Source organism: Hordeum vulgare, chromosome 2H (assembly GCF_904849725.1).
Source record: "Hordeum vulgare subsp. vulgare chromosome 2H, MorexV3_pseudomolecules_assembly, whole genome shotgun sequence".
NCBI lineage: Eukaryota > Viridiplantae > Streptophyta > Magnoliopsida > Poales > Poaceae > Hordeum > Hordeum vulgare.
This window is the reverse complement of record NC_058519.1, coordinates 66,885,361-66,957,449: the sequence shown is the minus strand read 5'-3', so window position 1 is coordinate 66,957,449 and position 72,089 is coordinate 66,885,361. Positions and strand designations below refer to the sequence as shown.

The following is a 72,089-nucleotide window of genomic DNA, read 5'->3' as shown; positions in this document are numbered from 1 at the left end:
TTTTATGATAATTCTTTTTGCTTTTAATGTTTTGAACAAAATTCTAATTACTTATTTATTTTCTTTTATGATAATTCCTTTTGCTATTAAAGTTTGTAACAAATTTCTATATAATTTTAGTTTCAATAATACTAGAGGTTTATAAAAACTTTTTAGTTGATTCCTTTAGTACCAGTTCTAAGGCTGTTACAAAGGCATTTTATACGGAAACTTGTGTATTAAAATATGCATATTCATACGGAAACTTGTCTGTTACAACATGCATTTCAAATGAACTACAAAAAGGTTAAAAGTTGGCATGGTATCATCATAATAGTTGTGGAGAAAGTCTTCACTTTTTCTTCGCTTGTGTCCTTTCCTTATTGCGCCGTAACCATGGATAATATTCATCATTTATCAGGATGCTTGGGTCAGCCTTGACTTTGAAGGGAGGAAATTCATGAAACTTTTCATAATCTTCGGACATGTGTGTCTTTCCGTCCACTCCCACGATGTCCCTTTTTCCTAAAAGAACTATGTGGCGCTTTGGCTCATCGTATGATGTATTCGCTTCCTTATTTTTTCCTTTTCTCGGTTTGGTAGATATGTCCTTCACATAGATAACCTGTGCCACATCATTGGCTAGGACGAACGGTTCGTCAGTGTACCCAAGATTGTTCAGATCCACTGTTGTCATTCTGTACTGTGGGTCTACCTGTACCCCGCCTCCTGACAGATTGCCCCATTTGCACATAAACAAAGGGACCTTAAAATCTACTCCGTAGTCAAGTTCCCATATGTCCACTATGTAACCATAATATGTGTCCTTTCCCCTCTCGGTGGCTGCATCAAAGACACCGCTGTTTTGGTTGGTGCTCTTTTGATCTTGGGCGATCGTGTAAAATGTATTCCCATTTATCTCGTATCCTTTCCAAATTGTAACAGTCGAAGATGGTCCCCTGGACAACGAGTACAGCTCATCACAAACAATGTTTTCATCTCTAAGACGTGTTTCCAACCAACTGCTGAAAGTCCTGATGTGTTCACATGTAATCCAGTCGTCGCACTCCTCCGGGTGTTTGGAGCGCAGACTGTTCTTGTGTTCATCAACATAAGGGGTCACCAAGGTATAGTTCTGTAAAACTGTGCAGTGTGCTTGAGACCAAGAATATCCGTCCCTGCATATTATTATCTCCCCTCCAAGCGTGCCTTTTCCAGTCAGTCTCCCCTCATACCACGATTTAGGGAGACCTATCTTCTTAAGGTCAGGAATGAAGTCAACACAAAACCCAATGACATCCTTTGTTTGATGGCCCATGGAGATGCTTCCTTCTGGCCTAGCGCGGTTACGGACATATTTCTTTAGGACTCCCATGAACCTCTCAAAGGGGTACATATTGTGTAGAAATACGGGGCCCAGAATGACAATCTCGTCAACTAGATGAACTAGGACGTGCGTCATGATATTGAAGAAGGATGGTGGGAACACCAGCTCGAAACTGACAAGACATTGCACCACATCACTCCTTAGCCTTGGTATGATTTCTGGATTGATCACCTTCTGAGAGATTGCATTGAGGAATGCACATAGCTTCACAATTGCTAATCGGACGTTTTCCGGTAGAAGCCCCCTCAATGCAACCGGAAGCAGTTGCGTCATAATCACGTGGCAGTCATGAGACTTTAGGTTCTGAAACTTTTTCTCTGCCATATTTATTATTCCCTTTATATTCGACGAGAAGCTAGTCGGGACCTTCATACTAAGCAGTCATTCAAAGAAGATTTCCTTCTCTTATTTGGTTAGAGCGTAGCTGGCATGACCTTCATACTGCTTTGGAGGCATGTCGTCTTTTTTGTGCAAACGTTGCAGGTCCTCCCGTGCCTTAGCTGTATCTTTTGTCTTCCCATACACGCCCAAGACGCCTAGAACGTTGACGCAAAGGTTCTTCGTCACGTTCATCACGTTTATCGAAGAGCGGACCTCTAGGTCTTTCCAGTAGGGTAGGTCCCAAAATATAGATTTCTTCTTCCACATGGGTGCGTGTCCCCCAGCGTCACTCGGAACAGCTAGTCCGCTGGGACCCTTTCCAAAGATTACGTGTAAATCATTGACCATAGCAAGTACGTGATCACCGGTACGCATGGCGGGCTTCTTCCGGTGATCTGCCTCGCCTTTTAAATGCTTGCCTTTCTTTTGACATTGATGGTTGGCCGGAAGAAATCGGCGATGGCCCAGGTACACATTCTTCCTGCAGCTTCCCATGTATATACTTTCGATGTCAGCTAAACAGTGCGTGCATGTGTGGTATCCCTTGTTTGTCTGTCCTAAAAGGTTACTGACAGCGGGCCAATCGTTGATGGTTACAAACACCAACGCGTGCAGGTTAAATTCCTCCTGTTTATGCTCATCCCACGCACGTACACCGTTTCCATTCCACAGTTGTAAAAGTTCTTCAACTAATGGCCTTAGGTACACATCAATGTCGTTGCCGGGTTGCTTAGGGCCTTGGATGAGAACTGGCATCATAATGAACTTCCGCTTCATGCACATCCAAGGAGGAAGGTTATACATACATAGAGTCACGGGCCAGGTGCTGTGATTGCTCCTCTGCTCCCCGAAAGGATTAATGCCATCCGCGCTTAAACCAAACCATACGTTCCTTGGGTCACGTGCAAACTCAGCCCAGTACTCTCTCTCGATTTTTCTCCACTGCGACCCGTCATCGGGTGCTCTCAACTTTCCATCTTTCTTACGGTCCTCACTGTGCCATCGCATCAACTTGGCATGCTCTTTATTTCTGAACAGTCGTTTCAACCGTGGTATTATAGGAGCATACCACATCACCTTCGCAGGAACTCTCTTCCTACGGAGCTCGCCGTCAACATCACCAGGGTCATCTCGTCTGATCTTATACCGCAATGCACCGCATACCGGGCATGCGTTCAAATCCTCGTACGCACCGCGGTAGAGGATGCAGTCATTAGGGCATGCATGTATCTTCTGCACCTCCAATCCTAAGGGCATACGACCTTCTTTGCTGCGTACGTACTGTCGGGCAATTCGTTATGCTTTGGAAGCTTCTTCTTCAATATTTTCAGTAGCTTCTCAAATCCTTTGTGAGGCATAGCATTCTCTGCCTTCCACTGCAGCAATTCCAGTATGGTACCCAGTTTTGTGTTGCCATCTTCACAATTGGGGTACAACTTTTTTTGTGATCCTCTAACATGCGATCGAACTTCAGCTTCTCCTTTTGAATTTCGCATTGCGTCCTTGCATCGACAATGACCCGACGGAGATCATCATTGGGCACATCGCCTGGTCTCTCTTGATCTTCAGCAGCTTCCCCCGTTGCAGCATCATCGGGCACATCGTCTGGTTCCTCTTGATCTTCAGCAGCTCCCCCAGTTGCAGCATCACCGTATTCAGGGGGCACATAGTTGTCATCATCCTCTTCTTCTTTGTCGTCTTCCATCATAACCCCTATTTCTCCGTGCCTCGTTCCAACATTATAGTGTGGCATGAAACCCTTGTAAAGCAGGTGGGTCTGAAGGATTTTCCGGTCAGAGTAAGACTTCGTATTCCCACATTTACTGCATGGACAACACATAAAACCATTCTGCTTGTTTTCCTCAGCCACTTCGAGAAAAATATGCACGCCCTTAATTTCTCGGAGGTGTGTCTGTCACCATACATCCATTGTCGGTTCATCTGCGTGCATTACATATAATTATGTGTGTCAAAATTAAGAAAATCAGACAAATATCTATCTAAAGTAAGAAAATCAGACAAGTATCATAAAGAAGATAAGAACAAGAGGCTCACCACGGTGGTGCCGGCGACGAGATCGGCACGGGCGATCAACGGCGGTGAAAACAGGGACGGGGCGTGACGGACCCCTAAATCTAGACAAATCTCGAAAAAAATGGAGCTCCTAGGTCGAGCTTCGAGAGGAGAAAGCTTAACTAGTGTGGCTCGGGCATTTTATCGAACACCTCATGTGCATAGGAGGTGAACTAGAGCACCCAAATGCCCTCTCCTCGCCAGATTGACTAAACAGAGCACTGTGGAGTGCTCTGCCGCGGCGGTGGGTATATATAGGCAAGTTATTTGTCCCGGTTCGTGGCATGAACCGGGACTAAAGCCACCCCTTCTGTCCCGGTTCATGCCACGAACCGGGACCAATGGTTGTGGGCCAGCAGCAAGGACCATTGGTCCCGGTTCGTGGCTCGAACCGGGACAAATGGTTCTACACGAACCGGGACCGATACCCACGAGGCCCCGGCCGGCCCCCTGGGCTCACGAACCGGGTCTAATACCCCCCATTGGTCCCGGTTCTTGAAGAAACCGGAACTAATGGGCTGGCCAGGGCCGAACGATAGCCCTGTTTTCTACTAGTGAAGACAACATAATGAATTGTGTTTGCTTGGTTCCAAACAATGTTATATGATTAGAGATCTCTTAGCATGTGACGATTGCTTCCACCTCATATTAGCCAAGACTCCCGCACCAAGTAGAGATACTACTTGTGCATCCATAACCTTCAACCCAGTTTTGCCATGAGAGTCCACCATCCTGCCTATGGATTGAATAAGATCCCTCAAGTAAGTTGTCATCGGTGCAAGCAATAAAAAATGCTCTCTAATATGTATGATCTATTAGTGTGTGGAAAATAAGCTTTATACGAACCTGTTGGGAAACGTCGCATGGGAAACAAAAAATTTCCTACGCGCACGAAGACCTATCATGGTGATGTCCATCTACGAGAGGGGATGAGTGATCTACGTACCCTTGTAGATCGTACAGCAGAAGCGTTAGAGAACGCGGTTGATGTAGAGGAACGTCCTCACGTCCCTCGATCCGCCCCGCGAACAATCCCGCGATCAGTCCCACGATCTAGTACCGAACGGACGGCACCTCCGCGTTCAGCACACGTACAGCTCGACGATGATCTCGGCCTTCTTGATCCAGCAAGAGAGACGGAGAGGTAGAAGAGTTCTCCGGCAGCGTGACGGCGCTCCAGAGGTTGGTGATGATCTCGTCTCAGCAGGGCTCCGCCCGAGCTCCGCAGAAACGCGATCTAGAGGAAAAACTATGGAGGTATGTGGTCGGGCAGCCGTGAGAAAGTCGTCTCAAATCTGCCCTAAAAGCCCCATATATATAGGAGGAGGGAGGGGGACCTTGCCTTGGGGTCCAAGGGACTCCCAAGGGGTCGGCCGAGCCAAGGGGGGGAGGACTCCCCCCCCCCAAACCGAGTTGGACTTGGTTTGGTGGGAGGAGTCCCCCTTCCTTCCCACTTCTTCCCTCTTTTTTTTCTTTTCCTTTGATTTTCTTTCTCTTGGCGCATAGGCCCCTTTGGGGCTGTCCCACCAGCCCACTAAGGGCTGGTGTGTCTCCCCAAAGCCTATGGGCTTCCCCGGGGTGGGTTGCCCCCCCCCCCCCCGGTGAACTCCCGGAACCCATTCGTCATTCCCGGTACATTCCCGGTAACTCCGAAAACCTTCCGGTAATCAAATGAGGTCATCCTATATATCAATCTTCGTTTCCGGACCATTCTGGAAACCCTCGTGACGTCCGTGATCTCATCCGGGACTCCGAACAACATTCGGTAACCAACCATATAACTCAAATACGCATAAAACAACGTCGAACCTTAAGTGTGCAGACCCTGCGGGTTCGAGAACTATGTAGACATGACCCGAGAGACTCCTCGGCCAATATCCAATAGCGGGACCTGGATGCCCATATTGGATCCTACATATTCTACGAAGATCTTATCGTTTGAACCTCAGTGCCAAGGATTCGTATAATCCCGTATGTCATTCCCTTTGTCCTTCGGTATGTTACTTGCCCGAGATTCGATCGTCAGTATCCGTATACCTATTTCAATCTCGTTTACCGGCAAGTCTCTTTACTCGTTCCGTAATACAAGATCCCGCAGCTTACACTAAGTTACATTGCTTGCAAGGCTTGTGTGTGATGTTGTATTACCGAGTGGGCCCCGAGATACCTCTCCGTCATACGGAGTGACAAATCCCAGTCTTGATCCATACTAACTCAACTAACACCTTCGGAGATACCTGTAGAGCATCTTTATAGTCACCCAGTTACGTTGCGACGTTTGATACACACAAAGCATTCCTCCGGTGTCAGTGAGTTATATGATCTCATGGTCATAGGAATAAATACTTGACACGCAGAAAACAGTAGCAACAAAATAACACGGTTAACATGCTACGTCTATTAGTTTGGGTCTAGTCCATCACGTGATTCTCCCAATGACGTGATCCAGTTATCAAGCAACAACACCTTGTTCATAATCAGAAGACACTGACTATCATCGATCAACTGGCTAGCCAACTAGAGGCATGCTAGGGACGGTGTTTTGTCTATGTATCCACACATGTAAATGAGTCTTCATTCAATACAATTATAGCATGGATAATAAACTATTATCTTGATACAGGAATTATAATAATAACTATACATTTATTATTGCCTCTAGGGCATAATTCCAACAGTCTCCCACTTGCACTAGAGTCAATAATCTAGCCCTCACATCACCATGTGAATTACATTGTAATAAATCTAACACCCATACAGTTCTGGTGTTGATCATGTTTTGGCCGTGGAAGAGGTTTAGTCAGCGGGTCTGCTACATTCAGATCTGTGTGCACTTTGCATATATTCACGTCCTCTCCCTCGACGTAGTCGCGGATGAGGTTGAAGCGTCATTTGATGTGTCTGGTCTTCTTGTGAAACCGCGGTTCCTTTGCTAAGGCAATGGCAGCAGTGTTGTCACAGAACAAGTTTATTGGATTCAGTGCGCTTGGCACCACTCCAAGATCCGTCATGAACTGCTTCATCCAGACACCCTCCTTAGCCGCCTCCGAGGCAGCCATGTACTCCGCTTCACATGTAGAATCTGCTACGACGCTTTTCTTGGAACTGCACCAGCTTACTGCACCCCCATTAAGAATATATATGTATCCGGTTTGCGACTTAGAGTCGTCCGGATCTGTGTCAAAGCTTGCATCGACGTAACCTTTTATGGCGAGCTCTTCGTCACCTCCATACACGAGAAACATCTCCTTAGTCCTTTTCAGGTACTTCAGGATATTCTTGACCGCTGTCTAGTGATCCACTCCTGGATTACTCTGGAACCTACCTGCCATACTTATGGCCAGGCTAACATCCGGTCTAGTGCACAGCATCGCATACATGATAGAACCTATGGCCGAAGCATAGGGGACGGAGTGCATATGCTCTCTATCTTCATCAGTTGCTGGGCACTGAGTCTTACTCAATCTCGTACCTTGTAACACTGGCAAGAACCCTTTCTTGGACTGTTCCATTTTGAACCTCTTCAAAACTTTATCAAGGTATGTGCTTTGTGAAAGTCCTATCAGGCGCTTTGATCTATCCCTATAGATCTTAATGCCTAGAATGTAAGCAGCTTCTCCTAGGTCCTTCATAGAGAAACTTTTATTCAAGTAACCTTTTATGCTCTCCAAAAGCTCTACGTTGTTTCCAATCAGTAATATGTCATCCACATATAATATTAGAAACGCCACAGAGCTCCCACTCACTTTCTTGTAAATACAAGATTCTCCAACCACTTGTATAAACCCAAATGCTTTGATCACCTCATCAAAGCGTTTGTTCCAACTCCGAGATGCTTGCACCAGTCCATAAATGGATCGCTGGAGCTTGCACACCTTGTCAGCATTTTTAGGATCGACAAAACCTTCGGGTTGCATCATATACAACTCTTCCTTAAGGAAACCGTTAAGGAACGCCGTTTTGACATCCATCTGCCAGATTTCATAATCGAAAAATGCAGCTATTGCTAACATGATTCTGACGGACTTAAGCATCGCTACGGGTGAGAAAGTCTCATCGTAGTCAACTCCTGGAACTTGTGAAAAACCCTTTGCCACAAGTCGAGCTTTATAAACGGTCACATTACCGTCAGCGTCCGTCTTCTTCTTAAAGATCCATTTGTTCTGAATAGCCTTGCGGCCCTCAGGTAGTATCTCCAAAGTCCACACTTTGTTCTCATACATGGATCCTATCTCGGATTTCATGGCTTCTAGCCATTTGTTGGAATCTGGGCCCACCATTGCTTCTTCATAATTTGCAGGTTCACTGTTGTCTAACAACATGATTGATAAGACGGGATTACCGTACCACTCTGGAGCAGCGCGTGATCTCGTCGACCTGCGTGGTTCAACAGAAACTTGAACTGGAGTTTCATGATCATCATCATTAACTTCCTCCTCAACCGGCGTCGCAACGACAGAGGTCTCCCCTTGCCCTGCGCCACCATCCAGAGGGATGAGAGATTCGACAACCTCGTCAAGTTCTATCTGCCTCCCACTCAATTCTCTCGAGAGAAACTCCTTCTCGAGAAAAGTTCCGTTCTTAGCAACAAACACTTTGCCCTCGGATTTGAGATAGAAGGTGTACCCAACTGTCTCTTTTGGGTAACCTATGAAGACGCACCTTTCCGCTTTGGGTTCCAGCTTTTCAGGCTGAAGCTTTTTGACATAAGCATCACATCCCCAAACTTTAAGAAACGACAACTTTGGCCTTTTGCCATACCACAGTTCGTATGGTGTCGTCTCAACGGATTTCGATGGTGCCCTATTTAAAGTGAATGCAGCTGTTTCTAATGCATAACCCCAAAATGATAACGGCAAATCAGTAAGAGACATCATAGATCGCACCATCTCTAACAAAGTACGATTACGACGTTCGGTAACACCATTACGCTGTGGTGTTCCAGGCGGTGTTAACTGCGAAACAATTCCACATTGTCCTAAGTGAGTACCAAACTCGAAACTCAGATATTCACCCCCACGATCAGACCGTAGGAACTTGATCTTCTTGTTACGATGATTTTCCACTTCACTCTGAAATTTCTTGAACTTTTCAAATGTTTCAGACTTGTGCTTCATCAAGTAGACATAACCATATCTACTTAAATCGTCAATGAAGGTGAGAAAATAACGATATCCGCCGCATGCCTCCACGCTCATTGGACCACACACATCGGTGTGTATGATTTCCAACAAGTCACTTGCACGCTCCATCGTTCCGGAGAACGGAGTCTTAGTCATCTTGCCCATGAGGCATGGTTCGCACGTGTCAAGTGAATCAAAGTCAAGTGACTCCAAAAGTCCATCAGCATGGAGTTTCTTCATGCGCTTTACACCAATATGACCCAAGCGGCAGTGCCACAAAAATATGGCGCTATCATTGTTTACTCTAACTCTTTTGGTCTCAATGTTATGTATATGCGTATCGCTATCGAGATTCAATATGAAAAATCCTCTCACATTCGGTGCATGACCATAAAAGATGTTACTCATAGAAATAGAACAACCATTATTCTCTGACTTAAAAGAGTAACCGTCTCGCAATAAACAAGATCCAGATATAATGTTCATGCTCAACGCAGGCACTAAATAACAATGATTTAAGTTCATCACTAATCCCGATGGTAGTTGAAGTGACACTGTGCCGACGGCGATTGCATCAACCTTGGAACCGTTTCCTACGCGCATCGTCACTTCGTCTTTCGCCAGCCTTCGTCTATTCCGCAGTTCCTGCTTCGAGTTGCAAATGTGAGCAACAGAACCGGTATCGAATACCCAGGCACTACTACGAGAGCCGGTTAAGTACACATCAATAACATGTATATCAAATATACCTGATTTTTCTTTGCCCGCCTTCTTATCTGCCAGATACTTGGGGCAATTGCGCTTCCAGTGACCCATACCCTTGCAATAGAAGCACTCTGTTTCAGGCTTAGGTCCAGCCTTGGGTTTCTTCGGCGGATTGGCAACAGGCTTGCCGCTCTTCTTCGAATTGCCCTTCTTGCCTTTGCCGTTTCTCTTGAAACTAGTGGTCTTGCTCACCATCAACACTTGATGCTCTTTACGGAGTTCAGACTCTGCGACTTTCAGCATCGCAAACAACTCGCCGGGAGACTTGTTCATCCCTTGCATGTTGTAGTTCAACACAAAGCCTTTATCGCTTGGCGGCAGTGATTGAAGGATTCTGTCAGTGATAGCTTCTTGCGGGAGTTCAATCCCTAGTTCAGGTAGACGGTTTGAGTACCCAGACATTTTGAGCACATGTTCACTGACAGACGAGTTTTCCTCCATCTTGCAAGCATAGAATTTATCGGAGGTCTCATACCTCTCGATCCGGGCGTTCTTCTGAAAGATAAACTTCAACTCCTGGAACATCTCAAATGCTCCATGACGCTCAAAGCGACGTTAAAGTCCCGGTTCTAAGCCATACAAGACTGCACATTGAACTATTGAGTAGTCCTCCTTACGTGCTAACCAAGCGTTCTTAACATCCTGATCAGCCGTAGCGGGTGGTTCATCTCCTAGCGCAGCATTAAGGACATAATCCTTCTTTCCAGCTTGTAAGATTAGCTTAAGATTACGAGCCCAGTCTAAAAAGTTGCTTCCATCATCTTTCAACTTAGCTTTCTCTAGGAATGTATTAAAATTCAGGATGACACTTGCGTGAGCCATGATCTACAACACAAATATATTCAAAGTGGACTTAGACTATGTTCAAGATAATTAGAGTTCAACTTAATCAAATTATATGATAAACTCCCACTCAAAAAGTACATCTCTCTAGTCATTTGAGTGGTTCATGATCCACTTACACTATCCCAAGTCCGATCATCACGTGAGTTGAGTATAGTTTCAGTGGTAAGCATCCCTATGCGAATCATATCAACTATATGATTTATGATCGACCTTTCGGTCTCATGTGTTCCGAGGCCATGTCTGCACATGCTAGGCTCGTCAAGCTTAACCCGAGTGTTCCGCGTGCGCAACTGTTTTGCACCCGTTGTATGTGAACGTTGAGTCTATCACACCCGATCATCACGTGGTGTCTCGAAACGACGAACTGTAGCAACGGTGCACAGTCGGGGAGAACACAATTTCGTCTTGAAATTTTAGTGAGAGATCACCTCATAATGCTACCGTCATTCTAAGCAAAATAAGGTGCATAAAAGGATTAACATCACATGCAATTCATAAGTGACATGATATGGCCATCATCTCGTGCTTCTTGATCTCCATCACCAAAGCACCGGCACGATCTTCTTGTCACCGGCGCCACACCATGATCATCCATCAATGTGTTGCCATCGTGGTTGTCGTGCTACTTATGCTATTACTACTAAAGCTACATCCTAGCAAAATAGTAAACGCATCTGCAAGCACATATGTTAGTATAAAGACAACCCTATGGCTCCTGCCGGTTGCCGTACCATCGACGTGCAAGTCGATATTTCTATTACAACATTATCATCTCATACATCCAATATATCACATCACATCATTGGCCATATCACATCACAATCATACCCTGCAAAAACAAGTTAGACGTCCTCTAATTTTGTTGTTGCATGTTTTACGTGGTGACCAAGGGTATCTAGTAGGATCGCATCTTACTTACGTAAACACCACAACGGAGATATATGAGTTGCTATTTAACCTCATCCAAGGACCTCCTCGGTCAAATCCGATTCAACTAAAGTTGGAGAAACCGTCACTTGCCGGTCATCTTTGAGCAAAGGGGGTTACTCGTAACGATGAAACCAGTCTCTCGTAAGCGTACGAGTAATGTCGGTCCAAGCCGCTTCAATCCAACAATACCGCGGAATCAAGAAAAGACTAAGGAGGGCAGCAAAACGCACATCACCGCCCACAAAACCTTTTGTGTTCTACTCGAGAAGACATCTACGCATGAACCTAGCTCATGATGCCACTGTTGGGAAACGTCGCATGGGAAACAGAAATTTTCCTACGCGCACGAAGACCTATCATGGTGATGTCCATCTACGAGAGGGGATGAGTGATCTACGTACCCTTGTAGATCGTACAACAGAAGCGTTAGAGAACGCGGTTGATGTAGTGGAACGTCCTCACGTCCCTCGATCCGCCCCGCGAACAATCCCGCGATCAGTCCCACGATCTAGTACCGAACGGACGGCACCTCCGCGTTCAGCACACGTACAGCTCGACGATGATCTCGGCCTTCTTGATCCAGCAAGAGAGACGGAGAGGTAGAAGAGTTCTCCGGCAGCGTGACGGTGCTCCGGAGGTTGGTGATGATCTCGTCTCAGCAGGGCTCCGCCCGAGCTCCGCAGAAACGCGATCTAGAGGAAAAACTATGGAGGTATGTGGTCGGGCAGCCGTGAGAAAGTCGTCTCAAATCTGCCCTAAAAGCCCCATATATATAGGAGGAGGGAGGGGGACCTTGCCTTGGGGTCCAAGGGACTCCCAAGGGGTCGGCCGAGCCAAGGGGGGGAGGACTCCCCCCCCCCCCCAAACCGAGTTGGACTTGGTTTGGTGGGAGGAGTCCCCCTCCCTTCCCACTTCTTCCCTCTTTTTTTTTCTTTTCCTTTGATTTTCTTTCTCTTGGCGCATAGGCCCCTTTGGGGCTGTCCCACCAGCCCACTAAGGGCTGGTGTGTCTCCCCAAAGCCTATGGGCTTCCCCGGGGTGGGTTGCCCCCCCCCCCCCCCGGTGAACTCCCGGAACCCATTCGTCATTCCCGGTACATTCCCGGTAACTCCGAAAACCTTCCGGTAATCAAATGAGGTCATCCTACATATCAATCTTCGTTTCCGGACCATTCCGGAAACCCTCGTGACGTCCGTGATCTCATCCGGGACTCCGAACAACATTCGGTAACCAACCATATAACTCAAATACGCATAAAACAACGTCGAACCTTAAGTGTGCAGACCCTGCGGGTTCGAGAACTATGTAGACATGACCCGAGAGACTCCTCGGCCAATATCCAATAGCGGGACCTGGATGCCCATATTGTATCCTACATATTCTACGAAGATCTTATCGTTTGAACCTCAGTGCCAAGGATTCGTATAATCCCGTATGTCATTCCCTTTGTCCTTCGGTATGTTACTTGCCCGAGATTCGATCGTCAGTATCCGTATACCTATTTCAATCTCGTTTACCGGCAAGTCTCTTTACTCGTTCCGTAATACAAGATCCCGCAACTTACACTAAGTTACATTGCTTGCAAGGCTTGTGTGTGATGTTGTATTACCGAGTGGGCCCCGAGATACCTCTCCGTCATACGGAGTGACAAATCCCAGTCTTGATCCATACTAACTCAACTAACACCTTCGGAGATACCTGTAGAGCATCTTTATAGTCACCCAGTTACGTTGCGACGTTTGATACACACAAAGCATTCCTCCGGTGTCAGTGAGTTATATGATCTCATGGTCATAGGAATAAATACTTGACACGCAGAAAACAGTAGCAACAAAATAACACGGTCAACATGCTACGTCTATTAGTTTGGGTCTAGTCCATCACGTGATTCTCCCAATGACGTGATCCAGTTATCAAGCAACAACACCTTGTTCATAATCAGAAGACACTGACTATCATCGATCAACTGGCTAGCCAACTAGAGGCATGCTAGGGACGGTGTTTTGTCTATGTATCCACACATGTAAATGAGTCTTCATTCAATACAATTATAGCATGGATAATAAACTATTATCTTGATACAGGAATTATAATAATAACTATACATTTATTATTGCCTCTAGGGCATAATTCCAACAGAACCTGTGATGAGGAAGACATAAAAGCGACAGACTGCATAATAAAGTTCTTTATCACAGGAGGCAATATAAAGTGACGTTCCTCCGCACTAAGAGGACACGCATCCAAACCTCAAAAGTGCATGACAACCTGTGCTTCCCTCTGCGAAGGGCCTATCTTGTACCTTTACTTTTTGCCCTTGGAAGAGTCATGGTGATCTTCACCAATTCCTTATTTTACCTTTGTCTTGGCTACCGTCACATGCTAGTGAAAGATCTATATTCATATATCAACTAGGAGATGAGTACGTATGCTTTGTTATTGTTGACTTTACCCTTGAGGTAAATGGTTGGGAGGCAAAACTATAAGCCCCTATTTTTCTCTGTGTCCAGCTGAAACTTTGATACCATGAGTACCACGTGAGTTGTAACAATTGTGGAAAACAAAAGAGATGATTTAGTATGTGGGTTTGCTTTACAAGCTATTATTTGACTCTTTCTGCTGTTATGATAAATTGCAATTGCTTCAATGACTATGGACTGTTGTTGGCTATTTCTGGTAAGGTTTTTGTTTCATGCTTTGCTTTGTGAGGGAATTGTTACATTCCCATAAGAATCTTTATGATGTATTGATGTTCTATGTGTGATCATGATGCCCTCATGTTCGTGTTATGTTTTAATGACACCTTCATCCCTAAACATGCGGACATGTTTATGGATCTTGGTTTTCGCTTGAGGACAAGCGAGGTCTAAGCTTGGGGGACTTGATACGTCCATTTTGCATCATGCTTTCATGTTGATATTTATCGCTTTATGGACTGTTATATTACTTTGTGGTACCATACTTATGCCTTTTCTCTCTTAATTTGAAAGGTTTATTTGAAGAGGGAGAATACCGGCAGCTGGAATTCTGGACTGAAAAAGGAGCAACTCTGAGTCCTCTATTCTGCGCAACTCCAGATGCCCTGAAAATCAACGTGGAATTTTTTGGGAATATATAAAAAATAGTGGGCGAAAGAAGTGCCAGGAGCCCACAAGCCTGGTAGCCGCCACCTACCCCCTGGCGGAGGCTACAGGGCTTGTGGGCACCCTCGTGGCCCACTGGCTCCCCTCTTTTGCTATATGAAGGGTTTTGTCCAAGAAAAAATCAGGGTGGAGCTTTTTCATGGATTCTCCGCCGCCACGAGGCGGAACTTGAGCAGAACCAATCTAGAGCTCCGGCAGGATGACCCTGCCGGGGAAACTTCCCTCCCGGAGGGGGAAATCGTCGCCATCGTCATCACCAACACTCCTCTCGTCGGAGGGGAGTCATCTCCATCAACATCTTCATCAGCACCATCTCCTCTCCAAACCCTAGTTCATCTCTTGTAACCAATCTCTGTCTCGCGACTCCGATTGGTACTTGTAAGGTTGCTAGTAGTGTTGATTACTCTTTGTAGTTGATGCTAGTTGGATTACTTGGTGGAAGAGTTTATGTTCAGATCCTTGATGCTACTCATTACACCTCTGATCATGATTATGATTATGCTTTGTGAGTAGTTACTTTTGTTCCTGAGGACATGGGATAAGTCGTGCTAATAATAGTCATGTGAATTTGGTATTCGTTCGGTATTTTGATATGTTGTATGTTCTCTTTTCCTCTAGTGGTGTTATGTGAACGTCGACTACATAACACTTCACCATATTTGGGCCTAGAGGAAGGCATTGGGGAGTAGTAAGTCGATGATGGGTTGCTAGAGTGACAGAAGCTTAAACCCGAGTATATGCGTTGCTTCGTAAGGGGCTGATTTAGATCCACTAGTTTAATGCTATGGTTAAACGTTGTCTTAATTCTTCTTTCGTAGTTGCGGACGCTTGCGAGAGGGGTTAATCATAAGTGGGATGCTTGTCCAAGTAAGGTCAGTACCCAAGCGCCGGTCCACCCACATATCAAACTATCAAAGTAACGAACGCGAATCACATGAACATGATGAAACTAGCATGACATAAATTCCCGTGTGTCCTCGGGAGCATTTTTACTCGTATAAGACTTTGTTCAGGCTTGTCCCTTGCTACAAAAGGGATTGGACCACTTTGCTGCACAGTTGCTACTATTTGTTACTTGTTACTTTTCACTTGCTACGTTTCACCTCACTACACCATCACTTGTTACCGCTACTTTCAGTGCTTGCAGTTATTACCTTGCTGAAAACCGTTTATCAAAGCCTTCCGCTCCTCGTTGGGTTCGACACTCTTACTTATCGAAAGGACTACGATTGATCCCCTATACTTGTGGGTCATCATTCGATCAAAGAATTGAAGGATAAAGAAGACAACACTTAGATCCTACGCGTTATGCCTAGCTAGGGGCGTAAAACGATAGCGCTTGCTGGGAGGCAACCCAACTTGTACCTTTTTGCTTTTTGGTCTTCTTGATGTTTTCAATAAAATACACAATTATAACTCTGTTTAGATGTATTTTTATGGTTTAAATTAGTGTTTGTGCCAAGCAAGGCCTTTGGGGTGATTTGGGTGAGAGTTGATTTGATCTTGCTGAAAAATAGAAACTTTTGCGCTCACGAAATTATTTTTCATTTTTAACAGGAGAGCGCTTTTGAGTTGATTCTTTTTGCAGAACATTAATAAAGAAATTATTCACGACGTCCTAAGTTTTCATAATTTGTGGAGTTACAAAAGTATTCGAAGTTGTTAGATTGCTACAGACTGTTCTGTTTTTGACAAATTCTGTTTTCTTTACGTTGTGCGCTTGTTTTGATGATTCTATGGTTTTCTTTGATGAGTTTTTGCCATAGAAAAGTTGAAATACAGTAGATATAATGCAAAAATAAAATATGAAGAGATTTTCAACAGTACTTATAGTAGTGGTTTGCTTTCTTATACTAACGGATCTCACGAAGGTTTTGTTTAGTTTTGTGTGATTGAAGTTTTCAAGTTTTGGGTGATCTTACGATGGATGAAGGAATAAGGATTATCAAAAGGCTAAGCTTGGGGATGCCCGAGGCAACCCAAGATAATATTCAAGAAGTAGCAAGCAACTAAGCTTGGGGATGCCCCCGAGTGGCATCCCCTCTTTCTTCTAACAACCATCAGTATTTTACTTGAAACTATATTTTTATTCGTCACATATTATGAGTTTTGCTTGGAGAGTCTTGTATGATATGAGTCTTTGCTTGTTTTTCTTTTTGTTTTAAGTCTTGAATCCTTGCTGGAAAAACCTTTATCAGAGAGCCAAAAATTATGCTATGCTTGCTCCTATGCTTCACTTAAACTTTTAGAGCCATGGATTTGCTCTAGTACTTCACTTATATATTTTTAGCACGGTGTGATTTGTTATTTTTGAAGAAATGCTCTCATGCTTCACTTAGATTTATTTGGGAGTTAGTAATTTTTTAAAGAAATTCTCTCTTGCTTCACTTAGATTATTTTGAGAGAAAGAAAAATTATGCTCTTGTTCTTCACTTATATTTGTTTGAGCTTATTAAAAGTAACATATGAAAACAATCCCAAAGTGATAGATATCCAAGGAGGATATAATAAAAAAATTCATGAAGATTATTGCACAAAATAAACTTGATTCCTAGTAATGGTTTTGAGATATGACGATATGATATGTGAGTCATGTTGATGAGTAATTGTGCTTTAGTAAGAATATTGATGTTAAGGTTTGTGATTCCCTATGCAAGCACGAAAGTCAATAGTTATGCAATGAAATTTATATCCTACCTGTGGTGCATTATTCGGTGTTACTTATGCTTAATGCTTTGGTACGAGATTATTCGTTTCTTGGTTGGTCGCTTCTCAATCTTTTTGCTAGCCTTCATTTTGCACTAAGTATGATCACAACTTGTGCATCCAAAACCCTTTAAGTCAGTTTTGCCATATGAGTCCACTATACCTACCTATATGCGGTATTTCCATGCCGTTCTAAGCAAATTTGCATGTGCCATCTCTAATTTTCAAAATAATTTTCTCTTTTGTGTGCTCTACCGCTCGCGAGGCGGTGAGGGGTGGCCAATATTTTCCATGCTAGATGTGTTATTCTCACGATGAGTGTTTATTCACTTGTCATTGCACGAGAGTACGACAAAAGTATTAGGGATGCCCAGTCGCGAAATGAAAAAATGAATTTACTTTTTGTTGTCAAATAATAAATTTCTTGAAAAGTGTTGGTATGGAGGGCACCCGTGGATACGGACAAGCCATGTAATGTGAAAATAATGGTGGAAAAAGGAATAAACTTTATTTTCTGTTTGGGAACCGCCTATGATGTATCTAGCATGGGAAGTGCTGGGAGCTCTAAGTCGTTTTCGTTGGTGGGAAAAGTATGCCTCCCAAAATGCTTTTATCTCTCAATTTTTGCTTTGATCTCTCGCACCTCTACAAATCCCTACTTTCCTTTGCGAAGGGCCTTTTTTTTACTTATGAAATTTTTATTTTGAATTTTAGTCTCGATCTTCTCTCATAAAGCACCAACTAAGGGGCACTATGATCGTATTTGAGCATTGGGTGTAGCTAATATTCGAGTGTGTTTCATGAATGGATCAATGTCTGAGCATAATGGGCTAGGGATAACTTGCTTTAGTATTCATATTTTGAAAGACATGTTTGCTTGTTGGTATGCTTGAGTATTAAAAGTCTTCATGACAAAACTAGACTATTGCTTTGAACCATATAAAATTCCAAATGTCCATGCTATAAAGAAAAGAAATGTGATGAACAAGTTAGGCAGCATTCCACATCAAAAATTCTGTTTTTATCATTTACCTACTCAAGGATGAGCAGGAATTAAGCTTGGGGATGCTGATACATCTCCAACGTATCTATAATTTTTTATTGTTCCATGTTGTTATATTATCATTTTTGGATGTTTTACAATCATTTTATAGTCATTCTACATCGTTTTTTAGTACTAACCTATTGACATAGTGCCCAGTGCCAGTTGATTTTTTCTGCATTTTTTTACATCGCAGAAAATCAATACCAAACGGAGTCCAAACACAGTGAAACTTTTTGTGGACTTTTTGGGCCTGAAGACATCCAATGGGCCAAGAACGCACCTGAGGGGAGCACAATCCACCAGGGCACGCCCCGGTGGGTTGTGCCCTCCTCGTTGGCTTCCCGCACCGCCTCTTTGCTCTATAAATAACCTAATATTCCAGAAACCCTAATGGGGGCGAAAATCAATTCCAGTCGCCGCAGAGTCCAGAAACACCAAATCCAATCTAAACACCATCACGGAGGGGTTCATCATGTCCATTGGCGCCTCTCTGACGATGCGTGAGTAGTTCTTTGTAGACCCGCGGGTCCGTAGTTAGTAGCTAGATGGCTTCCTCTCTCTCTCTCTCTCTTGATTATCAATACAGTGGTCACTTGGAGATCCATATATTGTAAGTCTTTTTCCGGTGTGTTTGTTGGGATCCGATGAACTTTGAGTTTATGATTAGATCTATGTTTTTATCCATGAAAGTTATTTGAGTCTTCTTTGATCTCTTATATGCGTGATTGATTATAGCCTCGTATTTCTAATTTGATATTTGGGTTTTGTTTGGCCAACTTGATCTATTTATCTTGCAATGGAAAGAGGTGCTTTGTGATGGGTTCGATCTTACGGTGTTTGATCCCAGTGACACAAAGGGAAACGACACGTATGTATTGTTGCTATTAAGGATAACAAGACGAGGACTATTTCTACATAAATAGATCTTGTCTACATCATGTCATCGTTCTTATTGCATTATTTTGTTTTTTCCACGAACTTAATACACTAGATGCATGTTGGATAGCGGTCAATGTGTGGAGTAATAGTAATAGATACAGGCAGGAGTCGGTCTATTAATCTTGGACGTGATGCCTATATAATGATCATTGCCTGGATATCGTCATGATTATTTGAAGTTCTATCAATTGCCCAACAGTAATTGTTTTCCCACCGTTTGTTATTTTTTCTCGAGAGAAGCCACTAGTGAAACCTACGACCCCGGGTCTCTTTTCATCATATTTGGCTTTGCGATCTATTTTCCTTTCCTTTTATTTTAAGATCTATTAAATCAAAAATACAAAAATACCTTGCTGCAATTTATTTGCTTACGCGATCTATTTATCTTATCTACCACTTTTACCTCATTTTATTTGTCTATCTTGAGGCGGCGTATCCGAAAGGGATTGACAATCCCTTTAACACGTCGGGTTGCGAGTATTTGTTATTTGTGTGCAGGTGTTGTTTACGTAGTGTGAGGAAGTTTCTCTACTAGTTCGATAATCTTGGTCTCTTCTCTGAAGAAAATACCTACCATCGCTATACTGCGTCACCCCTTCTTTGTTGGGAAAATACCGACATAGCTCTAGCACACATCACGATGACTCGTACTACAAAGCTAGCCTCAAAACCAAGGACACAAGCAAGCACCTTGATTGATCTACAGTAGCGTACATGCGTAGCTTTTTTTGTTTGAGCGGCCACAGACACACTTTTTCTGAGCGTGTAGCTGTACGTGAATCGTGGTAGCTTTTCTTGTGCATATTGTTACAAAAATACAAATAAAACAAATGAAGGGAGCTACAAACTGATGATGAAGTCAACTTAGATATAAGGTATTATCTTACATTTAGATGTGACATAGTCGGACCTTAGCTTAAACTATGTACATGTCTTTTTGACGAAAATGCCTTTTGAAGCTTGGCCTTCATGGAGGCCGGTTTTTGAAAAACCTAAAATTCATCAAAATTCATATTTTTATAATTAAATAAAATCTAAAAAATAAAGATATACATGAAGGCATAACACACATGTGTGTAAATTTTTAAGGCGAAATACGTTGAAATGAGTGCTCTGCAAAAAAGACAAAGCCGAGTCTTTTTAACACATGATACTATTTATTCTTAAAGTCTAGAAATTTTATCTTTTTTGTATGGGTCGCATTTAAAGGTATTTCATCCTGAATTTTTACATACACAGATATCATCCTTGTATAGATGGATCTTTTTCAGAATTTTTTAAAATCAAAACGTCTCAATTTTGAATTTTTCAAAAATAAAAAGGCTCCACCAAGCTCGGTCACCAAAACGTCATATTCTCTTTGAGTACTTGTTTTGGGAGCTGGCTTATAATCTTTTCTAAAGGAGCTCTTTTACGGTACCCTGGGTGAAATATCAGCCATCCAATCTTACTTATCGAACGATGACGAGTGAGTTATACTGCTCAATTTGAGAGATGAAATCGTGAACGGTATAGCCTGCACTGCGCGGCTCGAGTCCTTCAGTATAGACTTGGCGAGGGCATTTTGGGAAGAAGAAAAAAACAGCCGCCCGCGAGGCCAGTTTGGCCCATTCCACCCCATCCCGTCCCTCCCAGTTCGCCTCCCAGTTCCCCACCACACTCACACTCGCTAGGGTTCCGGCCGCCGCCGTTGTGCGTTGCCCTTCCGCCCCCTACTCATCGTAACCGCCGGCACCTCCCCCTCCTGCTCCCTCTCCTCGTCGTCGTCGCCACGCTGCGGGGAGCGGCGCCGGCCGCGGGCGTCGCGGAGTCGTGCGCTCACTAGGGTTTCGGCCACCACCGGCGTGTGTTGCCCTCCCTGCGCCGCACAGATAGGGACCCATGGCTCCTTCGGCTCGTCGCCGCCGGCACCTACTCCTCCTACTCTCGCTCCTCCTCCTCGCCGCCGCGCTGCGGGGAGCGGCGCCGGCCGCGGGCGCCGCGGAGTCCTTCCGAAAAGAGTAAGAGCGCATGGTGGACACTCGTCGTAGTTCCGCGGACGGCAGCGGACAGGGAAAGGGCGGCGGGAAGCGCGCGCCGTCGTCGCCGCTGCAGCCCCCGTCCTCTGCCTCTCCCAACAAGCGCTCCAAGGTGACCCTGGCCGGGCTGGCCCCCTGTCCAACAAGCGCTCCAAGGTGACCCTAGCCGGGGTGACCCCAGGAGAAGGCGCCCGTCGCCGCGGCGGCGGAGGCGGAGCAGGGGCCGAGGACCTCGAGGTCGAGGCCTGCTAAGGCGGCGGGGAAGACGCTCGCGCCATCGACCGCGCGGAAAGCGCTGCCTGCGGCGGCGAGGACGGGGTCGCAAGCGAGGCAGTCGCCGCACTAGGGGTCGTGGGCGAGGCTGCTGTCACAGTAGTTGCGGTGATTCATTTCAGCACCATCCCATCGGATCGGCGACTGCTTGGATCGTGGCCGAGACCTGCATTGATTCATTTCAGACAGTAACTGGAAGTTCAGTACACTTCAGAGGACTACATGTTGTTATCACAGTTTGCAGGGAGTTGCCTGAATATTCCTGGGGCTGGGGGAGTTCAGAAACAGTTTCGGGAAGAGATGATGGATTGTGCAGTAGTATTTGATTGTGATGCGTTCCTGTCAAATGGTTTGCGGCCAGTCAGGAGCTCTAACATGACGACTTCGAAGCTATATACATCGCTCTTCAGTGAGTATTGGCCAGACATGGCTACCTCAGGTGCCCTATATCCTGAGTTTTCTTCTGATTCCTGGAATTGATGCTACGCAAGTAAGTAATTGTTGATATAAATGTTTGCTCCTAAATTATGGTCATTAGCATTTGCATTGTGAAATGTGCAGAACACCAAACTCAGTATCATCTCACTTGTTTGATCCGATACTATCTAGCCTTGCATCCAACAAACAAGAAGTAATAGTTATACGATCCTAGCTAACTTTATTATGTTACTTGAAAAGCAACTCATGCTTGATTCACTAAAATTATCCTTGATTAAATTGACGTCGTGCTATTTGAATATTTAATTTTGGATATAATAGCATAAATAAAATAGTAATATGCAACATTTTCGGCTGCAAAATGACAACTAATTCCAGCATTATCCTTTGATGATGTTAATCTTAAATTATGTGATATTCCTGCAGGTTGTCAGGAAGACTGAGGATATTGTGCATGACATTACCCCAGAATCTGAAAGGTGGGGGTTCAGCTCACTATCCAGTAAAACGTTTAATGACTTAAAATTCTTGTGGACCATAGATGGCGAACATGTTTCATGTAGGTACCTGCAGAATTCACATGATTGTTACTGACATGAATTTTATTTCTAGATTAACACGAAGGATTAACGCTGGTGTCTACTGCTCGGTCTTGGAAGCAACGTCTACTGCTCGTCCACTACGTAGGTTGGTCGTTTTTGGCACAGGAGGCCATGATGGCTGGCCGCCCTGCCTACCCTGTAGGATTCCAGTCGACGCCAACATTCATGGCGTCTTGATTTCCATGTAAGTAGCTTCTCCCTAATCCATGCTGGTAAAGTCCCAGAGAACTAATTATTGTTTAAGTCGTGTACATTTCTGCAGCAGGAAAGGAAATGCACCCGAGAGGTTGTTGTTTCTTAAGCTTAGATTAGTAATACTAAGACCTGCCATCCTTATGCTTGACTCGTTGACTAGGCAATCAGTAATTGACCCATTAAGTTTAGAAGTGTTTAAATCTTGGTGCTCCAAAGTCCAATGGTAGTGGGCCAACTGAATTGTTCTGACTGAGATCCAGGCCGGTTAAATTGAGCCTTATATTCATGGGAAGCTTAGGTATTGGACCACCAAGCTGGTCAGAACTGAAATCCATTTCTGTTCCCCTCATAAATTTCCCCTAGAAGCATAGATTTTCATCTTCTAACGACAACTGTAAGAAACACAAGCATAAATGCTATCTATATGCGTCCATGCAATTACACGTGTATTCATTTCAACCGATTCACATAACAAACACAAAATTCATTGTAAAACTTTCTAAAGTTCAATCCCAACATAAAAAATACGAGCATAAAGTTTAAACAAATATTAATCCTAATTTTATTGTGGAAAAATAGCAAATTCTAACAACTTTCAACTCTCTTCATCCTTCATTAATGACTTTGACTATCTTCTACTCCTCGTCGTTTCGCCGTCCTTTTGAGTTGAATGTAGACTCCACTAGGAGGGCGCTGAGTTGTTTCCTGAACCTGGGGATGTCATCCTGCATAATAGGTTGAGTTAGTTTGACAATTGGATGTGCATTCTCAAGTGCCGGCAAAAGTTGGGTACATTTCATGCATGCATGCATGCACATCATGTGTAACCCATCGGTGTCGGTATGGACGGAAGGGGTGTTACAATGCGATCTTGCTACTCCAATTCGTCAAACGGACCTAAATTTTTTTCACGCTTCCTAATGAACTTCACAATAAGGCACGTCAAATTTTTCTATTTTCTGACGATCCGTGTTTTTTCTGTGAATTTGTATGCAAAAACAGCCCAGAACTGATGCCGGACGTGACGCAACGTGCGTTTGTTCTTCGATTTCGTTGAAATTTTGCGTGACACAATTGGATGTGCATTCTCAAGTGCCGGCAAAAGTTGGATACATTTCATGCATGCATGCATGCACATCATGTGTAACCCATCGGTGTCGGTATGGACAGAAGGGGTGTTACAATGCGATCTTGCTACTCCAATTCGTCAAACGGACCTAAATTTTTTTCACGCTTCCTAATGAACTTCACAATAAGGCACGTCAAATTTTTCTATTTTCTGACGATCCGTGTTTTTTATGTGAATTTGTATGCAAAAACAGCCAAGAACTGATGCCGGACGTGACGCAACGTGCGTTTGTTCTTCGATTTCTTTGAAATTTTGCGTGACACAATTGGATGTGCATTCTCAAGTGCCGGCAAAAGTTGGATACATTTCATGCATGCATGCATGCACATCATGTGTAACTCATCGGTGTCGGTATGGACGGAAGGGGTGTTACAATGCGATCTTGCTACTCCAATTCGTCAAACGGACCTAAATTTTTTTCACGCTTCCTAATGAACTTCACAATAAGGCACGTTAAATTTTTCTATTTTCTGACGATCCATGTTTTTTCTGTGAATTTGTATGCAAAAACAGCCAAGAACTGATGCCGGACGTGACGTTCGACATGTATTTTAGTGTTTTTACTTCAAAAATACATAAAAAATATATAAAATGCCATAAATCAATGAAATTTGGCGTCCATTCTTTCCAGTATGATACAATGTATTAGTATTAGTATTATTCTTTCCAGTATGATACAATGTTTTGTCTGTAATTCAGATTTTTTTTATATGTTAAAAATGGTATTTTGGTAATAAAATTCCGAGCCTAGCAACCGCAAGTAAACAGCGCCTAGCAACCGCAAGTAAACAGAGAACACGTCCAGGAGTGAGGTTAACACGAAGCAAGACAACCGAGTTTTGTACCATTTCCTTTCAACATTTTTTAACAGCTGATGTTGAGATCAAAAATCTTGAATGACAAAATGGCCCAGAAAATAAAAACATAACCAAAGAGCACATAATAGGGAAGGCATATCATCAAAACATCGGATGATGCCAAGCAAAACCAAATCTTAGGTAGTGCTGCATCTTCACAACATCTTGTAATGTCAAACCTGCCTGCTGCTGCTGCCTAAAGAGAGGAATGGAACTGATGCCTCCCTCGAATCACACAAAGATGGATCCAGCTCCAGGTGCATAACCACAACAGGAGAGCACAAGACCTTCAAAGACGGGTCCCCTCACCGCCCCAAACTTTCAGAAAACGTCATGTAAACAACTGTTCGAAGGCTCGCAAAAATGCATAATACAGCGGCGCACATCACCAGAATACTGAATCTTCAGACCAAAAGTACATTCGACAGAGACTGAACTAGCATAAAAACGAAGCAACAGAAGATGGCGGTCCGAGCACAGGACCCTACAGAAAGACGACTAGGCTAGCAACTTCGCCACTCGGATCCAGGACAATGACTCCATTGGACTAGAGCCACCATTTCTACCAGCAGCAGAGCCTGAAAGAGAGGGAGGGACTACCAAGGAGCTAAACTAACAGCAAACATCCATCATCGATCGGTGACACTGGCAAACAGAGAAGCATCAAACGGCGACGTTCCAGAGACCACCCTCCCCCTGCTGCTGCATGGCGTGCCGCTTCACGCGTCGCCCTGCACACACCATGGTTCAGACACACAAAGTTTCAGAAACCAGCGTCAATGTTTCATGCACCAGAAGTTCAGAACGTATCGACAAGTTCAGAAAAAGATGAAAAATAGATAATGGAGAGAGAGAGAACAGGAGTACTGAAAAGTCATACCTGTTAAGCATACTAAATGTTCTGTCACACAATGCAACCAAAAAAAAGTTTCAGGAGATGCATCACTTGTGCTAAACATTTTTTTCTTTCCAAATCTCGTTAAAGGGCTTCCACCTCTTGTTGGATGTCTTCGATGGAGCTCCTTTTGATTTAATTTTTTTTGGATTCCGGACATTTCCTGGACATGCTTGGTTTGACCCTGAAAAATATGCTGGAAGAGGGCCCAGTGATGCCGCCTCATTTTCCCCACTGTCTTCCTCGCCTTCAGCTATAATACCCTTGAGAAAAGCCACCACCTTCTGTGACATCTCCGGGCTGTTTGAAGCTTTGAATAAATACATACTACAAATGTTGCGGAGTTCATGGTATCGATCCATCCGCTCAGACCAATCGTGCACATTACCATTCCTCTCTGAGTCAAATGCGGACTTGCCGACCATCGTCCATCTTGTCGAGACACAACACCTAGGAATGTTGACTAAGCCAAGGTATTTTAGAACAGAAAAAGTGTGTGCACACGGGATCTCCTCCGAGTACATCTTCAGACAACGGCAATTCACACTTTGAAGCAACGGGCCTGCCATGTCAAACCTCACATCATACGTCACATGCCTACTCTCTTTGCGAGCGACTGTATACAGAACAACATCATCATTCTTAGTCACTTCTGCTACTTCCCATTTTGAGAACTGCTCGATTTGCTGTTTTACCTTCTTGAACATCACTGGAGTATAAATGAGAGCAGCACTTTTCTCAAGCGGGTCAGCTGCTAATTCAGTAAATGGTACTGTGTCTGAAGCTGTAGCATCATTCTTGCGGATACGCGATAAACAGTGATCCGAGTGCTCTAGCAAATCAACAAGTGACATTCTCCTATCCAGATTCTTATGAAGCCTAGAGTTTAGGCTTTCGCTACGCTGATTGCTCTGCATGCCAAGGAAATATCTACCTTTCGTATAGGCCCTAGACCACTTCTTCCTCAGCTCGTACATCCTCATAATCCAAGCATCTTTTTCAGAGATATCATAATCCACCATAAACTCAACCCAACATTTCTCAAACTCATCGACATCCCATATGTGATAAACAAATTTCCTAAAGTCCTTGAGCTTTTGCTTCCGTAGGTTTCGTATCATGTTTTGCTCGATGTGCCAACTGCACAACCGATGATCTGTGTTTGGCAAAACCGCCGCTATTGCCTTCGCCATCGCATGGTCACCGTCGGTGATTACTGATCTAGGATGTTTCTGCTTCGTTGACTCCAAAAATGCTTCAAGCAACCACACAAAAGATGCCTCGGTCTCATCCGAGACAATACCGAAGCCAAACACGGTTGTGCTGCGATGGTGATTCACTCCTATGAAGGGGACAAATGGCAGGTTGTATTTGTTCACACGGTAAGTGCTATCAAAGATCACGACGCCACCAAAGGCATCATAGTCAATCCGAGACTGTGCGTCTGTCCAAAAGATGTTCAGCAGATGCCCTTCACTATCAGTGGTGTACTTGGAAAAAAATTCGCCATCTGTGTCTTTTCGGGCTGCCATATAACGGAGTACAAATTCGGCATCACGGCCTTCTATCCTTTCCTTCTTGTACTTGGCAACAAAATTATACAGGTCCCGAGAAATAAAGCCTACCTTGCTGTAACCACCACTATCCTTCTCCATTACTTCCATTATTTGATGTGTCCGAAGGCCATCAATTCCATACTCAATGACATCAGCCTTTTGCACATCACTCAGTCCACGATGTGATCTTATGAAAGCTGTCTGGTCAGGCTTAGCGAGTGGATGGTTATGTTCGTCCACAAAATCTTTTACAAACCATTCACCATTATCCATACGAAGCTCGATCTCCATCCGGGCGCCACATCCACAACGTGACAGCGGCCTAGGAGTTCGCACTCGTTCAGTTTTTTCGAAGTGCTTCCTCGCCCGATATCCTTCTTTACAACAGACATAGAGGCGACGAAATGCTATGTTCGTGTCCACCTTCCTGGTCAGTTCTTCCTTCCTAACACCAAAACCCTTTGACCGAGCATATGCATTATAGTAATTGTAACCTTCATCTTCGCTGCCAAAAATTTGACTGATCACCATGCCATATTCTGCAATGTTCTCGAGGGTGGCACTCCCATATTCCATGTCAATCCCTGCAATTAAAAAAGAACCAAACCTGAGTTATTTGAATTGCACTCGTGAAACTTAAACACGTATCAGTGCTTTTGTACATAATCAAACAGAAACATTACATATACTCCACTTAGCACTTCCTGATTTGCACCAACAGTGATTTAACCAAAAACCATAGGAGAGTAACACGCAGATTTGTCCAACCGTCAAACTAGTAGGAATATGCATAAAAGAGAAAGATCACTTGTCCACGACTCTCAAAATATGCAGATTTGTCCGCGATAGATCAGAGGTCTGTGCATCAGGAGCATTCAACATTCAGCTGAGCACGAGTCAACAACAACAATGCATACTAATAAACACCATATGCCAAGATGACAATGCCATCCATAACAACATTTGTTTTCGCGTGCTTGCACTGCAAGATCTAACTGTGATTTTTCCCATCATGATGCAGTACTAATTAACAGGATTTGTTATTAAAAATTCATGTGTCACAAGAGCAGTCCTTACCAGGTTGAGGAAACGCCGCCGAGGTCCAAGATGGCGGGGCCAACTACGTCGAGTGGCGGTGGCGGCCACGGCGGCGACAGGGAGAACGACACGAGCGGCGGTGGCCACGGCAGCGACAGGGAGAACCACACGAGCGACGGTGGCCACGACAGCGAGTGACGGCGGCTGCGATGGTGGCGCGTGGCGACGGCAGGGAGAAGGAGGGGGCGGGAGCCGCGGCGACAAGGAGATTGACGCGAGCGGCGGTGGCCACGGCGGCTAGTGGCGGCGGTTGCGACGGCGGCGCGTGGCGGCGACGGCGGCGACGACGGCAGGGAGAAGGGGCGGGGCTACAACGACGGGTTGCGGCGGCGGCGACGGCGACGGGTGGTGGTGGCGGCGACGGCAGGAGGGGTGAGCCGCGGCGACAGGGAGATTGACGCGAGCGGCGGTGGCCACGGCGGCTAGTGGCGGCGGTTGCGACGGCGGCGCGTGGCGGCGGCGGCGGCGACGACGGTAGGGAGAAGGGGCGGGGCTACAGCGACGGGTGGTGGCCGCGGCGACGGCGACGGGTGGTGGCGGCGGCGACGACAGGGAGAAGGGGATAATGTGAGAAGGGGATAATGTGACCGGCGTGAAGTGCTCTATTAGTTAGTAAATTAACTAACATATTTTTCTGCCCATCGTACCCTTACAAAATTAACGGTTAAATTACGTTATACTGCTGCCTTCCCTCTAAACAGTACAGGGTACCGTAAAAAAGCTCTTTCTAAAGATAATAAAAAAACTTGTACTTGTTGGTTTAGCCGTTGTTTCCTAGACTCTTCGAAAGTGCAAAAACTATATTTGAGAATAAAACCTATTTCGACCCATTGATTTCTGTTAAGCTGTGGGCTGGTTAATATTGGAGATAAAGGATAAGTACAAAGAGACGATGATGTTGGGGTAAAACTTTTCGAGCATGTAGCAAGTGGGATTTACAAGGCCTCGCACGGATGAAGAAATGGTGCTAGCAATCTGAAGCTTGTGTTGAAGCGTTGTTATTTTTCTCGCTGCATTTCAAGGTCTTTTGATGTTGTATTTGTAGCTATGCTAAAACCTGGTTGTATGCTCAGCGTCACTGTTTGCCCCATTTGCCTTGCTAGGGGTTCCCTAGCCTTTTGGGTGGTCTTGGCCTTGGGGCAGTTGATCTTATGGGTGTTTAGTCGCTGGATGCTGCTTGTTTTATGATGTAATTTGTTCTGATGTAAACTGTATGGTTTCTTTAATGAAAATCAAAGAATGCCCCTCTTAGGCATCTTTCAAAGCAACCTGAAAATTTTCCCATGTTTTTTTCAAATCCGCACGATCAAGTAGAAGTAGTGCTCTTACACATCCGTAGATACTCGTCTTAAGAATAAACAATCGTGACGTATGCAAGCATTGGGAGTTCGATCGTGCACTTCTGGTAACCAGAAAAGCGAATCGTTACCACGACGTCATTCTTCAAGATGATGTAGTCATCGTCAGTTTTTTTTTCTCAAGCGAGATTTTCGGAACCGGCCGGAAACCGGTTTTCCCGTCACCTGCCGAGAAACTGTCATTCCTGAATTTAAACGCTGAGCGCATGTCAAATACTGCTTGTCTGCTTCTTTTAAGAGAACCTGTGACCTGAAATGCTGGTAGGGCTCCAACTGTCATTGTTGCGTGGTGCTAGGATCGAGTAAATTGCAAAAAACATCATAATTGCGTCCGTCGGTGCTAATAACCACTGTTTTCATAAAAGTTTACCGAAAACATCGATTTTAAGCAATTATTTGCTGAAAGCATTAAAAACGACGCAAAAACTGACATGGGAACCCATACATCAGGACCATGTGGCATGGGATAATGGTACGGAGAGACAACTATCGTTACTGACATATGGGGTCCAACAGTAATAGAAAGAATAATAATAAAAACACATGAATAAAGAAAGGGAAAGTCTTACCTTTCACTGGCTGATCCGCGCCATCCATCCGTCGGCCGCTCGTTCGTTGGATTTCGCCTCGACCTAATAACCGTTTCCTGAAACTGGACCGTTGTTTCAGAAACTGGACAATTGTTTCAGTAACTGGAACAACGTCTAATCGCGAACCGTTTCCTGAAACTGAATCGTTGTTTCAGAAACTGGGCAGTTGTTTCAAAATCTGAAACAGCGTGGTGACCAGCTTTCCAGAGGCCGGGAGGCGACGGAGGTCGGCGGGGGAGAGGTATTCGAGGAGGACGTGGTAGCGGAGCACGTCGGCGAGGTCGGACCCGTGGCGGCCGCGAACGCCGAGGGCGACTGCGGAAGGTCGGCGTTGGGCACGGCGAGCAGTGTCAGCAAGGACCGCCTGGACGTCGACGACAGCGGGCGGAGGCGGGAGGAGCGCGAGCAGCAGCAACCCCGCCAACGCGAGGAGGACGAGGCACCGCGAGATCTGTCCCCGCATCTATTGTTTTCGCAACGCGGCTATTGTTTCTGCAACTCGACCTCTATTCCAGGAACTATTGGGTGCGGAAACGTAGATCAGACGGCTGCATCGATACATCCAACGGTCATTGATGTAGCGGATGTTTACATTCGCCGGTGAACGCGTAGCAGCCCCATAAAGAAAAGGTATTTTTTTTGTCTTACCCCGAGTGAAGAGCCAATCTTTATATACTACGGAAAAAAAATCAGATCGGGAGGTAAGCAGGTGCGCGGATCCGCCGCCGCGCACAGGATGGCCGGCAACTGTACCCGCTTAAACCCCGCTGGCCGGCAAGCGCCGCCGCTCGGACGAGCTGCTTCCCTATGCCTCATTCCTTCTCCTCCTATCGTCTTTCCCGGTGCCTAGACGCCATGGCGCGCCGCCGTCCATGGCGTGACACTGCGTGTCAAGTCCGTCGCCTCCTCGGTGTAGAGGCATCCATGGTGGGGCTCGTCGGAGCGGGCTGTGGAGAGGACAAGTTGATGGAGGTCATGGCGCCCGCGTCCACGAGGCTGGCAACGAGCTCCGGCGGTTGAAGGCGTGCGCGTACCTGCCGGCGAGGCTCCTCGTGTCGCTCGCATTGTCGATGGGTCGCGCTTGCGAGGAGACTGACCGCTGACGTGGTCGTTGGAAGGAGAGAGGAGCTCATCGCTGGGCAGCTTGGAGCATGACTCAAAGCTCGCGGTCGTGGCATACTGGCATGGCCATCACCTCCTGCAATAGTGGCGCTCGCTGGAGCGTGCTGTTGCTCGGCCTTGCCGGAGCGCACTAGGCGGGTCAATGGGGATGAGCACGGTATGAAATGTGGTGGCAAGCCCATGGGCGACAGGGTGAGACGAGCAAGGAGGGGAGGGAGGGTCAGTGGTGGGGCGGCCCTCCGGTGACGAGCTCGGTGGTGGGAGCAGCTCCGGCGGTCTGCGAGCAAGCGTGGGCAGCAGTGGATGTGTTGCACACAACATGCTCGATAAAATGCTCAATGGGGTAAAGTGTACTGCAGTCTACTGATGGGTCATGGGTGGGCCCTTTGCGTTGACTTAATGTTCCAGCAACGGCGTTAGATTTTTGTTCCACATCAGTCCTGACAACGGGCCTAGCTTGTCGTATTTCGCATCAAATGGTTCTCAATAGAGCTTTTAGTGTTTTCAACAAACAGTTACTTAAAATTGGTGTTTTCTGCCAACTTTTATGAAAACAGTTGTTTTCGGCATTGACGGACGCAATTGTGATGGTTTTTGGTAATTTACTCTGCTAGGATCGGATCCCGCTCGATGCAACTTTCGTGAGGGAAGAGTCGATCGAACTCGAGCGCTTTTGAGAAAAGAATGATGGGCTGACCACTACATTAGGAAGTGGAGTTTAAACGGAAGCTGTTAGACGTAATATATTTTGAAGCAAAATTATTTTAAATTCAAAATTCAATTGCAACACTCGAGCGAAAAACCCGGACTTTTCGGTATTTTTCAAAAGCCGGATATTCTCTCCACCACCGGAAAAAATGGATAAGAAAACTTGGACATCATAGGACCGAATGCCATGGTACAAACGATCGAAGATTCTTGTGTATTCAAAAACTGTGGCAAAAATGGTTAACGAATAGTGCATTGGAGACGAAGTAGTCGGCCGTTAGTGTCAATTGCCCGCATGCCCTGTTGCGGTTAAGCACTTGATGACCCTTTATCGAGCCCTTGAAAATGAGAACATGCTCCACCACATGCTTCGCGTCTTCATGGACCACCTACATCATTGCCGTCTTATTGAAGTACCCCTCCTCATGCGACGAGCTGTCGGACGACTGAACATACCGCGTGTATATGTACTCCAAATCAAAACTCATTGCTAGAAAGAAGAAGGGACAACTGTTTTCGGTTCCGGTGATTCATCGAACAGTTGTCCGGCATGGCGAGAACAACAATAGAGGATGCACTAGTGGGGACAGGGCCTATAGCCCCGGCCCGTAAGGGGCTTTAGTCCCGGTTCACCAACCAGGACTAAAGGGGCGGGACTAAAGGCCTAACCTTTTCGTCCCGGCCCTCTTACATGCCGGGACTAAAGGTGCTCCACGTGGGCGCCTCGTAGCGCCCCAGGGGCAGGCCCTTTAGTCCCGGTTCGTTACACGGTCCGGGACTAAAGATTTTCAAATTTTGCTGGCTTTTGGGTTTTTTTTTTGAATGAAATTATTTTTGGGTTTTTAGGGTTTTAGGGTTTAGGTGTTCAGGAGATTAACGTGATGCCTCGTTTTGTGTTCGAAAATTAGTTTTCATATAATTTAAAATAGAAATAATTATGCATATATATATAAGATTAACTTATCTTACAAGCGATCATATATATACAATTATATGGAGATCTGAATTATCGGGACTAGAGCCCGTCTATTCGATTACATGGACGAACATCAGTAATGACCCTTAGCTACACTAAATCGTCCTTTGTCTTCTATAGCTTCCGTCCTCAGAAATCCCGCAAGCTCCTCTACAACAGCAATCGCGCGTTGCTCTGGTAGGACCTTCGTCCTCATGGTCGTGTGCTATATAAGAAGAGGAGATGAATATGAATATCAATCATGATAACAAAGAATGACGGGTAAAAATAGAGGTGTGAATGTTCATTGCTTACGTCGAATCTGTTCTCCTTGAACTCAGAGGTAAACGTGCGAATGGTCTCGCAAACGTAGTATCCGCATAAATGCGTTCCCCGTGGCTGCTCGTCGCACTTTACGAGAATGGAATATATATAATCAAAATAATAATCTAGCATCATAAATGTATTGAAAATTAATAGAAGTATATCATACTACTACTTACCTGAGCCGCTCTAAAGGTCAGCTTCTTAGAAAAGTTACCGGGAGTCACGCACTTGAACCGATTCCAAACCCTGCCCGACAAGGATAATGATTTGCTAAGTTTTTCATTAATTGATATATCAGAAAATCATCGAAAGAGACCGATAGAGCGCAAGAATGATTAAAATTACCCTTGGACCATGTCCTGTAGGCTTTGGAACTGTTCCAAGGGTCTCGATAATGGGTCGAAGGCATCAACTCTTCCCTTATCAATTTGAATGTCCAACAGAATCCAATGGAAGTTGCACATGTATATATATATATGTGTGTGTGTGTGTGTGTGAGTAACTTATCAATTACACTTATAAGTGAATGGACACAACAGAGTAAAGACCCTCACCTGAAGTTGTATCGAAACAGTATGTGGTCACAGAAATTTTGATCTCTTAGAAACCTTAGAAGGTTTTCCTCCGTCTCCTTGGGATAATTAGTTAGCGTCGCTATGTGTATTTTATCTAGATCAATAAACCCAATATTTATGATGCTCTTACTTTTACACTCCAGAATCTTCATTCTGCATAATAGAGTACAAGTTATATATAGACAATGAATTGAAATAACTAAACAAGTTATATGTAGACAACGAATTGAAAAACTTACAGACAATAGCAACTCATAAGCGATTTGTCGAGGGCGTCGCCATTGTACATCTGGAAGAGTTCATCAAAGTCGATATGGATTTCTTCGGAGCGGCCGTAGTACTCCTGTGGGACACTCAGCACGATCATCGTTTTCCCATTCTTTGATTCACTTAAGTACCATTTATGCAAGTAACGCATATTTGTTGGGAGATCATCTTTGCTGACCAAAGGCTCTCCCATGACAAACTATCGCTTAGGGGCTACCACAGCCTTGGGTATCCTGTCGTCTTGGGAAGCCAGCAAATTTTCAACCAAGATACCACATTCATCCGCCAACTCCTTTGCTTTTTCAAAAGCTTGCCCCTGCACCAGAGGGGGAACATTCTCGGTTAACACCTTGAAGGGTGGGATCGACTGTTTGGCCTGTTGTCCAAGCTGAGGAACGTCTGAGTTTTTCTTGCTTGTAGTTGAACTTGATTTGCTCCCACTTGCACTTGCATGTGACCTGCTCTTTTTCACTTCCTTCTGCAACGTGCGTGTATAGTCATCAGGCTTATAGTGTAAGTCATACTGTGATGGAGTGGTTATGAAGTCTTTTGCCCATGCTATGTTCTTCTCGGTGTATTTCGGGCGGGGCTCAGGTTCCTTCCTTTTCATCTGCGCCTCATGTTGTTCCTTTGCTATCCTGGAGTTTTCCTCGGGGGTACGATCATAAGGTCTGATAGGAAGATTAGCATGAGGTACCTTTGGGAGGGGCGATAGTTTGCGCTTTGGGGAGCTCCGTCCCTTCGAAATCATCGACGAAGCGTTCTTGCTGGCACGCTTCCGCTTAGTATCATGTGCGGGCGGCGGTGGAGACGGACGACCCAAGTCCGGTGGCGGTGATCGAGATGGACTCATGTTGTGCTGGCCGACGTCATGTGGAGGGCTTGGAGGTAATGGAGGTGTAGGTGACCTGCGACGACTCGGAGGCGGTGTTGTCCTTGGGGCCGAGCCTGGAAGCTTGATGTAGTTCTTGTCCCATAGGATGACTCCACCCAGTACTTCTCCGAGTGTCCTCTCATCTTCGGGTCCAGCTATGTCGAGCTCCATATCATGAAACCCCGTCATGATTTGATCCACCCCGACTTTAGCAAAGCCAGCTGGAATCTCACGGCCATGCGAGCGTGCATGAGGGCCAGAAGGTAAAGCTTGTCCGATGGCCACCTTCATGGATATGTTCTTGAATTTCTGATGGAGTTCACATGATGTTGACTCCTTGATTCCATCCACGGGGTAGCCGGGACCGCCCTCTATCATTCTTCGTTCATCGTCAGGCGGGGCCTCAGATTCAGCCATGCTGCTTTTCCGCTTAGATGGGGTGCCGATAATATCAACTACAGGATCTTCCTGGCGCGGTACTCCTCTAAGCTCATCAATCTTCTTCTGTTGCTCGTTAATCCTGGCTAATCCTGGCAAGCAACTGGTTGAACTTGTCATTCTCCTCATCCTGTTGCCGCTTCTTTGCTCTCTCTCGGCTTCTGTAAGTGTCTTGGTCTCTGGCAAACCCAAGCCACCACGGGTAAGAAGGACCGAAGCCTCGCGTTCGTCCTCCATGTTCGTCATTGCCGAGGACCAGTGTGAGCAAATCTTTCTCTCTATCTGCAGTGAACTTTCTTCTTCCCTCTTTAATTTCTTTCACTTTCCTTTTCCAATTCTCCCTGGGTATCCTAAGATTGTCATTGCAGATGAGGTCCCCTGTTGTTTCGTCGTACGACCATCATGCGCAAGGAACCAATTTCTTGCTCTCAATTCCCACTCATCACGGAGTGGTTCAGGTACGACGCCTTTATCTATCAGATCTTGCTCTTTCTTATCCCACTTTGGGATGGCAGTCTCATAGCCCCCTGGCCCCAGCTTGTGGTGATATATCTTCTTGTCGGCATTTATCTTATTCTTTTCTGATAATGCATGGGCATCTTCTGACTCCTTGTACTCTTGAAATGTCTTCCAGTGATTCGCCTGCTTGGCTAGATTCCCCTCGAATACTCGCACTTTCTGTGTCTTCAGATAGTTTTTCCATAGCTTCTTCTTCCAGCTACGGAACAGTTCGGCCATCTTCTTCAGAGTCCACTGCTTGACTTTGGCCCTCAGTTTGTCTGCGGCGTCTTCATTCTCACATTCTGGCAGGTTGAAATGTGACATGAGATCATTCCAAAGATTATCTTTGTACCTTTCGGCGACATAGTCACTATCGGTTGCCCCTTTGCGCTTGTTCCACTCCCGAACACTGATCGGGACGTGATCCCTAACGAGAACTCCGCACTGCTTCTTGAATGTGTCAGGAGCATTCTTAGGAAGCTTGGGTTCGCCCGTAGGAAATATCACCTCAAATGTGTAATGCGTCCGTGCATCCAACTTTCTAGTCGGGCCTCGTTTCGTAGTTTTTCTCGATGTGGAGGCCTAAGAGGGAGAAACATTCGTCAAATGAATGTATATGTATACAATATAGAGCTATCTCCAATATTTTTCACATATTACAAGTGATTGTCGAACTTCATATGTATACCTCGCCGGACTTCTCCTCTTCACCGGCTTCTCCATCAGTGGAGCTATCACCTTCTCCATCACTGGACCTATCTCCTGCCCCATCGGCTTCATCTTCGTGTCGCTCGACCTCCATTCCAACGTCCTGGTTTAGATATAATGACGGAGATTCAGCTGGTTCAACGTCGGGGCCGTCTTTGATTATATCTTCAAGAAGTTCTTCCTCTTCGAGGTTCCTGATATGTGGATCCATAGTTCTGCAAAAAACGGATTCTCTTAACCTTTGTACCAAAAACCAAAGTAGGAGTACTTTTCCAATTTGAGACTCTTAGATTTCTGCATATTATTCAAAGTAGGAGTAATTTTCCAATTTGAGCATTCAATAAGCAAAACCAAATCGTAAAATAAAGTAGTATTCAAATTAGCATGCATTCAATTATAAGCTAATACATCTTGTCCGTACATCGTCGAATATTATCATTAATACTCCTCGAATACTATCATACATATAGCATCACTAATACATCTAGAACCGTAGCGCCCGACGGGTATCGGCGCGGGCGGTGGACACCCAAAGAGAAGGAACCATCACAGGATCATAGCTCCAGTGAGATCCCCGAAGAACCTACCAGGTATGCTCGAACCTGCCCTCCAACGCAACCATGTAGCGACGGATGTGCTCATCCTCCTCGCTGACACGGTGACGTACCACCTCCGCGGTGTCCGGAAGCCTCGGCACCCTCACCGGCCCACGCGACCGCCACCAAACAAGGATCGGGTCAACGACGGGCTGGCTCCTCACCAACCTACGCCCCCTAGAAGGTAGCACCTCCCAATACCATCCGGGCGGAGCCCACTCCCGTACAGGGCCCCTCTGATCAAGAAGGTGTCCTCCGCCGAGTCGAAGACGAGGATGCGGGATAGGCATCGTAAAATGAACTAAAAAAATAAAATAGTTCTATTAATTTTCTTGCTAAAAATAAACTATTAACACTTAAGCATATACAATAGCAAAATTAAACTATTAACACTTATTTTCATTTTTCTTCTCCTCCTCTTCTTTCTTCTCTTCTCCTCCACTTCTTTTCTTCTCTTCTCCTCCTCTTCTTTTCTTCTTTTCTTATACACTATACACTATATACACTATAGCAAAATTCCTCCTCTCCTTATACACTATACACTATATACACTATACACTTAAGCATATACACTATACGATATACACTTTTTCTTCTTTTTTCTCCTCCTCTTCTTATTTTGATTTTCCTAATCTTATTTTCTTATTTTTGTTCATATTTCTTCTTCTTGTAACCCTAACCTAATTCTAAATATTACTAACCCTAATAATCTAGCGCAAACCTAATAACAATAGGAATTAAATGACCAAAAAATCTTTTCTTTTTCTTCTTTTCTTCTCCTTTTTGTTCCTTTCTTCTCATTTTTCTTCTTCTCTTCTCCTTTTTCTTCTTTTCTTCTATACTGGCCGGAGTGTTGGGGAGGAGGGGGCGGGGGGCTTACTGGCCGGAGTGTTGGCGAGGAGGACGGCGTGGAGGACGGCGCGACGGCGAGGAGCACGGCGCGGCCGCGAGGAGGACGGCGCAGCGGCGAGGAGGACGACCGACGACGAGCAGGACGGCAGGCAGCCTGACGGTGTCGGTTACGTTCGTCGCTGTGCCGCGCCGGGCAGGAGAACGAGAGGAAGAAGAAGATAAATGGACGAATTGGGTTGGAAATTTTCGAAGTACCGCTTATATAGGTGGATCTATAGTCCCGGTGCGTGGCTCGGGCCGGGACTAAAGACCCCCTTTAGTCCCGGGTGGAGCCACGACCCGGGACTAAAGGCCTCTTTTCGGGCAGACCAAGAGGCGGGAAGCAGGGGGTCTTTAGTCACGGGACGTGGCTCCAACCGGGACTAAAGGGGGTCTTTAGTCCCGGGGCGTGGCTCCAACCGGGACTAAAGCCCCTCCTCGGCTGTACGATAAGTTTAGTCCCACCTCGCCCAGCGAGGGGGACTAACACTTGTTTATAAGCCCCGTCGCAGCTTCTCCATTGAGCTCCTCTCTAAAGCAGGCTTACGGGCCTAAACTCACTGAAAATTGTAACTATATTAGAAATTATAGGGAAAATTCAATCTAAATTCAAATGAGAATTTAGGTTGAATTTTCTCTATGATTTCGAATATAGTTTCAATTTTTTTATTTTCATAATTAATAATTTTGACTATCCAAACTATTATCTATTTTGTTATTTTCAATTAAAAACTATGTTTATTAAAAATTCTTTTTGCATATTTGAGAATTTGACAAAACTATGATAATGAAAAGTGTTTCAAATTGAATAAATAATGCAAAACTATTTTTTATTTTCATAATTAATAATTTTGACTATCCAAACTATTATCTATTTTGTTATTTTCAATTAAAAACTATGTTTATTAAAAATTCTTTTTGCATATTTGAGAATTTGACAAAACTATGATAATGAAAAGTGTTTCAAATTGAATAAATAATGCAAAACTATTTTTTATTTTCATAATTAATAATTTTGAATATCCAAACTATTATCTGTTTTGTTATTTTCAATTAAAAACTATGTTTATTAAAAATTCTTTTTGCATATTTGAGAATTTGACAAAAGTGTGATAATAAAAAGTGTTTCAAATTGAATAAATAATGCAAAACTATTTTTTATTTTCATAATTAATAATTTTGACTATCCAAACTATTATCTATTTTGTCATTTTCAATTAAAAACTATGTTTATTAAAAATTCTTTTTGCATATTTGAGAATTTGACAAAACTATGATAATGAAAAGTATTTCAAATTGAATAAATAATGCAAAAATATTTTTTTATTTTCATAATTAATAATTTTGACTATCCAAACTATTATCTGTTTTGTTATTTTGACTTCATTTGGTATATTTCGTGCATTTACTTTTTTTTTGAGCTAGTTGACCCTGAAATTGAAAAGCACTACAAATGAACTCTGAAAATGTTGAAAGTTGGCATGGTATCGTAATTTCACCCACATAGCGTGTGTTAAAAAGTTGAGAGGGCTACGACAAAAACTGGATGCAGTTCGTGTACAAAACTGACAATCTCTCTCGAAGTAGCAGGGTTTCGAACGAGAACTCATCTCTTACAAAGGGATTTCATTTTTTTGAACTTATTTGAACTCCATACTTTTTGTGTGTTCAAAATGCACCATTCAAAGGCACATCACAAAATTTCAACAATTTCTGACTTCATTTGGTATATTTCGTGCATTTACTTATTTTTTTTGAGCTAGTTGACCTTGAAATTGAAAAGCACTACAAATGAACTCTGAAAATGTTGAAAGTTGGCATGCTATCATCATTTAACCCACATAGCATGTGTTAAAATGTTGAGAGGGCTACGACAAAAACTGGATGCAGTTCGTGTACAAAACTGACAATCTCTCTCGAAGTAGCACGGTTTCGAACGAGAACTCATCTCTTACAAAGGGATTTCATTTTTGTTGAACTTATTTGAACTCCATACTTTTTGTGTGTTCAAAATGCACCATTCAAAGGCACATCACAAAATTTCAACAATTTCTGACTTCATTTGCTATATTTCGTGCATTTACTTTTTTTTTGAGCTAGTTGACCCTGAAATTGAAAAGCACTGAACTTATTTGAACTTATTTGAACTGAAGACTTTTTGTATATATATGTGGTCGAAATGCATGATACCATGAAGTTAGAAAGGGCTAAACCATTCAAAAGTAGCAAATGAAGTTAGAAAGGGCTAAACCATTCAAATTTGGAAACTATAACGGCACAAACAGAAACTAGACATATATAAATTGGTCCAAGAAGTACATGATACTAGCCCAAATAGTACATAATAATAGCTACCATAGATATATATACAAGTGTTAGACGTTCAGAACACTACTCTCTGAATCATCTAAATCAGAATGTCCAAGTTCCTCGAGGTGACGTTGGCCATAGTTGACGACTCGAATCTTGCGGTACAACTCGTATGAAATGTATGCATCTTTTGCTGCATACTGAATGTTGATATCATCAAGTGGGCCCTTCTCCCAAAGTTTGTGCTGATACTTTGGGAAACTGGTCTTCATATCATCATATGACTCGTCGATCAAGGCAACTGCCATATGAGCCATCGAAGTCCTGTCATGTCGAAGCCTGAATATCGTTTGGAGATCAACGAGGCAACCAGCTCGTATCTCAATACCGAAGTTGTGCCTCATCTTCAGCCTGTCGTTCCTTATGTCAACGGAAGCAAAAGTGACGCCGCTGCGAAGTAACTCCATGAGTCCAGGACAATGCTTGTCATTCCTGCAACAGAAACAAATTAGAATGGAACAAATGTTACATACTGCTGCAATAAGGAAACATGTTTCACTACAACTAAAGAGAAACTTATCTTTAGGATTCAAATAGAACATATGCAATGGAACCTAGAGAGATCACTACAACTATTTGAAGCGAACCAACTATGATTCCAATGGAAAATATTAAACACTAGTTCATTCTAATACGATTTTTCAGATTATGGAACACTATTCCAATCAGATTGTGTTCCCCTTCAACTAATCAAAATTGTTTCACTACAACTATTTGAAGCGAACCAACTATGATTCCAATGGAACATATTAAACACTAGTTGATTCTAATATGATTTTTCAAATTATGGAACACTATTCCAATCAGATTGTGTTCCCCTTCAACTAATCAAAATTGTTTCACTACAACTATTTGAAGGGAACCAACTATGATTCCAATGGAACATATTAAACACTAGTTGATTCTAATACGATTTTTCAGATTATGGAAGACTATTCCAATCAGATTTTGCTCCCCTTCAAGTAATCAAAATTGTTTCACTACAACTATTTGAAGGGAACCAACTATGATTCCAATGGAACATATTAAACACTAGTTGATTCTAATACGATTTTTCAGATTATGGAACACTATTCCAATTAGATTGTGCTCTCCTTCAACTAATCAAAATTGTTTCACTACAACTATTTGAAGGGAACCAAATATGATTCCAATGGAACATATTAAACACTAGTTGATTCTAATACGATTTTTCAGATTATGGAACACTATTCCAATTAGATTGTGCTCCCCTTCAACTAATCAAAATTGTTTCACTACAACTATTTGAAGGGAACCAACTATGATAGAAACAAATAAAATTATACAATGTCATTATCTTGGATCAAAGAAAGCCTCAAAACTTACTTCGCCCATTGGAATATCAAGACATGGCTTGCGAAGCATATTTGGATGACGGCAACACCGCGTTGATCGGCCGTGTACTCCAGATCCAGCCCGAAGAACTTCTCATGAACCGGTGCGTGGTTAAACCATTGTTCCTTCAACTGTTGAAGGAAAAACGGAACCTCCGTGCTCAGGTTCGTGTACACGACACGAAGCTTCGTCGTGCCATGCGCGACCACCTCATGAAAGGTAGTTGGCATGGTGGAAGAAGAGAAGGGAAGAAGAGAGGAGAAGAACAGAGAGGGCGACGCGAGAGAGAAGAAGAACAGAGAGGGCGGCGCGAGAGAGAAGAAGAACACAGAAATGGCGACTGTACGCTTCGGTTCGTGCTTTTCATCGCCCGAAACGACGCGGGATGCAAACCGTTTGGGCCTTTAATCCCGGTTTGAGACACCAACCGGGACTAAAGAGGTATACCAAATGGTTGCCACCACTACGGCAGGCCACGTGTCATGGGTATAAGCCTGACAGTAGATGTGTAGGGTACGAATGAGATGGGCAGAGTCCTAGCTACGGCGAGATTGTATGAGTTCAGGCCCCTCTGCGGTGGAGGTAACAGCCCTACGTCTCGGTGCTCTCGGAGCTTGTTGTCGAGTGGAATATGGAATACAATGATTTTCTAACCCCTTTACCAGTGGGGGAGGGTGGCTTATATAGAGTGCGCTGCCCTCCACAACGGTTCTGATTCAGGGGCGGAGTAGTGGTGATTGAATGTGTACGTTACAGGTAACGAACGACCTAAATGCTAATAAATGCACCTGGAAACGTACGACCGTTTCCCCCACAGGGGTCACGGTGTACCGAGTGGTATCCAGTCGATCAGCTAGATACGCTCCGAATGTTGAACGACTTCGTGTGAACCGGACAAGGCTGGTCCAGGATGGGATTGTTGAACGACTTCTTCTTGGGGGTAAACTACGCCTTCCCTTTGTCCTTGAACTTGGCATTGGTCACGGCTGCAGCTTCTGCTTGCGGTGTGGGCGGAGCTTTCTGTTTCCGCTTCCGAGTGTTACCTCCGTCAACATCGCCGAGTGTCTTGTGCTTGCCGCTCCGGATGCGGTCCTCTTCCTCGCCATTTGCATAGCAAGCCGCTATCTCCATCATCTTTCTCATGGAGATGTCGCCTGTTCGACCGAACTTTAGGTACAACTCTCTGTACCGCACGCCTGCCTTGAAGGCGCAGACTGCTTGATGCTCGGTGACGTTCTCCACCGTGTGGTAGAGAGTTGTCCGACGCTGGATGAAGTCGCGCAGGGGCTCATTCGGCTTCTGGACACAGTGCTGGAGCTCCACAACGCCTGCAGGGCGTTTGCACGTCCCTTCGAAGGTCCTGATGAACACTCGGGCCAGATCCACCCAACTATAAATGCTCGAGGGGGGCAACTGGTTCAGCCACGCTCGCGCCGAGCCGTCGAGCATGAGAGGGAGGTGCTTCATAGCGACATGGTCGTCCCCTCCTCCGATCTGGACTTCCACTCGGTAGTCATCTAGCCATGTTTCCGGCTTGGACTCTTCTGTAAACTTACTGATTCCCGCTGCCAATCGGAAGTTGGGCGGGATGTTAGCTGAGCGGATGGCTCGACTAAAACACTCGGGACCGGACACGATGGCCCTGCTTCCACTCGGACGGTCCATATCGTGACCATCACGGTGGGCTCGACCCGTGTCGACTCTTCGCTGGGCGATATGTCCTCTTGCGTCGGGTCTTGGGTCGTAAGTGTCGCCGACTGAACGCCGATCATCATGATGTCGGGACCCATAGGGCCCACCCCGCGGAGGGGTGCGTGAGCGGCGGCGATCTTCATGAATCATGGAACGGCTGCCTCCCGTGTGGCGCTGATGGGATCCAGGGCTGTGAACCGACCGATGTGTGTTTGCGTGGACGGAACTATTGTAGATCCGGTTGTGCGACTGGGAGACTGCCGAATTCTGCTGCTGCGCCGTGTGCAACAAGGCTCGGATATGCTCAATCCCCCTTCCTGCCTCCGAATCAGTCGGCTGGAGGGAATCGACTATCTTGGCAGCCGCAGCCAAGTTGAGGAGGGGCGTGCGGAACAACTCCACGTTGCTCCGCCGAGTGTGTCGACTGGCAGAACGGCGAGGTGGACGGCGCGCACCGGATGCTTCACCGACCTCGCGCTCGCTTCGACCAGCTTGACGGGGATCTTCATGGGAGTTGGCCATGTGTACTTCTGCTGCAGGCCCGCGACCCGCGTACTCGGAAGAAAACTCAGTCGGAACTGAGCCTGAGCGCTGGGAACGCGCGGCAACCACAACAGACTCCAGAACTGCCACTTGAGAAGACGCGATCTGACACGCTCGGGCATGCTGCACCCAACGCAAGAGACGCGGACGGCGGGACCGCTTGTTGCGGCGCATGACGGAGGTGCAGGTCGACAACGGAGCCGATTGTTGGAGAAAAAGAACGCCGCGGGCGCCGGCACGGAAGTGCGTGGCCCCACGACGGGGAAGCGCCTCGACGTCGAGAGGTGCCTCCCGAAGCCACGCCGAATCGTCGACGGTGAAGGAGAGAGCGTCGAAGAAGATATGGTGACCCATGCTCGAATCTCCACCGGTCGACATGACGAAAGGAAGTAGTCGCAAACTCGTCGGAAGTCGCTTAGACACCTGCCCCACGGTGGGCGCCAACTGTCGTGGGTATAAGCCTGCCTGTAGATGTGTAGGGTACGAATGAGATGGGCAGAGTCCTAGCTACGGCGAGATTGTATGAGTTCAGGCCCCTCTGCGGTGGAGGTAACAGCCCTACGTCTCGGTGCTCTCGGAGCTTGTTGTCGAGTGGAATATGGAATACAATGATTTTCTAACCCCTTTACCAGTGGGGGAGGGTGGCTTATATAGAGTGCGCTGCCCTCCACAACGGTTCTGATTCAGGGGCGGAGTAGTGGTGATTGAATGTGTACGTTACAGGTAACGAACGACCTAAATGCTAATAAATGCACCTGGAAACGTACGACCGTTTCCCCCCACAGGGGTCACGGTGTACCGAGTGGTATCCAGTCGATCAGCTAGATACGCTCCGAATGTTACTCTCCGACTGGACGTCATCGAGGATCTGCTACCGACTGGATGATGGGGATTCCCTAATTCAGTCGGAACTGACTAAGGCCCTTGTCCTTTGGGAGGGGTAGTCCTTGGGTAGGACCTATAGGGCAGGCCTATGACCCTACCCTAGGACTATAACCCCGTCATTAGTCCCCGAATGGATTGGGGTTGGAACGACGAAGCGATGTTTGAAGTTGGATCCGACTGGAACGGACTCGGCTTGGGCGTTGCTTGCCTCGGTCCATTTTGACTTTTCTGATCGACGATCCGAGTGGAAGTACTCGCGAAACAGACTGTCGGGAACCGAGTGCTTCGGCGGCATCTTCTGATGCGACCGGTCAAGTGACAGCGCCGGATTTTCCGGGATCCTCAAATTTTGGTTTTCGCGCGCTCAGCGGGGATGACGCCAGCACGCTCGAGTAGCGCCTGACGCCTCGATTCTCGCGCCTTCAACCTCTCCACTAATATCGCCGCGGTGGGTCGGGGGGATAAGGTTTCGGGGCCACTTGCCAGCGACCTAGTCGGAACCCTATATAAATCTCGGCGGCGAGGCTTCTCTGTTACGCTCGCCGAATCCCTTGCTCTCGCCTGCCCCGCCCTTCTCGCCACCTCCAGCGCTCCTATACTCCTCCCTTCTCCTTCCTCCTGAGGGCTCGCAGCCGCCGCCATGACCAAGGGCCAGACCAGCAAGATGGAGGCGAGGAAGAAGAAGGGGAAGACGGCGGCACCTGCTCAGCGGCGGCAGCGGCCGCTGCCGGCGGGATGGATCCAGGGCGACTTCCTCCCCTCCATGGTGACGGAGGGGGATCTACTGCAGCTGGTGGAGCACGGGATGATCATGCACAAGTCCTGGAGGCTGCCGGCGGAGGACGAGGTCGAGCCAGCGCCTCGGGAGGGGGAGCGCGTCCTGCTGCTCAGCCACGTCCACCGAGGTTTTTCTTTGCCCCCGCATCCCTTCTTCAAGGGCATCATGAATCACTTCGGAGCCCAACTTCACCATTTTCCTCCGAATGCCATTGCCCATCTTTCTGCCTTCATAGTTTTATGTGAGTGTTTCATCGGCTGCCCTCCCCATTGGGGTTTGTTCAAACACATCTTCTCCGCCCGATCCCAAACCATCAAACGACTTAGCCAGTCGGATGATAAGACGCACCTCCTCCAGCTCTGCGGGGGTTTAGGATTCCAGAAGAAGAGTCGGAGTAGCTATCATGCTCTCCAGTTAAGTGAGTCGGTTAGGAACTGGCAGTCGACGTGGTTCTACTGCCAGGATATCGCCTGTCCGAATGCGTCAACTAGGCTGCCTCCTTTTAGTCTAGATCGGCCCGCCCCGCCTAAGCAGCTCGCGCTCTCGAAGGCGGAGAAGAATGACATCCAGCCCTTGGTTGAGGCACTCGTGGACGTCGTCAGGAGGGGGGTCACCGGTATAGACCTGCTGGAAGTCTTCCTTGGTCGGTGGATCCAGCCTCTGCAGGCTCGCGACCATGCCATGTGGCATTACACGGGGCCCGAAGACTCCACTCGGACCAACGTGGTGGGCGTGACTGAGGAGAGGGTGACCTCGTGGGTGCTCCAAATCACGGGTCCGTGCGAGAACCCGAAAGGATCTCGGCGAGTGAAGCCTTACATCGCGGATCATCCTCCACCGAATCAGGTGAGTGGCACTTGTCGAGTGCATTGAACTGTCTTAATTCCTGTCGTTTGTCTATATCTCCGTGTGATGTCTAATGTTTCCGACTGAAATTTATGCAGGCGTGGACCAACTGGTTCTCCCCCGTCTCGAATGGGAATCCGGAGGAGGAAGAGGAGGAAGGCAGCCAGGAGGGCAGTGTGGAGAGCGCCGAGTACGTCTCCGACAGCGGGGAATCGGAGGAGGAGAACAGCGAGGAAGACGAAGAAGACGAGGAGCGGGAATCGCCACCTCCGCAACTGGAGCATCGGACCAAGCGCCGACACGAGCCCGCTGTCCCCTCAGCTCCTCCCGCGTCTTCGAGTGCTCCACCTACCGCTCCAGTGGTCCCGAGTGTTCGAAGCACTAAGAGGACCAGGGATGCCGCCGCTGATCCCGCGGGCCAATCTTCTAAGGCGCCCAAGCCGAGTGGGCCTAAACCTCGGAAGGCTCTGCCGCGAATGAGGGTCGCTGTCCCCGTCACCTCCACGTAAGTGTACTCAGCTTTCAATTCTTTCTGATATCCGAGTGAACTTCTGTTTACTGGCCGAATGGATCTCACTCGACACGGTCGCTACTTCTTCCACCCCTCCAGCGCGTCAGGAAGACGACCCCATGGACACGGACAACGTCGTCTCGTCTCAGCCAGGTGCGTTGTAGGAACGTCGAGTGTTTTATACTATCGCGTCCCAGCCAGGTGCTTCTTTCTTTTTCTCAGACCTCGTGTCATTCGGCCTGTCAGGGGCGATCTGCCTGGATGAGGGCGACCAGAGGAGAGCCGACCCAGCTGTGGAGCCTGTTCTTGAGGCTGCTCCTCCCACTGCCGCTCTCGCCACCGACGTGCTGCCGACAGAGGCGCCGCCACCGACTGAACCAGTGCTGGTGGAGGAGGAGCCGACTGGGGCGGACCTTGGGATGCCTCAGGAACCTCCGACGATTCCAGGTTCGTCGAATGCTGAATTCAGCATCCAGCGTCTTCCGGAGGAGCAGGTGGGAGCGGCCAAGGGGGCTATGGTGCAGGCGGAGCTGATGGCTGGAGAAGCCAAGAGGGCATATGACTCCATTGCGGCCTTGTACCAGCGGAGCTTGGAGCTGCGCGATGATATCCGAGTAAGTGGTCTAGTAAGTATTTACTTTTCCCCTATAACCCACTGGGTGTTCTTGAATAGCAGCTGTTGTTTGCAATGGGTTCACTCTGAGTGAACCCAGTGGGTGTAGTCCCCGAGACTTCTGTCGAGTTCTTGCACCGACAGTTGTCTTTATACATTTTGCCTTGAGTTTGGTTGTGTCTGTAGATAGGATTACCGAGTGCGAGTAGTTGTTGCAGTCGGAGTGCACTTACGGTAAGAGTCCCCGAGAGTAAGTTGTACTCAGGTCGGGTAGTATTGGCCTCGGAGGCGTAGGTGATAACATGCATCTCAATAGGGCAGGCCTGCCTGAGGTGCATGCCAGTGGGGTCACTCTTAGTGAACCCACTGGTTGTAGTCCCCGAGACCGCTGTTGACTGCTTGCGTCGGCAGGGGTCTGAAGAACTTAGACTATTAACTGTTGAACTTTCTGATTGTCCCTTGTTTCTTGGTGGCAGAAAACTTGTGAAATGGGGACGGCCTATGAGGCTCTGAGAGCGGAGAGGAACCAGTTCGCTGGTGAGCTTGATGCGGCTATGCTCGCAATGGCCGGCATGAAGGATGCTCTGGAGGGGCGAGAGAAGTCTTTGGAGGAGGCTCGTGAAGCTAACAAGGTGTTGACTAAGGAAGTGGAAAGAATGAGGAAACAGAGGACTGCTCTCACGAATCAGATGGTCGTCCTGAATAGACGATGCATAGCTCAGGAGAAGTATGTCAACGACTGGGCTGGGCAGATGATGACTCGTCTGGCTGGTAAGTCTTATGTTTTGCCGAGTGCTTGTACTGTGTGCGTGACACTCGACGTTTATTGTATGCTTGTCCTTTTGTTGCAGATTTTTGCATAGATGTTGAAGCTGAAGCAGCGGCTGTGGAGCGGTCCATTCAGGACAACGTGCCACTCGGTGAGGACGCCAATCGGGATCTGCTCCGGGCGCATATCCGCGTAGGCAAAGTGGGTCCTTTCATCGGTCAACTGAGAGAGGTTGTTGGCCGAATTGACAAGGAACTTTGGCCAGAAGACGAGTCGCGGCAGGAAATGGAGAACCTGATGGCGCGACTGGAGGAGATTTCGAGCCGAGTGCAATCGTGGAAGAAATCGGCAGCGCGTTGCAGTGCAAATGTTGCTCTGTCCTTAGTCCGAGCCCATTGCAAGGAGGTGCGTGAGGAAAAAATGAAGACACTGAAGGTTGCCAACATGAAAAAGCTTCGATTCGAAGACTTCATGGAGACGTTCCTTGAGAGTGCTACCCGCATCACTGACGGAATCGACTTGGACACTTTCGTGGAGCCCTCCAGTCCTGGCGCCGGCCCAGCTGACGCGTAAGAAAACTTTATCCTCGGTATGCCGAGTGTTTATCTGTAAGGTACTTTGGCCACTTCTGTTGGCTGTCACACTTTTAAATCGGTGTGGGTAAGCTTGATCCGCACCGAGTTAGCTATCTTTTCGAGAATTTTGGAATCCGAATGAAAGCGTTGACTCTTGTGTTTGAATGTTGTTTCGAGTGCGACGTTTAGTGCATACTCGGAGAAGATTAGTACTTAGGTGATTCTTGATCACGGCTAAGTCCCCGAGTGCGACGTTTAGAGCGCACTCGGAGGAAGTTAGAACTTAAGCGATTAAGGATCACAGCTAAGTCCTCGAGTGCGACGTTTAGTGCACACTTGGAGGAAGTCAGTACTTAGGTGATTCTTGATCACAGCTAAGTCCCCGAGTGCGACGTGTAGTGCACACTCGGAGGAAGTTAGAACTTAGGCGATTAAGGATCGCAGCTAAGTCCTCGAGTGCGACGTTTAGTGCACGCTCGGAGGAAGTCAGTACTTAGGTGATTCTTGATCACAGCTAAGTCCCCGAGCGCGACGTGTAGTGCACACTCGGAGGAAGTTATTACTTAGGCGATTTGGGATCGCAGCTAAGTCCCCGAGTGCGACGTTTAGAGCACACTCAGAGGAAGTTAGTAATTAGGTGATTCTTGATCACAGCTAAGTCCCCGAGTGCGACGTTTAGAGCACACTCGGAGGAAGTTAGAACTTAGGCAATTCAGGATCGCAGCTAAGTCTCCGAGTGCGACGTTTAGTGCACACTCGGAGAAAGTTAAAACTTAGGCGATTCAGGATCGCAGCAAAGTCCCCGAGTGCGACGTTTTAGTGCACACTCGGAGGAAGTTAGTACTTAGGCGATTCAGGATCGCAGCTAAGTCTCCGAGTGCGACGTTTAGTGCACATTCGGAGAAAGTTAAAACTTAGGCGATTCAGGATCGCAGCTAAGTCCCCGAGTGCGACGTTTTAGTGCACACTCGGAGGAAGTTAGTACTTAGGCGATTCAGGATCGCAGCTAAGTCTCCGAGTGCGACGTTTAGTGCACACTCGGAGAAAGTTAGAACTTAGGCGATTCAGGATCGCAACTAAGTTTTTTTTGTGTGTGTGACCGGAGTCTGCGACCGTGGAAAAACTCTGAATCTGCAAAAAACTGAATCTGCTGCATATTATTTCAACAATACTTGTTCGTTACACTGCTTCAGTCGACGATCACGTATAGAAGCGCTTGAGGAGGTCTCCGTTCCATGTGCGCGGCTCGTCTGTCTCCCTTTGAATGTTGTAGAGTCTGTATGCTACGTTGTTCAGCACCTTGGAGATGATGAAAGGCCCTTCCCAGGCCGGAGCCAACTTGTGGGGTCTTTGCTGATCCACTCGGAGCACTAAGTCGCCTGCTTGGAATGTGCGACTCCTGACGTGACGCGCATGAAAGCGTCGCAAATCTTGCTGGTAAATTGTTGAGCGAGTTAGTGCCATCTCGCGTTCCTACTCTAGAAGATCTACTCCATCTTGCCTTGCTTGTTCTGCTTCAGCTTCGGAGAAGAGTTCGACTCGTGGGGCATTATGAAGCAGGTCACTCGGAAGGACCGCTTTTGCTCCATAAACGAGGAAGAACGGTGATCGCCCTGTTGATCTGTTCGGAGTGGTGCGGAGGCCCCAAAGCACTGAAGGTAACTCGGTGACCCATGCGCCAGCAGCGTGTCCCACCTCTCGCAGGAGTCGGGGCTTCAAACCTTGAAGAATAAGCCCATTCGTCCGCTCAGCTTGTCCATTGGATTGAGGATGTGCTACGGAAGCAAAATCCACTCGGATACCCTGACTCGCACAGAAACCTTTGAATCTGTCCGAGTCGAAGTTTGTCCCGTTGTCCGTGATTATGCTGTGAGGTACCCCGAATCTGGAAATGATGTCCCTGACAAACTTGACAGCTGTTGAGGCGTCGAGTTTCTTGATGGGCTTGGCTTCTATCCATTTTGTGAACTTGTCGATTGCCACCAACAGATGTGTGTAGCCTCCTTGGCCTGTCTTGAATGGTCCGACTGTATCTAATCCCGAAACTGCAAATGGCCACACAAGAGGGATTGTCTTCAATGCAGATGTTGGCTTGTGGGATTTGTTGGAGTAGAACTGACAGCCTTCACATCGGTCGACCATATCTTTAGCCATCTCGTTTGCCTGCAGCCAAAAGAAACTGGCTTTGAACGCCTTGGCGACGATTGCTCTCGAAGAAGCGTGATGACCGCAGGTTCCCGAGTGAATATCCTCTAGGATCAACTGCCCTTCCTCTGGGGAAATGCAACGTTGAAGAACACCTGAAACACTCTCCTTGTACAATTGGCCATCAATGACAGTGAATGCCTTCGACCTGCGGACTATTTGCCTGGCTTTGACTTCGTCTTCTAGAAGTTCTTGCCTCAGGATATATGCAATGATCGGCACAGTCCAATCGGGAATGACAGCCAGAATCTCCATGACCAGATCAACCACAGCAGGTACATCGACTTCAGTCGGATCTGTTGTGCTCTTGGGTTGTACCGGTTCCTCTGTGAAGGGATCTTCTTTGACTGAGGGAAGGTGGAGGTGCTCGAGGCAGACATCACTCGGGACTGGTCTCTGAGTGGATCCGAGTTTTGCCAACTCATCAGTTGCTTGGTTCTTCAGTCTCGGAACATGGTGGAGCTCTAGACCTTCAAACTTCTTCTCCAGCTTCCTCACTGCATTGCAGTATGTGGTCATGGTGGGGTTCCTGACGTCCCACTCTTTCGTCACTTGATTGACCACCAAATCTGAATCACCGTAGACCATCAAGCGACGGACGCCGAGTGAGATGGCCATGCGCAATCCGTAGAGGAGAGCTTCATACTCTACCTCGTTGTTGGAGGAATCAAAGTGTATCTGCAGCACGTACTTGAGTTTGTCGCCCTTTGGTGATATGATCACAACACCAGCGTCGGAGCCATTCAACATTTTAGACCCATCGAAGAACATTGTCCAATGAGCCGAGTAGATGTGGGTCGGTTGCTGTTGTTCTACCCATTCTGCTATAAAGTCAGCCAGGGCTTGAGACTCAATAGCTTTCTTGGCCTCGAACTTGATGTCACAGTACAGCATCTCCATTGCCCACTTCGCCACTCGGCCTGATGCGTCTCGATTGTGGAGAATTTCCGACAACGCAGCATCAGAAACGACAGATACCGAGTGGTCTTGGAAATAATGAGCCACCTTCTTCGCAGTCATACAGATCCCATAGATAAGTTTTTGATAATGGGGATACCTCTGCTTGGAAGGAGTCAGGACTTCGGAGACGTAGTACACTGGCCGCTGAACTTTGTATGCTTTGCCTTCTTCTTCTCGCTCGACTGTAAGAACAGTACTGACGACTTGATTTGTAGCCGCGATATATAGAAGAAGGGGCTCTTTACTGAGCGGAGCAGTAAGAACCGGCTGGGTGGAAAGTAGGACTTTGAGGTCGTCGAATGCGACTTGGGCTTCGTCTGTCCACTCGAAGGTATCTGATTTCTTCATGAGTCGGTACAGAGGAAGTGCTTTTTCGCCGAGTCGACTGATGAACCTGCTCAAAGCCGCTAGGCAACCTGAGAGCCGTTGAACATCGTGTATTCTGACCGGCCTCTCCATTCGGACGATGGTCCCGATCTTTTCGGGGTTGACGTCGATCCCTCGTTCGGAAACGAAGAAACCGAGTAACTTTCCGCTGGGAACACCGAATGAACATTTGGCTGGGTTGAGCTTGATATCGTACCTACGAAGGTTGGCGAATGTTTCTGCCAAGTCAGTCAGCAGGTCGGAACCTTTGCGTGACTTGACTACGATATCATCCATATATGCCTCCACATTGCGACCGATCTGGTCGAGGAGACATTTTTGGATCATGCGCATAAAGGTAGCTCCTGCATTCTTCAGACCAAAAGGCATAGTGATGTAGCAGAAGCACCCGAATGGGGTGATGAAGGCTGTTTTTAACTCATCGGGACCATACAGACGGATCTGATGATAGCCCGAGTAGGCATCAAGAAATGACAAACGCTCGCATCCCGCAGTCGAATCGACAATTTGATCTATGCGGGGGAGCGGAAAATGGTCTTTCGGGCAGACCTTATTGAGATGCTTGAAGTCGATGCACATTCGGAGCGACTTATCCTTCTTGGGTACCATGACAACATTGGCGAGCCACTCGGAGTGGTGAACCTCGCAAATGAAGTTGGCGGCGAGCAGCTTGGCCACCTCTTCCCCGATTGCCTTCCTCTTGTGCGCGGCAGATCAGCGCATGCGCTCTCGGACGGGCCGAGTGGTGGGATCCACGTGCAGTCGGTGCTCAGCCAACTCCCTGGGTACACCTGGCATGTCAGAGGGTTTCCATGCGAAGATGTCCCAGTTCTCACGGAGGAATTGGGTGAGCTCGGTTTCCTATTTAGGATCGAGGGTGGTGGAGATGTTCGTCGGGGCAGCAGAGTCATCCGTTGGGTGGATGCTGACCTTCTTCGTCTCTCCCGCCGACTGGAATGCGGACTCAGAAGCTGGTTTCTTTGAGCGCATCAGGTCGGCGGGGTCGACTGTCTTCTTGTACTCGTCGAGCTCGAGAACAACCATCTGCTGGTCGGCGATTCTTGATCCCTGCCACAGACACTCTTCGGCTCGCTGACGATTGCCCGTGATGGTGATCACGCCTTTCGGGCCTGGTATCTTCAGCTTCAAGTAGACGTAACACGGACGGGCCATGAAACGAGCATACGCCGGGCGGCCCAGGATTGCGTGGTAAGCACTCTAGAAGTCTACCACTTCGAATGTCAGCTTCTCCTTGCGGAAGTTCTTGTCGGAGCCGAAAACGACGTCCAACGCGATCTGGCCGAGTGACTTGGCCTTCCGTCCAGGAACGACTCCGTGAAACTGCATGCTGCTCTCGCTGAGTTTGGACATCGGAATGCCCATCCCCTTGAGTGTGTCAGCGTACATGATGTTCAAGCCGCTGCCGCCATCCATGAGGACTTTGCGCAGTCGGACTCCTTCCACCACCGGGTCAACGACCAGATCCTGTCTCCCCAGAGTGGGTACATGTGCGGGATGATCCGACTGGTCGAAAGTGATTGCAGTCTGAGACCATTTCATGAACTTGGGACTGGTTGGAGTGGCCATGTTAACCTCTCTGTTCACCAGTTTCAGTCGACTCTTGCTTTCGATGTCAGCAAAAATCATGAGGGTTGCATGGACTTGGGGGAACGGATCCTCCTTATCCTCCTCATCTTGTTCAGGATCCTTCTCACTCGGTTGTCCCTCACTGAAACCCTGGATCAGGAGATGACACTGTCGAGTGGTATGCTTCGCGTATATGGGGTTGCCTTCTTCGTCCATCTTCGTGTGAACCGGACAAGGCTGGTCCAGGATGGGATTGTTGAACGACTTCTTCTTGGGGGTAAACTACGCCTTCCCTTTGTCCTTGAACTTGGCATTGGTCACGGCTGCAGCTTCTGCTTGCGGTGTGGGCGGAGCTTTCTGTTTCCGCTTCCGAGTGTTACCTCCGTCAACATCGCCGAGTGTCTTGTGCTTGCCGCTCCGGATGCGGTCCTCTTCCTCGCCATTTGCATAGCAAGCCGCTATCTCCATCATCTTTCTCATGGAGATGTCGCCTGTTCGACCGAACTTTAGGTACAACTCTCTGTACCGCACGCCTGCCTTGAAGGCGCAGACTGCTTGATGCTCGGTGACGTTCTCCACCGTGTGGTAGAGAGTTGTCCGACGCTGGATGAAGTCGCGCAGGGGCTCATTCGGCTTCTGGACACAGTGCTGGAGCTCCACAACGCCTGCAGGGCGTTTGCACGTCCCTTCGAAGGTCCTGATGAACACTCGGGCCAGATCCACCCAACTATAAATGCTCGAGGGGGGCAACTGGTTCAGCCACGCTCGCGCCGAGCCGTCGAGCATGAGAGGGAGGTGCTTCATAGCGACATGGTCGTCCCCTCCTCCGATCTGGACTTCCACTCGGTAGTCATCTAGCCATGTTTCCGGCTTGGACTCTTCTGTAAACTTACTGATTCCCGCTGCCAATCGGAAGTTGGGCGGGATGTTAGCTGAGCGGATGGCTCGACTAAAACACTCGGGACCGGACACGATGGCCCTGCTTCCACTCGGACGGTCCATATCGTGACCATCACGGTGGGCTCGACCCGTGTCGACTCTTCGCTGGGCGATATGTCCTCTTGCGTCGGGTCTTGGGTCGTAAGTGTCGCCGACTGAACGCCGATCATCATGATGTCGGGACCCATAGGGCCCACCCCGCGGAGGGGTGCGTGAGCGGCGGCGATCTTCATGAATCATGGAACGGCTGCCTCCCGTGTGGCGCTGATGGGATCCAGGGCTGTGAACCGACCGATGTGTGTTTGCGTGGACGGAACTATTGTAGATCCGGTTGTGCGACTGGGAGACTGCCGAATTCTGCTACTGCGCCGTGTGCAACAAGGCTCGGATCTGCTCAATCCCCCTTCCTGCCTCCGAATCAGTCGGCTGGAGGGAATCGACTATCTTGGCAGCCGCAGCCAAGTTGAGGAGGGGCGTGCGGAACAACTCCACGTTGCTCCGCCGAGTGTGTCGACTGGCAGAACGGCGAGGTGGACGGCGCGCACCGGATGCTTCACCGACCTCGCGCTCGCTTCGACCAGCTTGACGGGGATCTTCATGGGAGTTGGCCATGTGTACTTCTGCTGCAGGCCCGCGACCCGCGTACTCGGAAGAAAACTCAGTCGGAACTGAGCCTGAGCGCTGGGAACGCGCGGCAACCACAACAGACTCCAGAACTGCCACTTGAGAAGACGCGATCTGACACGCTCGGGCATGCTGCACCCAACGCAAGAGACGCGGACGGCGGGACCGCTTGTTGCGGCGCATGACGGAGGTGCAGGTCGACAACGGAGCCGATTGTTGGAGAAAAAGAACGCCGCGGGCGCCGGCACGGAAGTGCGTGGCCCCACGACGGGGAAGCGCCTCGACGTCGAGAGGTGCCTCCCGAAGCCACGCCGAATCGTCGACGGTGAAGGAGAGAGCGTCGAAGAAGATATGGTGACCCATGCTCGAATCTCCACCGGTCGACATGACGAAAGGAAGTAGTCGCAAACTCGTCGGAAGTCGCTTAGACACCTGCCCCATGGTGGGCGCCAACTGTCGTGGGTATAAGCCTGACTGTAGATGTGTAGGGTACGAATGAGATGGGCAGAGTCCTAGCTACGGCGAGATTGTATGAGTTCAGGCCCCTCTGCGGTGGAGGTAACAGCCCTACGTCTCGGTGCTCTCGGAGCTTGTTGTCGAGTGGAATATGGAATACAATGATTTTCTAACCCCTTTACCAGTGGGGGAGGGTGGCTTATATAGAGTGCGCTGCCCTCCACAACGGTTCTGATTCAGGGGCGGAGTAGTGGTGATTGAATGTGTACGTTACAGGTAACGAACGACCTAAATGCTAATAAATGCACCTGGAAACGTACGACCGTTTCCCCCCACAGGGGTCACGGTGTACCGAGTGGTATCCAGTCGATCAGCTAGATACGCTCCGAATGTTACTCTCCGACTGGACGTCATCGAGGATCTGCTACCGACTGGATGATGGGGATTCCCTAATTCAGTCGGAACTGACTAAGGCCCTTGTCCTTTGGGAGGGGTAGTCCTTGGGTAGGACCTATAGGGCAGGCCTATGACCCTACCCTAGGACTATAACCCCATCACCACGTGTTAGGCTTTTAGTCCCGGGTTCAACCACCAACCGGGACTAAAGAGGTATGCCAACGGTCGCCCCACTACGGCAGGCCACGTGTTAGTCCTTTAGTCCCGGGTTGAGCCACCAACCGGGACTAAAGGGGGATACGAACGGTTGCCACCACCACTGCCCGCCGCGTGTTAGTCCTTTAGTCCCGGGTTGAGCCACCAACCGGGATTAAAGGGGGATACGAACGGTTGCCACCACCACTGCCCGCCGCCTAGCCCTTTAGTCCCGGTTTGGGACACGAACCGGGACTAAAGGCTCCTTACGGGCCGGGACTAAAGCCTCGAGGGAGGCATTGAGAATTGGGGCGACGTGGCCGAGCCTTTAGTCCCGGCCCAGAGGCAGGCCGGGACTAAATCGTCCAGGCCAAAGGCCCGTTTTCTACTTGTGATGGTACCTGGCGGGCGTTCGGAGGACAGGGGTTGAACGGAGACGGAGGAGGAGCGACGGAGAGCCCTGCTGGAGCGTCGGAGGTGACGGAGAAGCAGAGTTCCGGCAGGTGTGTGGCGTCGTGGCCGGGGTGGTGCAGCAGTGGCGAAGGCAAGAAAGAGAAAAAAGGAAGGGAGAAATGAGTCACAAGGTCCGGGAAGGATTTTGGGTGGGTGAGGGTGTCGAATTCGTATGTTTCGTGTGTCCGGACTCCTACAAACATACTTCCTTCGTCCCAAAATAACTGTGTTAACCTTAGTACAATTTTATACTAGAGCTAATACAAAGTTGAGACACTTATTTTGAAACGGATGTAGTATATATTTTATTGTCTTCGGTTTGCGAGAGATCTCGTCCGGACCGCTACACGGATCGACACATATTCGTTTGGATATAGACAATTGGCATATTCAATTACACGATCTTTTATATTTACCATAGTAGGTGATGGTAATTTTTTTCTCGAGATCAGGCCATGATGGGCGAAGAGATTAGAGAGGGGTTCTGGCGGAACTATATACGTATCATCCAAGAAATGAGCAGGGATGAGAAAGCGAGCTGCCTTTCTACGTCATGCGATCCGCCCCTTCTGGTCGCTTTTCTGAAACATGCCGTGGGGCCGGCCTCGCTGATCCGAATCACGATGTGGGGGGGAGAGAGACAGTCGGATTGGGACGTTGGGCCTCTGGTCGGCTTTATCAGCCTTGTACCAGCCCCTCTCCTGCCATGTGTGTCGGGCTGTCAGCGCTGCTTCATCCAGACACAGCTGGGCGACTCGTCGGAAACAAAAGAAGATACTGTCACTGAGGATTCGGAGAATCATTGGGCATTCCCTCACTGCCGAGTGGGGGCAGGGAGCTGCTGTAGCCCCACGTGTCAGTGGCTGCTTGCACGGAGGGGGCTCGCATCCACGGAGAGCGCGTATCCTCCTTGAGCCTTGTGCCAGTGAGTTGGTGGGGACTCATCCAAGACCAGACGCCCTCGTGTATGCCACCCCACCGCTTGCTCGCACTCGCTCGCACCGGCGCCGCCCAAGCACGCCCGCCGCAAAATAGCACCTCCTCCCTCCAAGCACACATGTCGTCATCGGGTCCCCCTTGCCGCAGTGCTTTGCGAACCACGAACCACCTTCCCGGCGGCACTCCATTCAGAAGAACGGCGGACCGGGACGATCGAAAGATCGCATCCAGCCAGGAGCACCATAAGTCGGGGAAAGCGCGCACATCCAGCACCTTGCGTAGCCCCATCGAGTCGACAGAATCAAAAGCTTCGGCGAAGTCGAACTTGTAGGCTAGGGCGGGAGCTTTGCGTTTGTGGCAGCATTGGACCATCTCCACGGCGTAGACGAAGTTCTCAAAGATGCTCCGCCCCGCGAGGAAGCCAGACTGGTCGATGTCGATGAAGCCTCGAGGTCAGGCCGTGGCAGAGGATTTTTACATCCCTGTTCTGCAGCAACACCGGAATGCCCTAGGCGTTGGCATGCCCTCTCCTTTAGGCAAGAGGGTGATGTATGCTCGGTTGATGGCGTCGTGGCACGTCGTCCCGGCGTGGACATCGTCGAACAATCGTTCAGGTGGCCGGAGAACACGCCCCGTGTAGCTTGGTAAAAAGCGGAGTGGAGCTTGTCAGGGCCCGAAGCGCTCGAGCGGTCCACGAGGCTGGTCGTCTCCTTGGTCTCAGCGGAGGAGAACGGAGCCTCCAATGCCTCGCGTCCACCCATGCGGAATTGTGGTACAAGGCCGCCAGGTCAAAGCGCCAAACCGAGGGGTCTAGGTCGCCTCAACACCTTGGAGTAGTACACGAGCAGAGTCGTTGCCTTGCCGGCGTGGTTTACCACCACGAGTCCACGACACCGCCCACATCGAGCGCCCGGATGGTGTTACCTCGTCGGCGGTGCGACGTGCTGGCGTGGAAGAAGGCGGTGTTCTCGTCCCCTCGCATAGCGCCCTGCATTTGCCCTGTTGCTTCCAATGGGCAGCCTGGCGTTTGATCGAGGCGGCCAGGGTCGCATGCGAGTCGGCTGCAGCTGCGAAAATGCTAGACCTACTCAAGCCAACATAAGTTTACTAAACCTTCCAACTAATCTAAACATGCCTCCTGATTTTCAAGGATGGGTGGGCCTCATCCTTCCCTTAATCCAATCAGTTATTGCCAAATCAGACTATCACGTAAACGTACGTAAACATTTATGTAGATGTAGCATTGCTCGCTGCAGCTGCGCTTTCATCGGGGACAGAAAGCGACGATTCTTCCAGAACTCAACCAGGTCAATCAAGAATTTACAGTTGTTATCGGAAGCGGGAATGAATCCAGAGGCGGAGGACGAAAAAAAATTAAGGTGTGGCGAAGTCTTAAGAAAAGAATTCTTTTAATGCAAATCAAAAGAGTCAATAAACATTACAAATAAAAACCAAATACAATAAAAATGTAAACATGTTTAAATAAAAAACAACTTAAAACATACCGATAATAAAGCTTTCAATGACGTCTAGAAGACCCAGGTAATGTCAATGCTCTACCCTCATTCTGAAAATCTTACTTAACTTTATCAAGTTCAATACTTTTGAAGATCTCTCGCTCAATACTCTCTCTGTCACGGTTTAGAGGGCACGCTTGAAAAATCACTGGGATCAAGGTAGTCACCGATTGGTCGTGAGATGTAGCAGGTGTAGATGCTAATGCGCCTAATCAACTGAAAAAATACTAGTACTAATGCTTGAGCAGTAAATTGGGATGAAACATGCATGAGTAGTACCAGTACTAATTAATAAGAATAATTGCTTTCGCATCTTAAACCTTGTTTATTTTAAAAACGCACGCAAGTTTAACCGTGTCTTCTGAACCGTGACGGAGGAAATATAACAAACCATCAAGTCATTAAGTCATCCAGCGATGTGGTGGGCACGGGACAGGTACACAGGTATCCAGGCTGGCCTTTTTTGGTTGTGTTAATTGAGACATTGAGTCATTAGTTATTAGCACTATTAGTATTTTTTTTTCTCCAAATCAAGGTATGGCAAGTGCCATACCTTGCCCACCGGGGAGCTCCGCCAGTGAATGAATCTATGCCATTTTTTTCAAACCTTGGTCGCTGACCTGAAGTTTTCGTTGTACACTGTCAGCGCAAAAATGGATCCGCCACCGGTCGACGATCGCCGGAGACAAGGAAGAATTGGTGGAAGACGAAGACGGTGATTTTTCGAACGCACAAACATCCTGCCGCTCGGACGGCCTTTTCTATTTTTCACCACGAACGCGCACTCGATCGCCTTACCGCACCAAGCGCACGCACGTCCGTCGCCTCCGATTATGGCTTATTCCTAACACACACAACCAGGCACCCAGCAGCTGCGCCACGATCACTGCCCGCAGCTGTCCAGGAGGGGAGCTTCTTGTCCCGTTTGAAACATGCCGTGACCGGTCTGGAAGAGAGACAGCAGGATTGGGACGTTGGGGTTTGGTCGGCTTTAGCAGCCTTCTACCAGCCCCCCCTCCTGCCATATTTTGTGTCAGCGCTACGTACTCCTCCTTCAGCCAGACCCAGACCCAGCTGGGCGACTCGTCGGGGAAATAGGAGAGACGGAGGATTCGGAGAATGATTGTGCACCCCCCTCACTGCCGAGTGGGGGCAGCGATCTGTAGCCCCACGTGTCAGTGGTGGCTTCTAGGTCTCGCATCCGCGGAGTGGCGTATCCTCCTCGGGGCTTGTGCCTTCATATACACCACGCCACCTCTCGCTCGCACTCACTCGCACCGGCGCCGCCTGATCCCAAGCCCAGCACGCCCGCCGCAAACAAGCACCTCCTCCTCCTCCCTCCAAGCACCTCTCATGGCGGGGAAGGGCAACGGAGGGCAGGCAGGCGACGCCCCGGCTCCAGCGCCGGCCTCGCCGCCGCCTGGTCTCGGTGCAGGTGGTGGGTCCCCCGCCGTTTCCCTCGCGTTTTTCTCCTCGTTTCCTTTCTCATCGTCGGCGACGTGAATGCCTGCCGGTGGATTCCGTTCTTGTGTTCTTTTTGTAGGCGCACCAGTTGCGGTCGTCGTCGGCGTGCACGAGGAGGTGCCACCGCAAGAAGAGAACGCGGAGCTGCCCGCTCACGGTGCTGGTCTCGGTGGAGGTAAGTCCTGCTCCCTTTTCCACCGCAATCTTTCATCGCCGACGGCCTGAGTATTCTGTTTCTGCCTTCGCAGGCCTTCATCTGCCAGTCGCAGTCGACGTTGCCGTGCAGGAGGACGTACCAGAAGGTCCAGAAGAACAGCACCCGGCGCCGGCCGCTCATGATGCAGCAGGCGAGTCTCCGTCGTCCGTCTCGATTTTCTCCCCGCCTGCCTTCCATCGATCGTCGCCGACTTGCGGTTCTGATTTCTGTTCTTGTCCTTTTTATGCGGTGGGCTCACAGCCGACGTGGACCTGCTTGAGGCGCTGGCACCCGAACACCAAGAAAATGCCCCGGCGGCGCCCGATGGCGATGAAGATGCAGGCGAGTCTCCGCTTCTTGCTGTTTTCTGTCCCAAGCGCCTGTCTTTCATCCGGATTCCCCGACGAGATACTGACTCCGTTCCTGTGTTACTGTATAGGTGCGCTGAACCTACACCTGCAGGAGCTGGAGGCACAACTTGACGCGCCTGAACCCAGCGACGTGACCATGCAGCAGCTTGAGGGCTCGAGCATCCTGAGAGAGATGGAGCTGGCATCTGGGCTCCCCAACCCAAAGAAACCCAGACTTGATCCACCATCGGGACAGACGAAGATGAAGGTCGTTCCAGTTGACGCAAACCGCGTGCCGGATGGTAAAGATTTTCCGACTTCTCCTCGTTTCCGCAAATTCAATACAGAAACAATCGACTTACTGCAAAATCTTTTCATTGGCATTTCGCATGCAGTTGGCGGAGGGTCTGGGAGCACCGTGCTGATGAATGCAGATGCAGGTGCAGGCATGGGTCCTGTTCCTCAGCTTCCCATCTTCCCTGGGCCTCCTCCGCTGCGTCCTATGGTCTTGTGTCCTGCAGGCTGCGGCAGGCCGGCAGTGAAAAACACCATAGGAACTTCTATGGTACCGCCCATTGTCTTGCCCCCGCACCTATGCCTTTGCGAGCCGTGCTACAATGGAGCACCAGACCGGTGGGATACTGATTGCGCTGTTTGTCGCAATTTCTACGGAGCGTACCCGGGGAAAAAAAGGAGGTCTCCGAGGTACGTTCAAATACCCCCTTGCGCTGCATATTCCTACTAGTAGCAACACAAAAGCCAATAGTTTTCTCTTGCTGTACATAGCCTACTACTGAGTACTGAATTTGGGGGTAGTAGTATTCCTAAATTGATCCCGTGAGTCTAGTTCGGTTCCAATGTATATATTCTGCTAAAGCGGAGTACTCGCCTCATGTTCCAATTACAGCAGGCATCCACGCCCCTCGTTTCTGTTGGCTCAGACTTCTTGTTTGTGTACACCGGCGCCGTCCACCGTTTTTTTAGGAGCCATATCCATGTCCTCGTGTCATCCCCTGAAAAAAAGGTGGAATTGAGCATGGCCTCCGAATTGCACAAAAGAACTAAGGATTTTATATGTCACCATTAATGATACAAATTATTTCTTAGTAAGAACGGTATGAAGTTTGTAGTACATTCTCGAATTGGCCTGAACTACAGTTTCAAGATCTGTGAATTTCAGACCCAACATAACATATGTTTGACTGGACTGGTTTGCCATGTATATAAACGAAGATTGTTATAGTTTGAATACATTGCATTGCTTCAGTAGTTGTCAGTCTAATTTCCAATATGAAAAAAATAGTGTCTGCTAAACATTAGACTGATCAACATATATCCATACTCCTCTGTTGATGTAGTTTCTGAGTGAAATTCTTCTAGGAAGACTACAAGCTGCCGAGGTCAGATGGTCAGGAGGGCAAAGAAGTGTTGGATGAAGACGTGTCTACCAAATAGAGGGAACTAAACTTCAATTGAATACCCGAATATTTATGTTATTCCAGTTGTTAAATTACCTTATGGACGATCCGGTTTATGTTTAAGTTCCTAATTTAGTGGTGCTCCAAGTGTTAAGTTACCAAAATAACGTAGTTGAATTGATCACATTTTGGCCTGGATTGTACTATTTATCTGGATGGTGCATTTTTGCAAATTTTCTGTGACGCTTCTACCATTTTTCTGGATCATGTGGCTGCGGATGCTTCACTCAATTGGCTGCGGATCTTATTTATTTATTATTTTGCTTGAAGTTATACCAAATTATAGAAAACTGAATGCACATGTTATTTGGAATGTGCACATTACATAATTTGACACACAATCCGAAGGAAGCGCACATGACAGGTTTAGACCGCACTTCTAGAAACTTGAGAGCTTCTGCTATTCCGGCACTTGTACATTATGATATTTGAAACAAAAAATCTTACAACGCTTTTCAATTATGTTACGTGAAATACGCATCCTTTTATTCTTGAACAGTTCCATCATCCTACTTGTTGAAAATATGAACGATTTACCATGTGATTTTGCTAGAAGAAATATTAGATAAATCATGACTACCATAGCAATTATAAGATAAGTCATGCGATCATACAGAGAGTATGCAAGAAGCATGTGAAGTGGTGAGCAAAAACGGTACATATTTAGAAAAGAAACTTGAACAAGAAGTTGCGACATGAACTCAAACAAAAAGAACACGAACACGTACTGAGTTGCAACACCAACAGTGGGATTGGCGTTGACGTCGTCACCGGCCATGTCGTCGAAGAGGTTGTTGACGTCGGGGAAGAAGTCGTCGTCCGGGAAGTGGTCGTCGGCGTTCGTGGTGTCCGTGATGAAGAATCATGTAGTCACGCAAAGCGCTCTCCAAAAACCTTATCACCCTTCTCCCGTACATGACTCAGAGGTGGCGGGGTTTCGAATGCCTACTGTCCCGACCTGCGGTGCATGCCGCAAGCCGGGATTGGGAAGAACCTAGTAGCGGCTCAAAGCTTAAAACTTGACGACGAGAGAAAGATGATGATATGATGTTTTTCTCTAGAGAGAAGCGACCTCTCTTTTATAGGATCAGGAGAAGGAGGCGAACACGCAGCGACCACTACAAGAATTATGTCAACTTGTGACCTTCAATATTAATCACCGAATGGTCGTTGTTTTTCATTTGCAACCTTTTTGCGATAAAAAACAGTTGGTCATAAAACCGTCTTTAATGAAACTTAACGAACTTCTTTGTGAAATGGTCATAGAGGGCAACGACCAAAATAAAAGGTCGTTGGTTCTATGACCAACTGTTTTGATCATTGATTGTCTGTCCAGGCCACGTCGGATCCAACATGACAAGCTAACGTGGCAAATTTACGACCAATTAGATTGGTCGTTGATAAGAATCGGCCCGGTCCAATTCAGTGTCTATATGGGTTGAGCCCATTAATTCAGCCTTTTCAATATATTTTTTTCCTGTTATTTTTCGCTAGCTACATGGGCATAGCCCAATAATTCGTCCTTTTATTTTCTAGGATGCAACCTTTTACACTCTACTGATTTTATCTTTTTAGCTATTTTATTTTGCACCTGGTCCCACCAGTCAGATTTGTCCCACACATCAAAAATTTTGAAATTTGTCAAACAACCATTATAACTTGGACACCCTTGTCAGGTTTCCATTTCACGGGTATTCAAATCACATACACAATCATTATTTCGAACAATCCAGAGAGAAAATGAAATTCATCAAAAACAACACTACATTAGTCTATTACAAGCGTTACATTATACTACATCCCAGATAAGCCTACTACTGCCTACAATTACAACACATAATATGCTACTCTTTGCTGATGTGCTTCACAACTTCGGACTTGGATTCACACTTCACCTGTGCAAAAAATAAAAATGAACATATAAGAATAAGAATGTGTACAAAACATCAAACAGTGGTAAATGAGGGATCTAATAACTTATAATCAAGAATTAACAGCAAATGAAATGTACATAAATAGTATGACTAACACTAATTAATATGTGTTTATGGAGCGACTAAAATGTTCGGAAAGTTTCGGGCAATTCCGGCAGTGTACCGGGAGTGACGAATGGGCTCCGGGAGTTCATTGGGAGGGGTCCACCCACCCGGGAGTGAGTCCAAGGCACTAGGGTGGCCCCACAAGTCCTTAGTGGGCTGGTGGAGTCAGCCCAAGGGGCCCATGACGCCACATAAGAAAATACCACAGGAAAATAAAAGAAAAAAGGAAAGAGGGAGGTAGGAAGGAAGAGGAGGACTCATCCTTCCTAAACCGAATTGGAGGAGGAGTCCTCCTCCTCCCCTTGGCCGGCGCACCTTGAGGGCTTGTCCCTCAAGGCTAGCCCTCCCCCTCCCTCCTATATATAGTGGTGTTTTAGGGCTGATTTGAGATAACTTTTGCCACGTGCAACTTAACCCTAGACCACATAGTTCTACCTCTAGATCGGATTTCTGCGGAGCTCGGGCGGAGCCCTGCAGCAGTAGATCATCACCACCACCGGAGCGCCGTCACGTTGTCGGAGAACTCATCTACTTCTCCGTCTTGCTTGCTGGATCAAGAAGGCCGAGATCATCGTCGAGCTGTACGTCTGTTGAACGCGGAGGTGCCGTCCGTTCGGCGCTAGATTGGAATGGATCATGGAACGGATCGCGGGACGGTTCGAGGGACGTGAAGACGTTCCACTACATCAACCGCGTTTCATAACGCTATCTCCTCAAGTAGCAACGTGTTAAATCTCTCTCTCTCTCTCTCCCTCTCCCCATCCCTCCCTCGCTCGCTCTCGCTCTCTCTCGCTCGCTCTCTCTCTCTCTCTCTCTCCCTCCCTCCCTCCCTCCCTCCCTCTCTCTCTCTCCCTCTCCCTCTCCCTCCCTCCCTCCCTCCCTCCCTCTCTCTCTCTTCTCTCTCGTATTCTTGAGATATCATGATCTTGATATATCTTAAAATTTGGTCACCTAATTTTGGTCGGGTCAATAATTTCTCAACAAACTCTTCTATTTAATTCTTTTAATTCGCTATGATCCTTAATTTTCGAACTTGTTTATTCAACTGAGGTATTCGATTTGGGATTGCGTTCATGATTTTGACTTGGTCAACGATTTTCAAAATTAATCGGGAGCAATCGATTTATACTAATATATCAATCCCGTGCATCCCCCGCCACCTAGGAATACATTATTGTAACACCAAAATAGTATATGCAGACAGTGATGCGGAAAATTTTCTAACGTAAATATCGCTTGATTAGCACTTAATACAGAATCACATCGCGAAAGACGCATCAAAACACTGCATTATAAATAAAATAAAAAACATAGGCCATCGCGCGCGTCTCACAGTAGCAAAATCAAATTCTCCCTCAGTTTCAAGATATAAGATGTATTTTTTCTTTAAAAGTCAAATTTATTTAACTGTGACTAAGTTCAAAGTAAAAAAAATCAACATTCACAATACTAAATAAATAAAATATAAAAATTTACTTCACGATGAATTACGGGCGCTTAATCTTTCTAGTATTTATTAAAAGAAATAGGACAAAGATGCCCTTAGAGCATAGATACGATATACATCTGCAGCAAGTCGACAGTCCTAATTCGTACAAATCTTGATGCATGAATTCCACAAACAGTGTATTTATCGCTGATGTACCTAATTCATTAGAATTACTTCAGCAAATACATGGTCGAATGGTTCCGTCGTGCAGAATCTAACCACGTACATAGCAGTCTGGCGTTGGCTCTAGTGTCGACGCCCTTCCTCAAGGACGACGAGGTCACACCGGACGGTGAAACAATCGTAGCTGAGATGCTTGGAATTTTCGAATTTATCCTTGGCAATGTACCAGGGAAAACCCATACCGTGCCTGGTAGGCACATGATCTATCGGACCTGAACGAACATACCTCGAATCTGGGTTATCATCCTCGTCGATGAAACTGAATGCAGCTTGCACTTTCACGGGCTGCTGGCCACATCTTCCATGCGAGCGCAAGAAACACTTAAGAAGTCGGCAGCCTCCGGGATATGGCCATTCGTGAAGACCTCGACGGCCCAGCGATAGCCTCCGATCGTGAATAGGCAAGACCGCAGTGACGTGCCAGTGGGCATGTCTTTGGCATGTGAGTAGCCGACGATCTGGAACAGGTGGAACCCGCGGACTCCTTCAGCGACGGCTCCGGAAGCGGCGGCTGACGCCCATGTCGGCGACGGCATGGCAAGCGACTTTGTGACTGGCGAATACGCCGATGTTTGCTAGTTTCCCGTCCAACAGAATTGGTATACAGTTGCGCTGCCGAACGTGATTTGCGGATTGGTTGGTTGTGCCTTTTATTTGGCTGGTTTTTTTTTCTTTTTTGAGGATTTATTTGGCTGGTTTGTTAAGATACGGTCCTCACCTAAAAGGCTAAAAAGCACGCACACGCACACACACACACCTCTCTCCCGCATGCCCCCATGGTCGGCTAAGCATGGCTCACAACTGGTCCGCAGTGTCTATTCCTAATTGAACTAGCTTCCATACATGATGAAGACCTAAGAGATTATGGTTTCGCGACTCCGGCGATTTTGACCGGCGAGACTATGAAAACCGCATCGATCCCCAAATCACTTACTTTGCTTGAATTTTGGGGCTATTTGCTCAATATTGTATTATGTGTACTGTATTATGTTTCTTTCAGAATCAATTGATGTATTTTCACCCTGGCGATGTTCAATGCACCATTTAATCTCCTTTATGACTTGCTAGGCCTTTCTTGTTTTCTCTTTTACCCATCGCATGATAAACGATGAGTTTTGCATGTTGTATGGTGGCCTCTAAAATTTCCACATAACGATGAGTTTAGCTGGTGAAATCCTTGGACTGAAATTCACTGATTTTTTGGAGGATTCCCATGATCATATCCTCAAACTTTAGGAGATGAGTTTAATTGCATACAAGTGCTGCTTCGGGATTATATCTTTGTATCCACCATCAGTGGCTGGATCACACAATTCCTTTTAATTATCAATTATAATTTTCCTATCCGTTAGCAGGACTCCAATCGTGTTCATGTTTCAAAATAGTTGCCTGGGAGCATGCTTATAATATTTGTGCAGACCAGCGAATCAACAAGACTTTTTAGTTTTGTCTTTTGTGTTAAGAGAAATGTTATAAAGAAGCCAAAAATTTTCTGAAGGTTTCTTAGTTGAAGGAGACAACAAAAATTATTTATGGTCAGCATGAACACACTTTCATACTATGCTTTTTTTTTGAAATGCACTTTCATACTATGCCTTACTAGCATGGAGTATGTACGCTCTCTTTTTGAATGTTTTCTTAAACTAATTAGTACCCCCATATTTTTTTCAATTTTTGGATTTACATGTTTTTATCTGGTCAAGCAGGATGATATCTCTGGTTCTCATGACATCTGGGATGCTTGAAACTTTATTATCTTTTGAGTGAAGAGCCGTCTTTGTTTTGCAAACACTACGTGGGTGGAAAATCCTACAAAGCGTTTGTAGAGAAGCATACGGGAGCTATGTTTGACAAATGCCTGATGTATAGGTTAGGCTCTGTAAAAAATGATTCACAGACAATAATGTAATGGATTCTGTTATATTAATACATTATCATGTTATCTTTTGGTTTTTATTTAATAATACCTACTAATAAGAATGAATGAGTATATTTTTTTATGATTATACGTGCGTTGCACGTGCCAGATTACTAGTCACCTAAAAGGCTAAAAAGCACGCACACGCGCGCGCACACACACACACACCTCTCCCGCATGCCGCCATGGTCGGCTAAGCATGGCTCACAACAGGTCCGCAGTGTCTTTTCCTAATTGAACTAGCTTCCATACATGATGAAGACCTAAGAGATTATGGTTTCGCGACTCCGGTGATTTTCACCGGCGAGACTATGAAAACCGCATCGATCCCCAAATCACTTACTTTGCTTGAATATTGGGGCTATTTGCTCAAGTGTCTCACCTTCGTAGTCACCGGGGCATTAGAGTATCGGATAGTTGTGACACCCCATTGCCTGACAGTAGTTTCCGTTGAATAACTGAGTATTTTCCTATTAAGTTTAATCCAGACCAAAGTATAGATAAACATAATTAACATAATACCTATGATGGCCTTAATGGTGAATAGATTGTTGAACCTAGTCATGCAATCGTGAATATATGAAACAAACATCATATCCATACCGATTGCTAATAACAGAAAACCAAATGCTAACACGAACAGAGAGGATGAGATGATGTATGGAGCAGTGCAAGAAGAAGCAGACTCTGTTCGTCATTTCGCACACGAGATAGTCAATGTAGAGGAAGAAAACGTCATCGGCGATGTCGCCACTATGATGATTAAAGATCCATCACTCCTCGATGCATGCCAAGAAGCAAGATGAAAAGGCCAACCGTTTCATCTGGAAAAAGGACAAATATAAAAGCATAGCATGCAAGGTGGGCGACAACGGAGTATTGTCAGTGTGAAAACCGGTTGATCTCGAGTAGGGGGTTTGAACTGTGGATCTTGAGTTGATGGGTAACAAGAGACGAAGGAGACGATGTTTTACCCATGTTCGGGCCCTCTTGATGGAAGTAAAACCCTACGCCATGCTCTTGTTGGTATTGATGGAGTAGTACAGAGTACAGAGTTGATATATCTCGAGATCAATTGTTTTGGTCTAAACACTAAATGCAATGAGCTTAATCAGTCCTACGAACTATGGCCCCATGGTTTATATAGATACCAGGGTGCTAGGGTCAAGCAAAGTTGGCTACACTTAGGAAGGAATATGCCAATTACTACGCCGTCTTGGATCGTACGCCAAGTCTTCGAAAGAGTTTATCTTGATTCTGGTGCTCCTAATGATGATCCAACAGCTCCGGAGTCCGGCCCATGAGAATAGTTAGGCGGCCCGAGGATCGCCTAGTCCAAAACTCACTCAAGTATCGCGTGTGTATGTGCTCTCATCTCAAGCTTTTCAGCGTGTTTGTGGAAGTTTGAGAAAAAAGGATTGTGAGTTTATAAAAGGGAGTTTGTCTAGGGATTAGGCTAGAATTGGTCTGATTAATTCATTTTCCCCTTCCTCAATTTCCTTGCCACCCAACCAAACAATGGATTTATATGTCTCATACCCTTAACCTCTCATACCTATCGCTAAGTATCTTCAACCAAGCAATCTTCGTATGTGAAACAACTCATCTTATAAGTTGGTCTCACATGACTTTGACTAGTGTGGTGGGATTAAACTGTTCACGCCCTCTTGTCATGCATACATGGGCCACATGGGCCATTGGGATTTATTCTGAATTATTATCAATATTTTAAAATGTTAAATGTGCTATGCCCAATAATTCCCATAGTTTCGGTATGGTAGGGATGGTAACCATGGCAAATGCTTCTTCTTATGTGGAAGTTAAATCTCTTTAAGTTACAACAACAAATTTTATGGTTAGTTTAAAAAATACCGATCCATTCCACCCTGCTGTCAAGCATAAGAGGAGGTTCGCCTCAGCCTCCAGCATGGCTCGAGGGCCAACACCAGCTCGACTACAACCTCGATCACTACCATGGCCATGTTCTTCAGAAACTTTGTAATCTCATCGTACTTATGTGTCTGACTTCCATGCATAATGCAGGCCACATGTTTAATTAATTTTGTTGTTTCTAGGTATTGTAAGGTTTTATCACGTTGGTTTCACTAGTAGAAAATGAGGCTCTAGCCCCGATTTGTATGGGCCATTAGCCCCGGTTCACGAACCGGGACTAACAAAGCGGGACTACTGCTAGTCCCGGTTCGGCCCCGAGCCGGGACTAATGGTCCTCCATGTGGCGGGGCTGCGAGCGAGGGTGCGACGGGAATTAGTCCCGGTTCTTATTCCTAACTGGGGCTATTGCTTCGTTGCCTTTTTTCCGAGTCCTTTTTAGGGTTTATGGTTTTGCACTAAATTGGATGGGAGCTATTTTGCTGCCCCTATTCTCTCATTTATTTGTTTTGGACACTTTTTAATTCTTGTTTTGCACTAAATTGGATGGTACATACACATCAATAAAGGAACAACAGTATTGCACATCATCGTCACGAATATATTACACCATCTCATCCATCGTGCTTTGTCGAAATTTCCTCTTGAATTGCTTGCAATCGTTCGATCTAATTTAAAGAAGGGTCAATATATATATCAATGAAACCGAACACAATTTACGGTAATAAAATAATATTGTGAATATTGTTTATCATACTTTAATTTTTTTTGTATGTCCCGGTTTTTGCCCGTTTCATGGGTCGTCTCGCGAATGAACTCGCAAACGTAGTATCCACATAAATTATTCTCATGTTCCTGCCTCAAGCACTGTACGAGAACATATATCAATCAAAAACATAATCAAACATGATAATGGTATTGCAACTAGGATAAAGAGATGCGCGGATCTAGCTAGTAATTTTTACGTCCATTTGTGTAAATGTAAGCTCTGGCTTCCAAGCACCCCCGCACTTGGCGGTGAACCGTTTCCAAGCCCTGCCAAGAAAAGGAAATGAATAAAGTAGTTCTATATTAATTACTTGCTATGAGGAAATGAACGAAAAGTTGTCGATATAGTGCCATAATGATTGAAATTACCTCAGAAGGCATTCATGCATGTTCGCCCAATCAGCGAGGGGTTTGCGTTTCAAGTCCATGAC

The 72,089-nt window shown here is 46.9% G+C and overlaps 1 protein-coding gene and 1 long non-coding RNA gene across 5 annotated transcripts; both read left to right on the top strand.

The window, feature by feature from the left end:
- Window positions 1-20,912: 20,912 nt before the first annotated feature.
- On the top strand, window positions 20,913-24,495 carry LOC123429589. 3 transcript variants are annotated; one of them, XR_006622708.1, is made up of 4 exons: window positions 20,913-22,097; window positions 22,472-22,524; window positions 22,658-22,831; window positions 24,165-24,495. It is a non-coding gene; the product is annotated as an uncharacterized LOC123429589 (long non-coding RNA). The 3 variants fall into 3 exon arrangements; XR_006622707.1 differs by lacking the exon at window positions 24,165-24,495 and adding an exon at window positions 23,845-24,111; XR_006622706.1 differs by lacking the exon at window positions 24,165-24,495 and having other exon boundaries at window positions 22,658-23,791.
- A 36,725-nt stretch (window positions 24,496-61,220) lies between these two features.
- LOC123429588 lies at window positions 61,221-63,565 on the top strand. Of its 2 annotated transcripts, none has more exons than XM_045113616.1 (7): window positions 61,221-61,321; window positions 61,427-61,522; window positions 61,596-61,694; window positions 61,805-61,885; window positions 61,983-62,195; window positions 62,289-62,598; window positions 63,274-63,565. In XM_045113616.1, the coding sequence occupies exons 1-7, from the start codon at window positions 61,237-61,239 to the stop codon at window positions 63,356-63,358; spliced, it is 969 nt and encodes a 322-aa protein (XP_044969551.1). In that variant the 5' UTR covers window positions 61,221-61,236; the 3' UTR covers window positions 63,359-63,565. The 2 variants fall into 2 exon arrangements, with proteins under 2 accessions (XP_044969551.1, XP_044969552.1); XM_045113617.1 differs by having other exon boundaries at window positions 63,252-63,565.
- Window positions 63,566-72,089: the final 8,524 nt, after the last annotated feature.

What these genes read in the sequence shown, in the direction of transcription:
- LOC123429588 (XM_045113616.1), top strand. Translation starts at nt 61,237, where the DNA reads ATGGCGGGGAAGGGCAACGGAGGGCAGGCAGGCGACGCCCCGGCTCCA. An exon ending in GGCCGCTCATGATGCAGCAG is followed by an intron (nt 61,695 to 61,804) that starts GCGAGTCTCCGT and finishes GTGGGCTCACAG; the next exon opens with CCGACGTGGACCTGCTTGAG. An exon ending in AAAAAAAGGAGGTCTCCGAG is followed by an intron (nt 62,599 to 63,273) that starts GTACGTTCAAAT and finishes AAATTCTTCTAG; the next exon opens with GAAGACTACAAGCTGCCGAG.